The sequence below is a fragment of the Choloepus didactylus genome, chromosome 14 (assembly GCF_015220235.1).
Source record: "Choloepus didactylus isolate mChoDid1 chromosome 14, mChoDid1.pri, whole genome shotgun sequence".
Taxonomy (NCBI): domain Eukaryota; kingdom Metazoa; phylum Chordata; class Mammalia; order Pilosa; family Megalonychidae; genus Choloepus; species Choloepus didactylus.
The window spans coordinates 72,978,116-73,049,110 of record NC_051320.1 but is presented as its reverse complement, the minus strand read 5'-3'; the positions used below and the strand labels follow the sequence as shown (position 1 = coordinate 73,049,110).

Here is a 70,995-nt window from a genome sequence, read left to right as displayed (position 1 = left end):
TCCCTGGTTAAGTTTATTCCTAGGTAATTGATTTTTTTAGTTGCTATTGTGAATACAATCTTTTTTATTGAGTGTCTCTTCAGTTAGGTCATTTCTAGTGTATAGAACATTACTGATTTTTGTGCATTAATCTTGTATTCCTCCACTTTGCTGAATTTGTTTATTAGCTCAAGTAGCTGTGTTGTCAGTTTCTCAGGATTTTCCAAATATACAATCACATCATCTGCAAATAATGACAGTCTTACTTTTTCCTTTGCAATTTGGATGACTTTTATTTCTTTGTCTTGCCAAATTGCTCTGGCTAGAACTTCTAGCACAATGTTGAATAATAGTGGTGACAGTGGGCATCCTTGTCTCATTTCTGATCTTAGGGGGAAGGCTATCAGTCTCTGACCATGAGTACTATGCTGGCTGTGGGTTTTTTATATATGTCCTTTATCATATTGAGGTAGTTTCCTTCAATTCCTACCTTTTGAAGAGATTTTATCAAAAAAGGATGCTGAATTTTGTCAAATGCTTTTTCAGCATCTATTGAGATGATCATTTGATTTTTCCCCTTTGATTTGTTAATGTGTTGTATTACATTGATTGATTTTCTTATGTTGAATCACCGTTGTGTGCCTGGGATGAACCCCAATTGGTCGTGGTGTACAATTTTTCTAAATGTATATTTGGATTCAATTTGCAAGTGCTTTGTTGTCAATTTTTGTATCTATATTCATTAGGGAGATTGGCCTGTAGGTTTCCTTTCTTGTAGCATCTTTATCTGGTTTTGGTATTAGAGTGATGTTAGCTTCATAAAATGACTTAAGTGGTGTGCTGGTTTGAAGCTATTACGTCCCCCAAAAAAGCCATGTTCTTTATTGCAATCTTATGGGGGACAGATTTATTTGTCTTGATTAGAGTGAAACCTTTTGATTAGATTATTTCCATGGAGGTGTGGCCCCACTCATTCATGGTGGGTCTTAATTAGATTACTGGAGTCCTTTAAGAGACTCAGGAAAAGAAAGAGAAGTGGAGCCAGATCTGACAGGGATGCTTAGAGATGCTTGGAGATGCAGAGAGAAGAATGTTTGGAGATGCTAATCTAAGAGATGAAGCCCGGAGTTTGCCCTAGAGAAGGTAAGAGATTACCCCAGATGTTTATAGAGAAACATCCTGGGAGAGAGAAGCAAGGGTGCACAGGAGTTGAGAGAGAGGAGCTAAGAGAGACCCTGAGACTTTTTAGAGAATGCTGTTTTGAAATGCAACCTGGGAGCAAAGGACCAGCAGATGCCAGCAATGTGCCTTCCCAGCTGACAGAGGTGCTCCAGACACCATCAGCCATTCTTCAGTGAATCTGTCCTCTTGTTGATGCCTTAGTTTGGACACTTTTACGGCCTCCGAACTGTAAATTTATAACCTATTAAATCAACTTTGTAAAAAACCAATCCATTTCTGATATTTTGCATAATGGCAGGACTAGCAAACCAGAATGGGTTGTGTTCCATTTTCTTCAATTTTTTGAAAGAGTTTCAACAGGAATGATGTCAATTCTTTTCAGAAAGTTTGGTAAAATTCCCCTGTGAAGCCATCTGGCCCTGGGCTTTTATTTGTAGGAAGCTTTTTGATGACTGATTGGATCGCTTTACTTGTGATTGGTTTGTTGAGATCTTCTGTTTCTTCTTGGGTCAGTCTAGGCTGTTCATGTGTTCCCAGGAAATTATCCATTTCCTCTAAATTGTCTAGTTTGTTGGAGTACAGTTGTTCACAGCGTCCTCTTATGATTTTTTAAATTTCTTTGGGATCCACAGTGATGTCCGCCCTCTCATTTATGATTTTGTTTATTTGGGTCTTCTCTCTTTTTTACTTAGTCCAGCTGAGGGTTTGTCAATATTGTTGATCTCAAAGAACAATTTTTTGTTTTATTTATTCTTTCTATTGTTTCTTCATTCTCCATAACATTTATTTCTGCTTTAATCCTTGTTATTTCTTTTCTTCTACTTGCTTTAGGGTTAGTTTGCTGATCATTCTCTAGCTTCTTCAGTTGTTCTGTTAGTTCTTTGATTTTAGCTCTTTCTTCCTTTTTTAATGTATGCATTCAGAGCTATAAAATTCCGCCTCAGCACTGCTTTTGCTGCCTCCCATAGGTTTTGATTTGTTGTGTTCTCATTTTCATTCATCTCCTCATACTTGGCAATTTCTCTTGCAATTTCTTCTTTGACCCACTGATTATTTAGGAGTGTGTTGTTAACCTCTAAACTGTAATGGTTATTTGATGGTTATTGATTTCCAGTTGCATTCTATTGTGGTCAGAGAATATGCTTTGAATAATTTTAATCTTTTTTTAATTTATTGAGGCTTGGTTTTGTTGTTGTTGTTGTTGTTGTTTTGGTTTGTTTTGTTTTTGCCTCAGCAAATGATCTATCCTGGATAATGTTCCATGAGCACTAGAGAAGAATTTATATCCTGGCAATTTGGGATTTAATGCTCTACATATGTCTGTTAAGTCTAATTCATTTATCACATTGTTTAAGTTCTCAGTTTCCTTATTGGTCCTCTTTCTGGTTGTTGTATCTATAGAAGTGATTAGTGTATTGAAGTCTTCCACAGTTATTGTTGAAATGTGTATTGCTTCCTTCAGTTTTGCCAATGTTTGCCTCATGTACTTTGGAGCACGTTGATTGGGTGCATAAACATTTATGATTGTTATTTCATCTTGGTGAATTATCTCTTTCATTAGTATATAGAGTCCTTCTTTGACTCTTATGACATCTTTGCATTTAAAGTCTATTTTATCTGAAATTAATATTGCTACCTCTGCTTTCTTTTGGCTGTAGCTTGCATGGAATATTTTTTTTCCCATCCTCTCACTTTCAATCTCTTTGTGTTGCTGCATCTAAGATGAGGCTCTTGTAAACATCAGATTGATGGTTTATGCTTTTTAATCCATTCTGCCAATCTATATCTTTCAATTGGGGAGTTTAATCCATTCACATTCAATATTATGACTGTGAGACACATCTTGAATCAGCCATCTTATCCTTCAGTTTTTAGTTGTCAGATCTATTTTTTCCCTCTCTCTATTTCCTTTAAGTTACCCTTACTAATACTTTTCAGTTTTGTGCCCTTCTCCATGCCTCTCTCTCCTTTGTTTTTTCTTCAGCAGTAGCGCTCTCTTTAGTATTTCTTGAAGGGCAGGTATCTAGTTAACAAATGCTCTTAGCATTTTTTGTCTGTGAAAATTGTAAACTCTCCCACAATTCTGAAAGAGAGTTTTACTGGATAAAGAATTCTTGGCTGGCAATTTTTCTCTTTCAGCATTTTAAATACGTCATACCACTGCCTTCTTGCCTCCATGGTGCCCACTGAGGAGTCAGTACTTAGTCTTATGTTGTTTCCCTTGTATGTGGTGAATCACTTCTCTCTTGCTGCTTTCAGAACTTTCTCCTTCTCTTCAGAATTTGACAATCTGATCAGAATATGTCTCTGAGTGGGTTTATTTGGATTTATTCTAGTTGGAGTTCATTGGATATCTTTGATTTGCATATTTATGTCATTTAGAAGGATTAGGAAGTTTTCCCTAACAATGTCTTCGAATTTTTCCTAGCCCTTTACTCTTCTCTTCACCTTTTAGAACACCAATGATTCTTATATTGGTGTACTTTGTGTTGCTCATCATTTCCTTGAGATCTGTTTCAATTTTTTTTTATTTTTTTCACCACATGTTCCTTTGTGCTTTCGCACTCCATTACTCTATCCTCTAGTTTGCTAATTCTTTCCTCTGCCTCTTCAAATCTGCTGTTGTGTGTCTCAAGTATATTTTTTATTTGATCAACAGTATCTTTTGTTTCCATAAGATCTATTTTTAATTTACTCTTTCAAATTGTTCTTTATGCTCTTCTAGGGTCTTCTTGATGTTCTTTATATCCTTAGCCATCTCACTGAAGCTGTTTTGGAGATTTGTGTGTACTTCTTTAACTAATTGTTCCAAGTTCTGTATCTCCTCCGGCTTTTTCATGTGGTTGTTTCAGTTGTCCATATCTTCTGGTTTCTTCATAAGCTTTATGATTTTGTTGTTGTTAGCCTCATGGCATTTGCTTATCTTGAAAAGGTCATTTTACAATAAACAGGATTATTTGAACTTTTATCTATATTTTGGCAGAACTACAGCTTGTTGGGGTGCACTTCCCTGTCCTACCAGCAGATGGCACTCTTGAGCCACCTCGTACCCTCAAGCCAGCTCTTCTCCAACTTCATCTATGCACTGGGCAGGGTCCAAGCCAGGTGGAAATCCACTCAGCACACCATTTTTCCATTTACACTGGGGACTGCCAACCCTGTGGGAGGGGAGTGGGTACTATGCAGTGTGGCAGGGAGTCTGCTCCAGGGCACAGTGGTCCCAGCATTTTCCAGGGCTGCAAATGGACCAGTCTGTGACTGCAGAGCTATGCATCTCAGCTTCCAGCTCAAATGCATCACTGTCCCTGTCCACCGTGTGCCTGCAAATCCCTGGGATTGGGGAGGGACTCCTGGCACTTCCATGTGGCACCTTTACCTCTTGGCTGTGGACACCACAGGCTTCCATGGAGGAAGAGTGGTTGTAGTCCTAAGCCTGCCAAATCCCAACTTCCCTCACAGGAGCTCTCAGCTACAGAGCTGTGAAGGGTTATCTCCCAGCCAACAGCTGCTCTCTTCCATGCTTGTCAGCCAGCTCCGACTGCCCATCCCCAGAAGCATTCCGGGCCAAACACTCACTTCTCCTAAATGCAGTCTCTCTGCCTCTCCAGCTGTGTCCTCACTATGTAGTGTAGAAGTCCTGGCCTAGCCAGTTGCACCCTGGAACTGCTGTTCTGGAGCACTTTCTGTCCTCTCTCTAGTGTTTTTCATTGAGGAGAATTTTGCTCTTCCTCTCCTAATCCACCATCTTCCCATCCATACTATTTTAAATTCTGATACCTAATAATAATGGTAGACATCACTTATATGGCACAATGTGCCAGGTACTGTGCTAAATGCTTTTCAATACTTACAATTATTACCTGTGAGATAGTTACTCTTATTGTTGCCATTTTGCAGATGAGGAACTAAAGCATAGAGAAGTCAGAGAATTTGCTCCTGTTCAAAAACATTCTAGGGGGAGCTCAAATGTAAAGCCAAGCAGTCTGACTCTAGAACCTACATTTAAAATCACTAGTCTACCTCACTTAACAATCTTTTGTCAATGTCAAGGAGCTTCTAATAGCTTGAGATCAGAGGTACAAAGCAATAAGCTCTTCCAATCCACTACAAGGTCTCAGCCATTTTGAAAATTCCTGTAAGAGAGTCACTTGTGTTCAGTGGTAACAGTTCAAGTGGAGCCAGAAACCATGAGGGCACCAAGTGATCACATTTCCACCATAGCCATCTGTGCCAGTTTGAATGTATTATGTCCCCCCAAACACCATTATCTTTGATGCAATCTTGTGGGGCTGACATTTTAGTGCTGATTAGATTGGAATTCTTTGAGCGTTTCCATGGAGATGTGCCCCACCAACTGTAGGTGATAACTCTGATGAGATATTCCCATGGAGGCATGGCCCCACCCATTCAGGATGGGCCTTGATCAGTGGAGCTATATAAATGAGCTGACAGGCAGAGGGAACTCAGTGCAGCTGGGAGTGAACTTTTGAAGAGGAGCTACAGCCAAGAGGGACTCTTTGAAGAATGCACGGGAGCTGCAGATGAGAGACAGTTTGAGGACAGCCGTTGAAAGCAGACTTTTGCTCCAGCTAAGAGAGGAAAAACACTCCAAGAGCAACTAAGAGTGACATTTTTGAGGAACTGCAGCCTAGAGAAGAATGTCCTGGGAGAAAGCCATTTTGAAACCAGAACTTTGGAGCAGACGCCAGCCACGTGCCTTCCCAGCTAACAGAGGTTTTCCGGACACCATTGGCCATCCTCCAGTGAAGGTACCCAATTGCTGATGTGTTACCTTGGACACTTTATGGCCTTAAGACTGTAACTGTGTAACCAAATAAACCCCCTTTTATAAAAGCCAATCCATCTCTGGTGTTTTGCATTCTCGCAGCATTAGCAAACTAGAACACCATCTGTCAGCCAGGTTTCACATTTGGGTTCATTTACCTTCACCTGGTGTACTGGTTTGGTGCTGTTATGTACCCCAGGAAAGTTTGTGTTCTTTTAATCCATTCTTGTGGGTGCAGACCTATTGTAGGTGGGACATTTTGATTAAGTTGTTTCAATTAAGATGTGACCCAGCCCATTCAAGGTGGGTCTTAATCCTTTACTGGAGTCCTTTATGAGAGGATAAAAGGCACAGATGATTGGAGAGAGCTTAGAGAGAGAGCAGAGAGAGAAACACCCTGGAGATCCTAAGAGAGGACACACAGACTCCAAGAAAAAGCCAATGGAATCAGAAGCTGAAAGCAATGAAAACCAGGAGCAAAGAACCAGCAGATGCCAGCCATGTTCCTTGCTACCTGACAGAGGAATCCAGGAGTGAAGGACAAGCAGACACTGGCCATGTGCCTTTCTATCTGACAGAGGAACCCCGGATGCCAGCAGCCTTTTTTCATCTTGTTGATGCCTTAATTTTGACATTTTCATGACTTTAGAATTGTAATTTGTAACTTAATAAATCCCCATTCTTAAAAGCCAACCCATTTCTGATATACTACATTTTGGCAGCTTTAGCAAACCAAAACAATTGGATTGAACCCTTCTCCTTTACGTTTACCTGGATTAAATGCTTCTCCCTTATCTACCTGACAACTCACAATCCCTAATCTGATAGTTTGGATGTATTATGTCCCCCAAAACACCATGTTCTTTAATGCAATCTTGTGGGGCAGATGTATTAGTTTTGATTAGGTTGGAATCATTGGATTAGGTTGCTTCCATGGAGATGTGACCCATTCAGCTGTGGGTAATACCTTTGATTAGATTATTTCCATGGAGGTGTGGTCCCGCCCATTCAGCATGGGTCTTGATTTCATCATTGGAGTCCTATCTTAGAGCTCAGACAGAAGGAGCTTGCTGCTGCAGCTTAGAGAGACATTTTGGAGATGGCTGCTAAAAGCAAATTTTTGCTGAAACTTTGGAGATGCTAGCCCAGAGTTTGCTCTGGAGAAGCTAAGAGAGTACAAAACACAATGTGTGAGCAAGCAGACGCCAGCCACATGCCTTCCCAGCTAACAGAGGTTTTCCAGATGCCATTGGCCTTCCGTTGGTGAAGGTATGCTTGTGGATGCCTTAATTTGGACATTTTCATGGCCTTCAGACTGTAAATTCAGAAGCAAATAAACCCCTTTTATAAAAGCCAATCCATTTCTGATGTTTTGCATAACAGCAGCATTAGCAAACCAGAACACCTAGAGATTCAGTTTAAGAGAAGTCAATTGCCTATTTTACAAAGCCTTCTCTGATTTTCCCAGGAGACAGAATAAGTCGCTGTCCTCTCAGCCCCACAGCACCCCAAGAATTTTACTCATCTAGCACTCACTACATGTATTTTAGACAATATGTGAACTTGCCTATATACAAACTCCATAGGGACAAGAACTGCATTTTATTTTCTTGCTATCCCTAGTACTAGCACATCAATTTTGTACATTTTAAAAATGGTAGAAGGCACAGTGAATGTTGCAAAATCATAAAATCTTGTTCAATCTTATTCTGGCTGTTTGAATACCTTCTACAACTCTGCTATTCTTCCAGTATATTTATTGCTGGCTAAGTGAATGATGGCAGGGATTTGGAGATTATGTGAATATTTATCTCTCTGTGTGAGAAAACTCAGGAATCCAGAAGAATCTAAGCAAATTTTAGGTGTAATGTGTTTTTATAAAGTTTTATATAAAATTAATGCATACTGGTGGTAGAAAGTATAAAATTCATTAAAAAAACACCCTAACTCATCATATGAGGATGTTGATACATTTCCTACTAGTGCTTCTAATAGCTATTTTAAACCATGAAAAATAGGAAAAGGATGTAATAAAATCTCTTGAAAAAGTAAAATATTTTACTTCAAGTGACATATTAAAAACAAAGAGTGTAACTGAGAAATGATGTGGCATCAAATATACGCTCTGAAACAGTGTTAAGGAAGGCTCAGTTTAAATCAACACAAAAGTATAAAGACCACAATAATTTTTTAAGTATTGAATAGTTACTAAAGACAAGGCAAGTGTGATTATAATAATGGGACCACCACTGTGGCCTTGGAATCCTCAGTTTTTCAAATGGTTCAGTAGGTAAGCTGATCCAATCATTCATTCATTCATCAAAGGACTATCTATGATTCAGCATTTGCTATATTCTAAGGATTACATATTGGTTAAAAAACACAGATTACATTTTTCTCATTTATCCAATAGAGTCACCCAACAAAAAATTTTTGACTACTTTCTGAGCAAAGACAAATCGAGCACGATGCTTGCCTTCAGTGAATTTATACTGTAATCTCTTGCCAACCTCTGGGGTTTATACTCCTGAAAAGTCTTAATTTTTTCAAAGTCTAGGTTGGCAAATATAGAAGTCTCATATAAAGACAGGGAGTTAAAATTATTTAAGTGACATTAAATATATTTGGAAAAGAAAAATAAAAATTCCAGAAAAGATCTGCTTCTAAAACAAATCAGATCCAATGTATTAAAACTCAGTCTTACTACATAATGCTTCTCTCTAATTATCTTCTTCTATTGCTCAGGATAAAAATGAGGATACACTTTGCTAAAGCAAAATCAATTTCCCCATAATATTTATGTACTGCAGACTGTCTCAGGTTTTCATGCTTTTGAACTAACCTTTACTGGCTTGAAATTTAACACTGTAAACACTTTCATTCTTTCTTGTTTTGTTTCAACATGCTCTGCAACACCTGCCTTGTCATAAATGATTACAGTGCTTGAGAGCACAGTTTTCCTGATCCCGTGTCCATAGATTGAGAGGGTAAAGCACATGCACAAAAAATTCTTAATCTGTGTATTCCCATAAACACACCCTTGTGATCTCCAAGAGGGAGGAGATAATTTTTGGTTCAACAAGACTGAACCACATATTAAGAAGAAAAAAAAAAAAATTCAGGGCACTTTATAGATATTAGACCCCATTATTTCTGTAAAAGAAAAGTTACCCCAAACCTGGTGTGGGGCAGAACCCTATTTTGCAATATTATTCAAAACCTCCCTTTGGGAAGAAATTAGCCCTCCTTATAAAATACATAAGCAATTTTCTGATGAACTTTAATGGCTTTAAGAGTTGTTATAGGAAACCAGTTATTAACTTTCCAAGCTGACTGTCATTCAGTGACTAAGAAACTTTATTTTCTATATTTCAACAAAAATTAGCTAACCATTATTTTCCTATAAAATATTCTCACTAAGAGTAAAAATTTGAATTGACGCGCTAGAGGCTTTTTCCTTTGCGTCATGCTCATAATTAAATTCTATGAAAAAAGTTTTTTTATTACTTAAAAATTTCAGGTAACAGAGTCATGGTTTTCTAAAGATTCTTCTACTGAAAAACACAGCGAAGTAAATTAATAATTACAGGGGAGTGTGATAAATGCCACTTTATCGATGAGCCCTGTGTGCCGTGAGAGTGTAGGAAGAGTGTTGAAAGCAGACTGGGATCAGCTCAACATGAGGACCTGACAGTGGGAGAATTTTTGTGATTATTTTATGAACCACTTTTAATTCAACATTTTTGTTTGTTAGGCTTAATTATTAGTTTTGATACGGCTACATTTCCTATCTGTTTTTTTTTTTTTAAGTAAATTGTTTTATCCACATTATAGCTCAAATAAGTTTTTATGGCAGAGTCTGAGTATTTAACCACCTTATCAACATAACTTTTATGGGAAAATATGTTACAAATTCTAAACAAAAAATTGTAAGTGGACATTTGAAACACAATCACTTGGTAAATTATGACTTCCTGCCTGTCTGTATGGGAAAATACAAAAGGATAAAAATATTCCTTAAGTGAACTCAACTTAATTTTGCTCCACAGTGTCATTCTCAGCAAGCAACTTGCTGATTACTGAGTTGGAGTCCCAGCTATCTTTACAACAGGAAGGAGAATTCCAGCTGGTGGACATGATGATAACATTAGTCACAGCAGTTAAATCTTCCATTACAAATCAATCCATTGGCATGCTGGTGTACAAATTAGTCTTTTGTAACTTGGAAAAGTACACAATAATGGTATAGTTGAGCCCATATATTTACATATGGTAGCAGCATCAATCCAACTACACAAACTATATATTGACTCTGTCCTTGTTACTGTCCAGTTAATATTACTTATTTGTTATGTTAATGACTTGGATAAAGGTATGGTCAAAATATTTGCAGATGACACTGTTGACAAAATCAGAATTGTAAAAGGCCTACATGAACCAAGATGAACCAAAATCCACCAGTAAGAAACTTGCACAAACACAAAAAGATATGACTTAGCAGCACCAGTTATAATTTTTTTAAAAATCAGAGGGGTTTCACTTGACAGCTTAAAGTGGGTCAAAAATAGGAGATACAGCAGAAAAAAACTAATACAAAGTCAGCCTTCAAATGCAATTAACATTTAGTGAGTGCTTTTTTTGGTACTATATTCAGCTCTTTCATATCATTAAGAGTTTATATGAGAAAGGGGATCAATCAATTTTACTATGCTATGGTCAGACCCTAGCTAGAAAACATGTTCAGTTTAGAACAAAAGGGAACAGTTTCATGTGTTGGACTTGCATGTTTGGGCTTGCAAGTGTGTAGTGAAATAAATGCTTCACAAAAAATGTCTAACAAAGTATTTATTATAGAAAGTGTTTAATAGAGAACTTCATGTTTATCATTTGTTTTAAATTCTAAAAGGTAAAATTATTATTATAAATCTGGAATATTGTCCAGATTTTACCATCTGAAGAGTGCTGTTAAAAAGTATCTCATAATCTCAGGACACTTCAACCTAACAGTCAAATAACTGAATCAACAATCTCTGATATTAACTGATAATTAATTCTTGTCAGCATTTTATGTCTGTTTGAAAACATTTCACTGCATCCCACAGGGATATCTTCTTAAAGTAAAATAAAATGAGACTCTCTTAATTAAATCAATAAGCAAACTGCGATCTTTGTGAAAATCAGTCTCAGCACAGAAGCAAAGGTTTTTCCATCAGGGAAAAGGACTTTCTTTCTACCCTGAATTTAAAGCAAATTCTACAAAACTTAAGTTCCACTATTAATTTAACAGCTAAGAACTAACTCCCAGATGTTTCATGCTATTTAAAGTGAAAGATTCATTTGCCTCTGAGCTACATTCAGTAAACCTCAGACCAGTAAAAGGCTTCTCAACATAAATGAACTAAGAAAATTACTTAAAAGTCAATTTGCCTTCCTACATGGAAACTTTTGACTTCTGATATGATGGAAATTACTATAATTTTCTATAAATTTTTGGATTCAACTATATGAATAGAAATACTGAAAGTTATTGCTGGCAGTCTCTATCTCCACCTTAGAAAACCAAAAGGCTCCTGTTATCCTATATTTCATGAAGAAAACTATTTATTTTCTATGACCTGTAATTGAAGTAAGCCATCAGGCTAATAAAAACAAACTGGAATGAGATGTAAAAACACACTAGATGTGCAGGATCGCACGATTTAAAGGAGATGTTGATTTTTTTATCCCTTCTTTGGGCTTCAGGCAAAAGTTATTTTAATCTTAAGGGATCTTCCTAGTATTACCATAGATCTGCAGGATGCAGCAGAGACCACTGGCAAAACCAAATTTCCAAATGCCTGGTAGGGAGTTAGCTAACAGTGATTTATCAGTTGAGTCCATAGGTTATGGAGTCAGACAGACCCGAGTTCAAAGTTTAGGTCTGCCACTTACTTAAACTTCTCTCAGTCTCAGTTTCCCATCTGTGAAATGGGATAATAATAGTACCTATATCATGGAATTGATTGAAAAATAAATATTATATACGTATACATATTTTATTTATTTATAGAAATTAAACCGTGCCCGTCTCTAATATCATTACTACCTACCACAGTGTCTTTAATAATAAATGTCAACAAATAGAAGTGATTATCAGTATCATTTTTAATATATGGCAAGAATTACAAATACTATCCCAGTGATTAAAACCACAGGCTATGAAGCTAGAGTGCCAGGGTTTAAATACAAGCTCCACCATTTCCTAGTGATCTTAGATACATTACTAAACCCCACTGGTGTCAATTTCCTTGTCTGTAAAATGGGGATGATGATGGCACTTAACTCATAAGGTCTCCATAAAGATTGAATAAGGCAACAAACATAAAGTGCTTAGAACAGTGCCTGGCACATAGAAAGCACTATATAAATGCCAGATCTACTAGTAGTAGTAGAATTAAGTTAGAAAAACCAAAATAGACTTAAATATACTTTAATACGATCACATCAGCAATCTGCTTAAAATCCTTCAGTGGTCTCAGCAAGTGAACTCTCTGCCTTCCCCCCTGCATGGGACCTGACTCCCAGGGGTGTAAATCTCCATGGCAATGCAGGATATGACTCCTGGGGATGAATCTGGACCCAGCATGGTGGGATTGAGAACATCTTCTTGACCAAAAGGGGGTTGCGAAATGAAACAAAACAAAGCTTCAGTGGCTGAGAGATTTCAAATGGAGTCGAGAGGCCACTCTGGTGGACATTCTTACACACTATATAGATAACCCTTTTTAGGTTTTAATGTACCGGAATAGCCAGAAGTAAATACCTGAAACTATCAAACTCCAACCCAGTAGCCTTGACTCCTGAAGACAATTGTATAACAATGTAGCTTACAATGGGTGACAGCGTGATTGTGAAAACCTTGTAGATCCCACTCCCTTTATCCAGTGTATGGATGGATGAGTAGAAAAATGGGAACAAAAACTAAATGAAAAATAGGGTGGGATGGGAGGAGGGATAATTTGGGTGCTCTTTTTTACTTTTATTTTTTATTCCTATTCTTATTCTTTCTGGTGTAAGGAAAATGTTCAAAAATAGATTGGGGTGATGGATGCGTAACTGTATGATGGTACTGTGAACAGTTGATTGTACACCATGGATGATTGCATGGTATATGAGTATATCTCGATAAAACTGAATTTAATAAAAAAAAATCCTTCAGTGGTTTCTCTTTGCCTTTAAGATCAAGTCCAAAATTTCTGACATACCTTACAAGGCCCTCTGCATTTGAGTTGTGGGGAGGGGAGTCAAATGAATTCATGTTGGATAGATTCTACCACCATATACAGATGTGCAATCTTTTCTAACTACATTAACTTAATCAAATTATAAGTGAATTCAGAAATCAGAGAACCTGAGATATAGTAGAACCTTAATAAAATACAGCTACCAGTACATCTGTCATTATTGTTATTGTCATAATAAAAAAATATTAAAAGCATTCCTGATTTCTGCAAATGAAATGACTCTAGTTCCCATTATATGCTGCTGTGTGACAAACCACCCTAAAATATAGTGACATTTAAAACATCATTCTGTTATCCTCACAGTTCTTTGTGTGAGAAATTTAGTCAGGGAAAAGTGGGGATGATTCAACTCTGCTCCACAATATCTGGGACCTTGGCTGGGTGGCTCAAAAGACAGAAGACAACTACATGTCAGCGGCCTTGATTCTTCTCATGACATCTGCTGTGCTGGAATGTCCAAGATGACTTCTTCACTCACACATCCAGCGCCTTGGCTAGGATGACTGGAACAGCAATGAACGAGTCTGCATCACCCTCTGCAAAAGGCCTTACTGCATGATTAGCTTGGGTCCTCATATGGTGGCAGTTTCAGAGCAGCTGAACTTCTTAGAAGGTGGCTGGCTTTCCTCAGAATGTTCCAGGGGACCCAGGGATGCTGAAAGTTTCCTATGATCATCCCTAACAATCCCAGAATATCACTTCCCCACACTCTATTAGCTGGCCCAGATCCAAGGGAAAGAGGGGAACAGAACACCTCTCGATGGTGGAATGACCTGCATGTAAGGGGAAGGGAAGGAATTGATGGTGGCCATTCATAGAGACAAACTCGAACTACCACAGCTCCTCACTGCCTCTCTGGCCCTGACATTCTCTTTTCTCCTTACCTCTAGACATCATGTATTTATTATACAACCAGATTTCCAGGTGCTACACTTTTCAACCATGTTACCAAAGTATATTAATAATAACAGGTAATATAAACAGAGTAGCAACTACTATCTATTAGGCACTATCCTAAGCTCTTTACATGCATTAATTCATTTAATTCTCACAACAATTTTTTATGATGCTATTATTACAGACTCTTTGGAGAAGAAAAACCTGAAGTATACAAAAGTTAAAGAATCTTCTTCACACAGCTAGAGCCAGTGGTACAGTCAGAATTCAAACCCAGTCGCTGTTGCTTTGAAGCCAATTCTTTCAACTACTGCACTGCACAATAAAGTCAATGCCCTTTCTTCCATTCATTCTATATTTGCTGAGTGCCTGTAACTATTCTAGGCCCTGAGGATACAGCAGTAAACAAAGAAGAAAAAGGTTCCACCACCACAGAGATCATAGAGAGTGTATGGTGGGGAGAGGGGATCAGACAATAAACAAATAAAGATTAACATGTGGTGTGACAGATAAGTCTATTCTAATTTCCCTAAGCAAGGTAAAAAATAAATAAATAAATAAAAATAAAGGTGTGTCTCGGGAGAAGTGGCAATTAGTGATTTAAATAGAGTGGTCTGGAACAACCTCTCTGATAATGTGATATTTGAGCCAAGACCTGAAAAATGCGAGGTAGTGAGCCTTGGAGAAATCAAGAGTAAAAGCATCCCAAATAGATGCAACAGCAAGTGCAAAGACTAGGAGGGGTGTGTTCCAGGAGCTATAGAAGAGGAGTAAGGAGGCCAAGGTGACTTCATGAAACAAGTGAGAGAAGATACTTCTGTTCATTGTCATGCTGGACATGCTTAGAGAATTTCATGACTGACCCATGTTTGATTTCATTGTCCAATGAACATGTTAGTCTTGTCCTTACATACTTGCCCTTCCACAGCAATCCTTTTCCTTATTAATTTAAATGTCTTTCTGTAAAATCATTCAAAGTGTAAACCACCCAGGTTGTAGCCACAAATAGAAATAAAACTTACAGAGTAACTTAATCACACACACATACACACACCCATGATGTTTTGAAACAGATGAGAATTGAAAGGCTGAACTGAGCTCCACATTCTCTTGATGAAGACACTCAGGCCTCATGACTCCTTCTGATTTTATGGAGTAGGAGTGTTAGGTTTTTCAATCAAGAAGAGAAGAGATGAAAACTTGATCAAAAGGAGTTTTACTGTCCGGCCATGCACAGGCGGGCTGAAACCTAAGAAAATGGCAACAGCCCCGAGCCAAGGGAACAGTAGGCCTTATAAAGGGATGGTTGGCAGGAAGTTCTTTGTCCAGGGAAGGGAAGGCTGGCAGTTTTAGGTTTGCAGTCCTTAGTGGCTACCTTTGGGAAAGGGGCTAGTTGGCAAGTTTCCAATGGCTGGTTTGAAAGTAGGGGCTTGGAAGCAGGAAAGTTTAAAATTTTAATGTTCAGGATTCCTAAGGGTGGGGGTGATGGCTTATTGGGACCTGCGGGGTTCCTAGGGCAGGGAGGGGTGGTGGCTTATTGCAGATCTGCAGGGTTCCTAGAGCTGGGTGAGGGGTGGTGGTTCTATGGCAAAATTCCTAAGGGTGGGGGTGGGGTGAGGGCCCAGGACCCAAACCTAACAAGGAGGAGATACTAAAAATTATGCATCATTCCTTTCTAAAATCTGGTTAGACCTTGTACTTTCCTCTTCCTTCTTCACTTTACTGGTTCTCTTCCTTGTCCTTTGCTCTAACAGTTGGTGCCCTCCAAGTCTCTGGCCTCTGCAAGGAGTTCTTCTCTTGATTTACATACTTACTAGTCTCATCAACTACTTTGACAGGTGAGTTCCAAAGCTACATCTTTCCCATATCCTTTCACGGGAATTCTGGTCTCATGTTTCCTGGAAATCTCCTTTTGTTTGATTTGTTCCCAGACTCAGTATGTGGCTTTGAAGGCCAACATGTGGACTTTTTAGCTCTAAAATGCCCAAAGCAAACTCCCATTACAATAAAGCAAACTCCTATTGCCAATAAACCTTGACTACCCTTCCAACTAATATTCCATCAATGGAACCACCTCTCTTCTGGGATCTCAGGCAACATCTTGGATTCGTATTTTACTCATCCCTCCGCATTCTCATTTGAGTCATCAAATCCATTGAAATGATTCTTTTCTTGAAGAAACTTTCCGATTAACTCCACTTTCACTCCTATTATTACCAATATAGTTCATGCCCCGTATTGGTTTTTAAAAACAGTCTCCTAACTGGTCTCCTTACCTCTGATCTTATTGTCCATTGTTTTCATCTCGTCCCTCTCCACCCACAATAATCTTTCTAAACTACTTCCTTCTTCTTATCTTCCTCCTTCAGCCTAAGAATTCCCAATGATTTCCAACTACTGAATGCATCAAGACCAAACTTTGTTTGACTTTCAATAATATTGTTTCATCCTATACAGCTGTATTCACCATTAATCCCCAACATGAAGACTCTTCTATTGAGATTTGCATATTTCTTCACAGGCTGAGTCCTATAAATGAAATACGTACACTAAACTGTGTGACTGACACATATTAAGTGCTCAATCAATAAACAGTTGTTTGCCTTCAACATATTTTAATTCCCAACTCTATAGCTTTGCTTATGCTGTTTGCCATATCTGGAATCCCTGATTCTCTTTTCTTTCACCCATGGAAAACCTGTCCATCCATCAAGAGTCAGCTCAAGTCCCATTAGCTCCCTGGGAGTTTAGCTCATACTCTTTTCTTCTTTCTTTGAAGAAGGGCCCTTAGTACCATGGAGTTTAGAATTTAGTCTCTGTTTCATACTGATAGTTCTTTTCCGTGAAACTAGATAATTAATTACTGTAAGGAAGGAGGCAGGCCTAAATCCTCACTTTTATTTCCAAAGAGCATAACCCATTGCTAGACCTATAATAGCAATGCAATAAATAACCTACTGATTGATTAACTTCAGATTATGATCTGAATATATCAATGATAGAAACAGTCCCTCCCTTCATGTGACTTAAAACAGACATTAAACTAATTATTGTTACTAATAGCTATTTAACTAGAGTTGCAATTATTACTACAATTGTCTGTAAGATCCAGTTCTAAATTCTCTAAACCTATGCTCAATGAGGACTTCTGCTCCCACATATGTAGAAAGAGTCGTCTCTCCCAGATTTCAAGCGCAGATCAATTTTTAAATTGGTTTACTCTTCTGGCTCTAATAAGTGTTCACAACCTGGGACTTTTTGTTCCTAGGGGACGTGCCAATGTCTAGAGACATTTTTTATTGCACAAGTGGGAGAGAGACTGTCACTGGTATCCAGCAGGTAGAGGCCAGGGATGCTGCTAAACATCCTGCAATGCACAAGACAGCTCCCCACAGTAAAGAATTATTCAGCCCAAAATTATCCACTCAATAAAGCTGAGACTGAGAAATCCTGCCTAACACCTTCTCTCTCAGACATCTTTTGTGGAGTTTTCTCCTCGGCCCACCTGCATGTGTTCCTTTTGATCCCTGAACTAATATGTGATTATAATTACAAGGCAACGGTTTTTACAATAAGATCATTTTTTTCTCAAACAAAAGTTAGCATTCTAATAATATGTGTATCATTTGTGAGGGTGAGGTATTTTGTCAAAGGGAAAAAAATCTAAGTTGCTATCTTCTATAGAAAAGAGTTGATTTCTCAGGTTTATCTTTCCATAAAAAGACAGTGTGTCAAATCTAGACTCTTATTTTCTCCATGCTTAAGCCATGTTTCAGTGATGAATCTGACAACTTAGGACTCAGATCAGTTGGTAATAGCTGTACTATTATAAAGATGAAGTCTGTTGTAAGAGCCCTCCAAAGGGTAGCAATCATGTAACTCATTAATTATTCACACATACACAAAATGCTACATCAAAGACAGATATGCATTTTTTAATTTTTTATATTAAAGTTTTAAAACATGGATAATGACATTGTTAGGAATACAGAATATTATTTAAAAGCACAGTAGCTTAAATACATTGGTACTGGTAGATCTGTTCTTTCATTTCAAGGAACATATAGTAGTTTTATTAGTCTCTCATAATCCTTGGATATCCAGTTTAAAATATATATTCATTATCTATATTGCAAACTGGGCAACAAATTTCTTAAGAAATTTCAATGTTGGAGTAAGTTTGAATTTCTGAAAGAGGGCTCATCCCCTCCCTCACTCCACTCCAGCCATGCTGTTCTCCCTGCTTCTGGAATCTTCCACGGAAGCTCCTGTCTCAGAGGGAACACTCCTCCCCTACATATCCACATGGCTCATCCTCTCAACTCCTTCAGATCTTCACAGAAATATCACCTCCTCAGGAAGGCCTTCCCTGACCCCCAAATACTCTCAACTCCCATTCCTTGCCCTGTTTTCCTCCATTGCATATGTCACCTTCTAACATGCTACATGTGCTGGTTTGAATGTATTATGTCCCCCTAGAAAAAGCCATATTCTTTGATGCAATCTTGTGGGGCAGACATATTAGTGGGGATTAAGTTGGAAAGTTTGGATTAAGTTGTTTGCATGGAAATGTGTCCCACCCAACTATAGGTGATAACTCTGATGAGATAATTTCCATGGAGGCATGGCCCCACCCATTCAGGGTGGGCCTTGATCAGTGGAGCCATATAAATGAGCTGACAAACAGAAGGAACTCAGTACAGCTGTGAGTGACATTTTGAAGAGGAGCTACAGCCAAGAGGGACACTTTGAAGAAAGCACAGGAGCTGCAGGTGAGAGACATTTTGAAGACAGCCATTGAAAGCAGATTGTTGCTCCGGAGAGGCTAAGAGAGGACAAATACCCCAAGTCCAACTAAGAGTGACATTTTTGAGGAACTGCAGCCTAGAGAGGAATGTCCTGGGAGAAAGCCATTTTGAAACCAGAACTTTGGAGCAGACGCCAGCCACGTGCCTTCCCAGCTAACAGAGGTTTTCCGGACACCACTGGCCATCCTCCAGTGAAGGTACCCAATTGCTGATGTGTTACCTTGGACACTTTATGGTCTTAAAACAGCAACTGTGTAACCAAATAAACCCCCTTTTATAAAAGCCAATCCATCTCTGGTGTTTTGCATTCCGGCAGCATTAGCAAACTAAAACACTACATATAAAATATGTAGGTACTCAATAAATCCTTGTTGCATGGATTTGTAAATAAAAGGAAGCAGAGGTGGTGATGCTGGTGACATCTATTTTGCTGGCATAGATTTAACAGTCACGGTGTGACTGTGGAGCTAGAATGCTGGTGGCAGCTTCTTACTCCAGCCCATAGTGAAAGTGGTGATCCTGGAACCAGGTATTGGGACAGTGCCTTTCTGACTCCTTGGCTTCCTGAAGAAGTAGCCTTTTCTTTGGTGGGCTGGTTTTCAGTTAAAATACCAGGAGATGATCCCAGAGTTCTCTCATAGAGCCAGCGCTTCTCAATAATCAACATCCTTCTTCTTATATTGTCCAAATGTTTTATGTTGTCTACAACTGAGTTTTGATTAATACAGTATTATATCCCCATTTCACAAGAAAACTGAATATCAGGAACATTAAATGAAAGTCATGCCCAAGTTTATTGGTCCCACAAACAAAATGATGAACAATCCTAGGTTCCTCTGCCAAAAGCTCAGAATAGTCAAAACCTACTCAGTGCCAGTAAGTCCCCAACGCTCCTAATCACCCAGAGACATGGATTTCAAGAACTGATGAATAAATATGTTATTTCTAGCCCGGCCCTCTCCCTGGAATATTTTGCACCTGCTACCAATCCCCATTAAGACTTCTCTGAAAAAGCAAGAAAATCTTGAATCTCAATACTCAAGCCTTTTGCATAATGTATCCTCTATGATATTCTTATGGCATTTTTAAGATATGTTGTACTGAGAAATTCAAATTAAGTCACAAAAATCAGCTGTTAGGTTATAAAACATTCATTGTGGGTTTACAGTGCATATTATGAATTCAAATCTTCTTTCAACTAAAAATGGCTTGTTTTCCTTTTCTGATTACTCAGTTGATCACTTGTGTGATTTGGGACAATCAGTGGCTGAGAGTACGGCTCGTTTCCTGTCGTGCACACTGTGTTGAAGCAGATAAACTCTTTCCATGTCTAGTTAATTTCATATGTATTATGGGGCTTGATTTTGAAATGGAAAATATTTCTATGACAGAAAACCATCTCAGAAAAACATCATGGGGGAAATCCTCTCCATTATTTATGTAACATTATACAGACAAGCCAAGGACAGGCTCCTCCTCTGAAGAGCCAAACTTTCTAACAGGGAAGTCCATAAGATAGAAAGCAAATGGAAGTAGGAGGGATGAGAGGATAAATCTGGCCAACATTTTTTCAGGGATATTCAAAGGACACTAATACAAGGTTATCAAATAAGGTGTGAGTTAAATATATTTTTCTCTTTCTACACTGTGCTTTTTCTATTTATTTAAATACTTATTCAGAGAGACTTTAAAAATTGGTCCAGAAAAGTAAAGAAGGGGTGAATGGCCCCTCCAAAGTCCTAAGACAGATAATGAAAAATTGTCTAAAAGTTTTTAAAAGAGAGATTCTTTGCTTACAATCAAAGAATAATAAATTTCCTACACCCCACATTGAAATCAGATCCTAACAACAAAAGAGAATGCCTCTTAAAAATGGCAGTTTCACATTGTTCAACATAATAGTTTATTAGGTTTAAACAAGAGAAAGAGACAGCAAAAATTTTGCTATTATCAATAGCAATTATACTTCTTGTAACTATATAATTATAATTTTTATATATTAGAGTATTACGGCACAAAACACCATTACATAAAATGTTATTCTAAATACATTATACAGTAAGTAAAAACACATAGGAAGATTCCCAGAATGTACCAGGAAGACTCAGAGCAGAGGAATTTTGGTTGGTGTGTGTGGAGGAGAATGGGCTGTTCTGTGCAGAGCAAGGCTTGTGCAAGATGGAAAAGAAACCCCTGGGAAGAAGTCTCAAATTTGTATCTGTAGGATTTGCTAAACAGCCCAGAGTGTACATTCCCTGATTCATCATTAAACTCCACAGCCTGACACGTTACCACATGCATGATGTGTTCAATAAATTCATGTCAAATAGTTTGATGCCAATGATGTCTGCTGAATACAGATGTGCATGCAACTCCCTTTTTCCTTCTTCTTGTCTTAAATGGTGAAATGTGCCTAGAGCTATAGGCACCATGTTCCAACAATAAGGCAACAAGATAACGTTTCAAGATGGATGAAGCAGAAAGACACAAGAGACTTGAATCTTTGATGTTAACAAGTTGCCGCTACCTCCAAATGTTTTGTGATATGAGATAATTTAACTTTGTTCTTTATTTTTGAAAACTATTAGCCCTGTCATTTTTTTTCACTTGCAATAAAAAGTATTCCTAATTGATATAGCCCCAAAAAGCAAAAAATTCTGTTTTTTAAAGATCCTCATAAACAGGCCCAGTCTAATCTCAATGTTCCTTCACCACAGCCCCCAAGGCAAAACAAATAAAATCATCTGCTGGCTGATATCTGTGGTTCTTCATTTAACAGAACACTTCATCCAGAATGTGTGACATTGGCTGATAATTAATCGCATAGCACCTGCTTTTGGCATTGTCTTTGGGTCTGTTCCAAGTGAAAAGTTCCTGTTTGGGGGATTTTTTGACTCACAGATTCAGATAATCTTCAAAATATCTTTTTTTAGATTTCGTAACAGGTTTTCTGATTCAGCCATTACTAAGCTTTTTTCCAAACCCTGTACTGCATAGAGAGCTAACTTTGAAATTTTTCCTCATGAACTCTCTTTGTTCCCAGACTATTCCTTCAAATAGTTACAAATCACCATCTGTGCCAGCTCCATCTCTACCTTTCTTTGTCTTGCTTCGTGATACAGGAGCTGGACTATGTAAACATTACCCCTTTGTCCCCCAGTGTAATGTTAAAGGCTGTCAGTAGAGGGTGACAGAGGGACATCCAGGAGGACAGAGGGACATCCAGGAGGAAGGGGCTTCTCTTCCTGGTTCCCGGGAGCATTTTCTTTCTTGCTCCTGCAGCTCTTGACATCAAGCAGTGTGTGACACACCCATGATACAACATGGATAAACCTTGAAAATATTATGCTAAGTGAAAGAAAACAGTCAAAAACGACCAAATATTGCATGATTCCATTTATATAAAATTCCAGAATAGGAAAATCTATGGTGACAAAAAGTAGAGTGGTGGTTGCTTAGGGCTGGGGCAGGGAGCTTGGGGTTAGAAATGACAAGTGACTACTAATGGTTATGGGATTTCTTCTTGGGGTGATAAAAATGCTCTAAAATTGATTGTGGTGAAGGTTGCTCAATTCTGTAGGTATACTAAAAATCAGTGGATTGTACAGTTTGTATTAGTGAATTGTATGGTTTATGAATTACATCTCAATAAAGCTGTTTTTTAAAAAAATAAGGATGATCAATAGCAAGTAAATCACCCACAAACACTGGGGTAAAAAAAATTATGTTATTAAATATGTAAATCTGTATTAACTTTCTAGAGTCAATATTGGTGAGTTGTTTACTATGTTAATAGTAAAAAGGGTAAGTAGTTTCCAGATAAATATTATACCTCTATATATACCTTTTAAATCTCTCTTAATCTCTTTCTCAATGATCTCAAACATTTTCCCAATATCTGGCATTATTTTTTCCTTTTAGTAAAATTATTGAAGAACCACATTCTGGTCAAAAACTAGGCTTGACTAAAAGTGGGATGTTTCAAAACCCTAGCTGAGAAGGACTGGGAAGGAAGGAACTAACAGGGTTAACCATTCTTTGGGTGATTCCAGTTTTCCTTAAGCTAGATGCAACCAGATAAACAAAAGCTGAAGTAGTTCATTGCTTATAGATCTGCCCTACAAGAGTGCTAAGGGAGTTCCTTCAGGCTGAAATGAAAGGCTGTTAGAGAGTAACTCAAAGCCATATGAAGAAATAAAGACTACTAGTAAAGATAATTGCACAGGTAAATGTAAAATTCGATATTATTGAATTTTTGGTTTGTAACTTGTTTTGGTTCCCTAAAGCTGTTGGAATGCAAATTACCAGAAATGGGTTGGCTTTTACAATGTGGGATTTATTAGTTTACAAATTTACAGTTCTAAGGCCATGAAAATGTCCCAATTAAGTCATCAATAGGATAACACCTTCTCTGAAGAAAGGCGGCTGGCATCCAGGTTCCTGTGTCCTATGGGAAGGCGCATGGCCGGCATCTGCTGGTCCTTCACTCTTTCAGCTTCTATGGGTCCTGGCTCTTTTAGGTTCTGGCTCTTTCAGCTTCTATGGGTCCTTGCTTGCTTCTCCCGGGGCTTTTCTCTCTCAGCTCTCTCTGGGTGTTTCTCTCTCTACTCTCGCACTTTTTCTGTTTTTTATACTCATAAAGAACTCCAGTAAAGGATTAAAACCTTGAATTGGATGGGTCACATCTCAATTGAAACAACCTAATCAAAAGGTCCCACCCACAATAGGTCTGCACCCACAGGAATGTATTAAAAGAACATGGCCTTTTCTGGGGTACATAACAGCTTCAAACCAGCACATAACTCCTCTTTTTCATTTTTCTATATGGTTTAAAAGTCAAAGGCATAAAATAATAATTATAATTCTATGCTAATGGACAGAATGTATAAATATGTAACTTGTGACTATAACAACATAAAAGAGAAGGCACAGAACTGTATAGAAACAGAGATTTACATACCTTGGAGGCTAAGTTGGTATTGAACCAGGCTACAGTGTTACAAACTTAAGTGTTAATTGCAATCCCCAGGGTAATCACCAAGAATATAACCAAAAATTATAAAGAAAATGAAATGAGAAGGGAATCAAAATAGTATACTAGAAAAATGAATTAAACAAGGAAGAAGGCGGTAATGAAGGAATTAATGTGACATATAGAAAATAAACAGCAAAATGGCAGAAGTCCTTCCTTATTAGTAATTACATTAAATGCAAATTGTTAAACTCTTCAATTAAAAGGCAGAGATTGGCAGCATGGATTCTAAAAATCATGACCCAACTATATGCTATCTACAAAAGACTCACTTTAAATCCAAAAACACAAGTAGGTTGAAAGTCAAAGGATAGAAAAATCATCCATGTAAATAGTAATCAAAAGAGAGATGGGCTGCGTATACTGATATCAGGCAGAACAGACTACAAGATTAAAATTGTTACAAGAGACAAAGAAGAACATAATACATTGATAAAAGGATCAATCCATCAAGAAGATATAACAATTATAAACATATACGCACCAAGCCATAGACTCCTAAAACATATAAAACAAAATTTGACACAGAATTGAAGGGAGAAATATGGAGTTCTACAGTAATAGTTGGAAACTTCAATACTCTGTGCTCAATAATGGACAGAACCATGAGACAGGAGATCAATAAGGAAACAGAGGACTGAACAACATTATAAACCAACCAGACCAAACAGACATACATAAAACACTCAACCAACAACAGCAGAATACACATTCTTCTCTAATGCACACGGAACATTCTCCAGAGTAGATTATATGCTAGGCCACAAAATAATTCTTAACAAATTTTTTAAAATGAAATCATACAAATATCTTCTCTGCCTACAGGGGGATGGAACTAGAAATAAATAACATAAGGAAAACTCAAAAATCTACAAATATGTGGAAATTAAACGACACACTCTTAACCAATCAAGCAAAGAAGAAATCACAAAGGAAATTTGAAAATATTTTATTTTAAATGCATTAAAAAATGCATTAAAAACAAAAGCACAACATACAAAAAAGTTATGGGATGCAGCAAAAGCGGTGCTCAGAGGGAATTTTATAGCTGTAAATGTTTATATTAAAATATAAGAAATATCTTTCTCACAAACATTGAGGACTAACAATTTGGTAGGATGAGTCCTCAAACTTGGAGTGTGCTCTTGTAATCCTTGTTGCTGCAAAGGAGAGGCTAAGCTACTTATAATAGTGCCAAAAAGTCTCCCCAGAGAACCTCTTTATTGCTCAGATGTGCCCCCCCAAGCCCACAAGGCAGGTGAACTCTGCCCTCTCCACTATGTGGGATGAGTCCCAGGGGGTATAAATCTCCCTGGCAACATGGGACATGACTCCCAGAGGTAAGCCTAGATCCAGCATCATGGGATTGAGAAAATCTTCTCGACTGAAAGGGGGAAGTGAAATGTAACAAAATAAAGTTTCGGTGGCTGAGATATTTCAAATGGAGTTGAGGGGTCACTCTGGAGGGCATTCTTATGCACTATATAGATAACCCTTTTTAGTTTTTAGTGTGGTGGAATAGGTAGAAGGAAATGCCTGAAACTGTTGAACTGCAATCCAGTAACATAGATTCTTGAAGATGATTGCATAACTATGTAGCTTACATGTTGTGATTACGTGATTGTGAAAACCTCTTGGCTCACTCTCCCTTTGTCCAGTGTATGGATACATGAGTAGGAAAATGGGGACAAAAACTAAATGGAAAATAGGGTGGGATGGAGGGGATGGAATGTTCTGGGTGTTCCTTTTTACTTTTTTTTTTTTTAATCTTCATTTTATTGAGATATATTCACATACCACGCAGTCTTACAAAACAAATCGTACATTCAATTGTTCACAGTACCATTACACAGTTGTACATTCATCACCTAAATCAATCCCTGACACCTTCATTAGCACACACACAAAAATAATAAGAATAATAATTAAAATGAAAACAATTAAAGTAAAAAAGAACACTGGGTACCTTTGTCTGTTTGTTTCCTTCCCCTATTTTTCTACTCATCCATCCATAAACTAGACAAAGTGGAGTGTGGTCCTTGTGGCTTTCCCAATCCCATTGTCACCCCTCATAAGCTACATTTTTATACAATTGTCTTCGAGATTCATGGGTTCTGGGTTGTAGTTTGATAGTTTCAGGTATCCACCACCAGCTACCCCAATTCTTTAGAACCTAAAAAGGGTTGTCTAAAGTGTGCGTAAGAGTGCCCACCAGAGTGACCTCTTGGCTCCTTTTGGAATCTCTCTGTCACTCAAGCTTATTTCATTTCCTTTCACATCCCCTTTTGGTCAAGAAGATGTTCTCCGTCCCACGATGACAGGTCTACATTCCTCCCCGGGAGTCATGTTCCACGTTGCCAGGGAGATTCACTCCCCTGGGTGTCTGATCCCACGTCGGGGGGAGGGCAGTGATTTCACCTTTCAAGTTGGCTTAGCTAGAGAGAGAGGGTCACATCTGAGCAACAAAGAGGCATTCGGGAGGAGGCTCTTAGGCACAAATATAGGGAGGCCTAGCCTCTCCTTTACAGCAATCGTCTTCCCAAGGGTAAAACCTACGCTAGAGGGCTAAACCCATCAAACCACCAGTCCCCTATGTCTGTGGTCATGTTAGCAACCATCGAGGTGGGGTAGGCCAATATCCCTGCATTCTCCACAGGGTCCTCAAGGGGGCACTACATATTTCTTTTCCCTTTTTTTTTTTTTTAACTTTTTTTTCTTTTTTAAATCAACTGTATGAAAAAAAAAAAAATACAATAAAAGAACATTTCAAAGAGACCATAACAAGGGAGTAAGAAAAAGACAACTAACCTGAGATAACTGCTTTACTTCCAACCTATAACAACATTTCTGTGAACTTGTTCCTCCTATATCCATCAGAAATTAACAGACCATAGTCATTCCTGGGCATCCCCAGAACGTTAAATAGCTTATCTGTTCTTCTTGGATTATTGTTCCCCCTTCCTTAATTGCTCTCTATTGCTAGTTCCCCTACATTCTACATTATAAACCATTTGTTTTACATTTTCCAAAGTTCACATTAGTGGTAGCATATAATATTTCTCTTTTTGTGCCTGGCTTATTTCGCTCAGCATTATGTCTTCAAGGTTCATCCATGTTGTCATATGTTTCACGAGGTCGTTCCTTCTTACTGCCGTGTAGTATTCCATCGTGTGTATATATCACATTTTATTTATCCACTCATCTGTTGCAGGACATCTGGGTTGTTTCCATCTCTTGGCAATTGTGAATAATGCTGCTATGAACATTGGCGTGCAGATATCTGTTCGTGTCACTGCTTTCCGATCTTCCGGGTACATACTGAGAAGTGCAATCGCTGGATCGAATGGTAACTCTATATCTAGTTTTCTAAGGAACTGTCAGACTGACTTCCAGAGTGGCTGAACCATTATACAGTCCCACCAACAATGAATAAGAGTTCCAATTTCTCCACATCCTCTCCAGCATTTGTAGTTTCCTGTTTGTTTAATGGCAGCCACTCTAATCGGTGTTAGATGGTATCTCATTGTGGTCTTAATTTGCATCTCTCTAATAGCCAGTGAAGCTGAACATTTATTCATGTGTTTCTTGGCCATTTGTATTTCCTCTTCAGAGAACTGTCTTTTCATATCTTTTGCCCATTTTATAATTGGGCTGTCTGTACTATTGTCATTGAGTTGTAGGATTTCTTTATATATGCAAGATATCAGTCTTTTGTCAGATACATGGTTTCCAAAAATTTTTTCCCATTGAGTTGGCTGCCTCTTTACCTTTTTGAGAAATTCCTTTCAGGTGCAGAAACTTCTAAGCTTGAGGAGTTCCCATTTATCTATTTTCTCTTTTGTTGCTTGTGCTTTGGGTGTAAAGTCTAGGAAGTGGCCGCCTAATACAAGGTCTTGAAGATGTTTTCCTACATTATCTTCTAGGAGTTTTATGGTACTTCCTTTTTTATTGAGATCTTTCGTCCATTTTGAGTTAATTTTTGTGTAGGGTGTGAGGTAGCGGTCCTCTTCCATTCTTTTGGATATGGATAGCCAACTCTTCCAGCCCCATTTGTTGAAAAGACCATTATGACTCAGTTCAGTGACTTTGGGGGCCTTATCAAAGATCAGTCGGCCATAGATCTGAGGGTCTATCTCTGAATTCTCAATTCGATTCCATTGATCTATATGTCTATCTTTGTGCCAGTACCATGCTGTTTTGACAACTGTGGCTTTATAATAAGCTTCAAAGTCAGGGAGTGTAAGTCCTCCCACTTCATTTTTCTTTTTTAGAGTGTCTTTAGCAATTCGAGGCATCTTCTCTTTCCAAATAAATTTGATAACTAGCTTTTCCAAGTCTGCAAAGTAGGTTGTTGGAATTTTGATTGGAATTGCATTGAATCTGTAGATGAGTTTGGGTAGAATTGACATCTTAATGACATTTAGCCTTCCTGTTCATTAACATGGAATATTTTTCCATCTTTTAAGGTCCCCTTCTATTTCTTTTAGTAGAGTTATGTAGTTTTCTTTGTATAGGTCTTTTACATCTTTCGTTAAGTTTATTCCTAGGTACTTGATTTTTTTAGTTGCTATTGAAAATGGTATCTTTTTCTTGAGTATCTCTTCAGTTTGTTCATTTCTAGCATATAGAAACATTACTGACTTATGTGCATTAACCTTGTATCCTGCTACTTTGCTAAATTTGTTTATTAGCTCTAGTAACTGTATCGTCGATTTCTCAGGGTTTTCCAGATATAAGATCATATCATCTGCAAACAATGACAGTTTTACTTCTTCTTTTCCAATTTGGATGCCTTTTATTTCTTTGTCTTGCCGGATTGCCCTGGCTAGCACTTCCAGCACAATGTTGAATAACAGTGGTGACAGCGGGCATCCTTGTCTTGTTCCTGATCTTAGAGGGAAGGTTTTCAGTCTCTCACCATTGAGTACTATGCTGGCTGTGGGTTTTTCATATATGCTCTTTATCATGTTGAGGAAGTTTCCTTCAATTCCTACCTTTTGAAGTGTTTTTATCAAAAACTGATGTTGGATTTTGTCAAATGCTTTTTCAGCATCTATTGAGATGATCAATTGATTTTTCCCTTTCGAGTTTTTAATGTATTGTAATACATTGATTGATTTTCTTATGTTGAACCATCCTTGCATGCCTGGAACGAACCCCACTTGGTCATGGTGTATGATTTTCTTAATGTGTCTTTGGATTCGATTTGCAAGTATTTTGTTGAGGACTTTTGCATCTATATTCATTAGGGAGATTGGCCGGTAGTTTTCCTTTTTTGTAGCATCTTTGCCTGGTTTTGGTATTAGATTGATGTTAGCTTCATAAAATGAGTTAGGTAGTGTTCCATTTTCTTCAAAGTTTTGAAAGAGTTTGAGTAATACTGGTGTCAGTTCTTTCTGGAAAGTTTGGTAGAATTCCCCTGTGAAGCCATCTGGCTCTGGGCATTTATTTGTGGGAAGATTTTTGATGACTGATTGGATCTCTTTGCTTGTGATGGGTTGATTGAGGTCTTCTGTTTCTTCTCTGGTCAGTCTAGGTTGTTCATATGTTTCCAGGAAATTGTCCATTTCCTCTACATTATCCAGTTTGTTGCCATACAGTTGTTCATAATATCCTCTTATAATTTTTTTAATTTCTTCAGGATCCACAATTATGTCACCTTTTTCATTCATTATTTTGTTTATACGGGTCTTCTCTCTTTCTGGTTTTGTCAGTCTAGCTCGGGGCTTGTCAATCTTGTTGATCTTCTCAAAGAACCAACTTTTGGTGATATTTATCCTCTCTATTGTTTTTTTGTTCTCTATGTCATTTATTTCTGCTTTAATCCTTGTTATTTCTTTTCTTGTATTTGGTTTAGGATTGGTTTGCTGTTCATTTTCTAGCTTCTTCAGTTGATCCATTAGTTCTTTGATTTTGGCTCTTTCTTCCTTTTTAATATATGCGTTTAGTGCTATAAATTTCCCCCTCAGCACTGCTTTTGCTGCATCCCATAGGTTTTGGTATGTTGTGTTCTCATTTTCATTCGTCTCTATATATTTAGCAATTTCTCTTGCTATTTCTTCTTTAACCCACTGATTGTTTAGGAGTGTGCTGTTTAACCTCCAGGTATTTGTGAATTTTCTAAGTCTCTGATGGTTATTGATTTCTAATTTTATTCCACTGTGGTCAGAGAATGTGCTTTGAATAATTTCAATCTTTTTAAATTTATCGAGGCTTGCTTTATGTCCCAGCATATGATCTATTCTGGAGAAAGTTCCATGAGCACTAGAGAAGTATGTGTATCCTGGTGATTTGGGATGTAATGTTCTATATGTCTGTTAAATCTAATTCATTTATCAGATTGTTTAGGTTTTCAGTTTCCTTATTGGTCTTCTGTCTGGTTGATCTATCTATAGGAGAGAGTGATGTGTTGAAGTTTCCCACAATTATTGTGGAAACATCAATTGCTTCCTTTAGTTTTGCCGGTGTTTCTCTCATGTATTTTGTGGCACCTTGATTGGGTGCATAGACATTTATGATTGTTATTTCTTGTTGTTGAATTGCCCCTTTTATTAGTATGTAGTGGCCTTCTTTGTCTCTCAGAACATCCCTGCATTTAAAGTCTATTTTATCTGAGATTAATATTGCAACACCTGCTTTCTTTTGGCTGTAGCTTGCATGAAATATTTTCTTCCATCCTTTCACTTTCAATTTCTTTGTGTCCCTGTGTCTAAGATGAGTCTCTTGTATGCAACATATTGATGGTTCATTTTTTTTTGATCCATTCTGTGAATCTATATCTTTTAATTGGGGAGTTTAATCCATTTACATTAAACGTTATAACCGTGAAGGCATTTCTTGAATCAGCCATCTTATCCTTTGGTTTATGTTTGTCATATATATTTTTCCTCTGTCTCTATTAATATCCTTTATGGTACCCATACCGAATCTCTTTAGTACTGAACCTTTCCCCAAGTCTCTCTGTCCTTTCTTTGTTTCTCTGTCTGTAGGGCTCCCTTTAGTATCTCCAGTAGGGCAGGTCTCTTGTTAGCAAATTCTCTCAGCATTTGTTTGTCTGTGAAAAATTTAAGCTCTCCCTCAAATTTGAAGGAGAGCTTTGCTGGATAAAGAATTCTTGGTTGGAAATTTTTCTCTCTCAGAATTTTAAATATATCATGCCACTGCCTTCTCGCCTCCATGGTGGCTGCTGAGTACTCGCTACTTAGTCTTATGCTGTTTCCTTTGTATGTGGTGAATTGCTTTTCTCTTGCTGCTTTCAGAACTTGCTCCTTCTCTTCCGTGTTTGACAGTGTGATCAGAATATGTCTCGGAGTGGGTTTATTTGTATTTATTCTATTTGGAGTTCGCTGAGCATTTATGATTTGTGTATTTAAGTTGTTTAGAAGATTTGGGAAGTTTTCCCCAACAATTTCTTTGAATACTCTTCCTAGACCTTTACCCTTTTCTTTCCCTTCTGGAACACCAATGAGTCTTATAGTAGGACGTTTTATATTATCTATCATATCCCTGAGGTCCGTTTTGATTTTTTCAATTTTTTTCCCCATTCTTTCTTTTATGCTTCCATTTTCCATTCTGTCATCTTCCAGGTCACTGATTCGTTGTTCAACTTCCTCTAGTCTTGTACTATGAGTGTCCAGAATCTTTTTAATTTGGTCAACAGTTTCTTTAATTTCCATAAGATCATCTATTTTTTTATTTAGTCTTGCAATGTCTTCTTTATGCTCTTCTAGGGTCTTCTTGATATCCTTTGTATCCCGTACTATGGTCTCATTGTTCATCTTTAGTTCTTTGAGTAGCTGCTCTAGGTGCTGTGTCTCTTCTGATCTTTTGATTTGGGTGTTTGGGCTTGGGTTATCCATATCGTCTGGTTTTTTCATATGCTTTATAATTTTCTGTTGTTTTTGGCCTTGTGGCATTTGCTGAACTTGATAGGGTTCTTTTAGGATTTGTAGACCAATTGAAGTCCTTATCTCTAATTTATCAGATCTACAGCTTCGTGGAGTACGCTTTCTCTAACTAACCAGCAGGTGGCGTCCACGAGCCACCTGTTCTCCACAAGCCAGTTCTGCCCTGCTTTGCCTTTGTGGTGAGTGGGGGAGTGAGTCTTGTGGGGTCCAATTGCTGTACCAAGCTTCCGTGTGTAGTTGGTGTTGCCTGCCCTGTATATGGGGCGTGTTTCTGGGCAGTCAGGGAGGGGGGTGGCTCTAACAATCAAATCTCCCTGGTGATCCTGGAGTTTTAAAGCTGCTGCAATAGTCTAATCCGTCAGTTCAGTCCTGCCACAGTTTGTCTCTGCCACTGACCCACAAGTCCTTGGTATTGGAGTATGGCTCCTGAGACTTGCAAGTGGGTCCCTCTTCCAGGCCGTGCACCCCCTAGTCCTCTGTTGAGGGATGACTGTGCTATGTCACAGGTGAGTGCCGTCCCCCCAGGGCAGTTCTGGGCTGCTGGGCTGTGTAGGGAGGCTCCCAGTCTGCTCAAATGATGGCTGAATGGGGCTTTGTTAATTCACACTGCTCCCCCTTCCCAACTCTGGGACAATCAGCTGAGGTTGCAGGGAAGGCTAATGTCCATGCCCAGTTTTGTGGTGTGCGCCTATTATTTGAAGCACTTCCGTCACACTGGGTTGTCTGGGGCAGCTCTGGGCTATGGGGCTGGCGATGGGTAGGAGTGTTTCCTGTCCACCAGGATGATGGCTGTGAGTGGACACCCCCCTTTTCTTGGGAAGTTGTGGTGTTTAGTGAATTTTCTCAGCCACTGGATTATTGCCTTTTGTCTCAGAGCTCTCTTAGTTCTGCTCTTGTCTTGACCTGCCCAAATTGCAAGTCTTTGAAGCTTTCTGTATTGGGCTTCTTAGAGTAATTGTTTTAGAAAAAGTAAAAAGGATTAAAAAAAAAAAAAAAAGGGGGCCCTCCTCAGAGATCTAATGGGTTATTGAAATGCTAAGAGACAAAGCAATTAGGGCCATTAAGGAAAGGTCCATAGGGCAGAGAGATCAGCTTTTCTTCAAGATTTGCATATGAGCCTCAGGGCCTGAGCTCTGCCCTTCCCCTTTCTATGTTCACCAGAACTCCAAAAATCCTCCGCTTTCATTTTGGAGTTCCTCATGCCATTCTTCTTCCATGCCTGTCCCCTCTCCGCCGGGCCAGCTGCCCCCAGACTCCCCGGTGCCCAGTCCCAGTCTATCCATGGCTGGAGCCTGGATCAGCCGAACGAGCCTCCGACAAGAGCCGCCACTGCAGTTCTCCCCCCTCTCCCCCAGAGCTGACAGCCCCTCCTCCCACGGGACTGAGCCCGGCAGGGAGGGGTGCAGGTCCCCTGGCCACAAAAACTTACAGATTTCGCTGATCTCAGCAGTTCCACATTTTCATGAGTGTTGTATGAAGTATGCCCAAAGTCAGATTGCTCTGTGGTGTCCAGTCCATGCAGTTCCTGGCTTTCTACCTACTTTACTGGAGGAGTAACTAAAACATACAGCTCACCAGTCCGCCATCTTGCCCTGCCTCCTCCTTTTTACTTTTATTTTATTTTATTTTATTTTATTTTTATTTTTATTTTTTTTATTTTTCATTCATTTATTTATTTAGGAGCAAGGAAAATATTCAAAAGTTGATTCTGGTGATGAATGCACAACTATATGATGGTACTGTGAATAGTTGTTCACTGTGGATGATTATAGGGTATGCGAATATATCTCAATAAAACTGTATTTTAAAAAAGAGAGAGATGACGCCTAGAGTTTGCCCTGGAGAAGTGGACAGAGGACTAGCAGATGCTTAGAGAGAAATGCCCAGGAGAACCAAGCAGAGGGCTGAGAGAAGCTAAGAGAGACAGAAGCCCAGAGACATTTTGGAGAAAACAATTTTGAAACCAGAACCTGAGAGCAAAGGACCAGCAGATGCCAGCCATGTGTCTTCCCAGCTGAAAAAGGTATTCCGGACACCACTGGCCTTTCTTCAGTGAAGGTATCCTCTTGTTGATGCCTTATTTTGGACACTTCTATAGCCTTACAACTGTAAATCTGTGACCTGATAAATCCCCTTTATAAAAGCCAATCCAAAAAAAAAAAAAAGAAAAGAAAGAAGAAAGACCTTAAATCAATAACCTAACTTTGTATCTTAAGGAACTAGAGAAAAGAGCAAATTAACCCACCACTACCAGAAGGAAAAAAAATAATAAAGATTATAATAGATATAAATGAAATAGAAAATAGAAAAACAATAGAGAGAATCGATGAATATAAAAGTTGGTTCACTGAAAAGATCAATAAATTTAACAAAATTTTAGCTAGACTAAGAAAAAACGGAGAAGACTCAAATTACTAAAGTCAGAAATGAAAGTGAAGTCATTATTATCAATCTTACAGAAATAAAAAGGATTTTAAGAGAATACTATCAACACTTGTATACCAATAACTTACATAACCTAGACAGAATGAATGAATTCCTAAAATAGACAATCTACCAAAACTGATTCAAAAAGAAATAGAATATCTGGACTGACCTATAACAAGTAAAGAGATTAAATCAGTAATCAAAAATCTCCCAACAAAGAAAAGCCCAGGGCAGATGGCTTCACTGGTGAATTCTATCACAATTTAAAGAATTAATGTCAACTCTTCTCAAACTCTTCCAAAAAATAGAAGAGGAAGGAATGTTTCCCAACTCATTCTATGAGGCCAACATTACCCTTATAGCAAAGCCAAAGACATCACAAGATAAGAAAATATAAGTTCCTTTATGAATATAGATGTAAATATCTCCAACAAAACACTAGAAAATTAAATCCAACAGCATATTAAAAGGATTATACATTACAACTAAATGGGATGCCTGTGATGATGAAGCTCTGGGCTACCTAGAGAAGAGACAGAAACAGGATCCTTTGTTCACTTACAAAATGATAGTAGTTGATGATGGTGGTAGCAAGGACCAGACTTCAAAGGTAGCTTTTAAATATTGCCAGAAATATGGAAGTGACAAAGTACGAATAATAATGCCAGTGAAGAATCATGGAAAAGGCGAAGCTATTAGGATGGGCGTATTCAGTTCTTGAGGAGAAAAAGTTCTTGTGGAAGATGCTGATGGAGCCACAAAGTTTCCAGATATTGAGAAATTAGAAAAGGGACTGAACGATCTACAGCATCAGCCTGATCAAATGGCTATTGCATGCGGATCTCGAGCTCACTTGGAAAAAGAACCAATTGCTCAGCGTTCTTACTGCCGTACCCTCCTCATCCATGGGTTCCACTTTCTGGTGTGGTTCCTCTGTGTCAGAGGAATCAGAAACACACAGTGTGGGTTCAAATTACTAACACAAGAAGCTGCTTCATGGATGTTTTCATTGCTGCACACTGAACGATGAAAACCAATCGATGTAATACACCACATTAATGAAGGAAAAATCTACATAATCACCTCAACTGATACAGAAAAAGCATTTGACAAAATCCAAAACACTTGAATAATAAAATCTCAAAAACTAGGAATAAGATGGAACTTTCTCAACATAATAAGGGTAATATATGAAAAATCCACAGCTAACATCATACTCAGTGGTGAAAGACTGAAAATTTTCCACCAAAGATCAGAATAATCTAAAGATGCCTGCTTTTACCACTTGTGTTCAACCAATGTTGCCGTACCCTCCTCATCCATTCAACATTGTATTCAACATTATACTAGAAGTTCTAACCAGAGCAATTAAGCAAGAAAAAAAAATCGAAAGTATTCAACTTGGAAAGGAAGAAGAAAAAACTATCTTCATTCACAGATGACATGATGATGATCTTATATATATATAGAAAATCCTAAAGAATCCACACACCCACAAACTTAAAAGCTATTAGAGATAATAATTGAATTCAGAAAAGATGCAGGATACAAAATCAACCCCCAAAATTCAGTTGTGTTTCTACACACTAGCGACAATATGAAAAGGAAATTAAGAAAACAGTTCCATTTCCAAATAGCATTTATTCCAAATTCTTAGGAATAAGTTTAATCAAGGAGGTGCAAGGGTTGTACATGGAAAACTACAAAGCACTGCTGAAATTTTAAAAAGACCTAAATAAATGGAAAAATATCCTGTGTTAATGGATTGTAAGACTTAATATTGTTAAACTGAGAACACTCCTCAAACTGATCTACAGATTCAATGCAATCTCTATCAAAATCCCAAGGGCCTTTTTTGCAGAAACAGAAAACTGATCCTAAAATTGACATGGAATTTCAAGTGACCCCCCCCCAAATAGCCAAAACCAACTTGAAAAAAATAGCAAAGTTGAAAGACTCAAATTCCCCAATTTCAAAAGTTACTACAAAGCAACAGTTTGTTGCTGGTAGAAGCATACACATATAAATCAAAGGAATATAATTGAGAGCACAGAAATAAACCCATGCATCTATGGTCATCTGATTTTCCTGGAACAGTGGTGACAGATGCACAACATTATGAAAGTACTAAATGTCACTAAATTGTACACTTTAAAATGGTTAAAATAGTGAATGTTCTATTAGGTGCAATTTCCGACAATAAATAGAAAAGAGAGATGATGGAAGGTGAAGAATTAGAGACGGAAAACATGGATAATCCTTTCAATAAGTTTTGCTGTAAAGGAGAGCTGAGAAATTGTACAGTAGCTGGAAGGAGATGTGGGATTAAAGGGAAGTTTTAAAATATTGAAGGTAGTGGTTTCAAAATAATTATTAAATAGATGCTTGTTGAATAGATGAATAGATTTATGCATACCAGATGGATATAGAGTAGCAGAGTTCACCTCAGAATAAACAGATGAAGAATGCCATTAAACCTGTTAGATCCCTGATAGTAGATATCATTACTCACTTTTGCCACTGATACTTATAGCCTCACTGTGCTTTAAAAAAAAAACAACTGAGGGGAATAAGAAAGCAACATTAAATCTGAAAGTCCCATCAACATAGAGACTAATGGATGTATTACTTAAAATATCTATTAGATTTCAGCTCATTTAATCTTTGATTAGTGGATAAAACTCATTAATTTGTGCTAACAGCAAGATGTGTGAACAAGAAATTCTATTTCCAGTTGGTAAATTGTAGGCGAATGTAATATATAAATAACTCATTGAACTGAATGTTTGCATACAAATATACTTTAATAAATTCCAAATAATCTAATGCTGGTTGGAAAACAGTAGGTGAATCTTTGGAAATCTGATGACTAAAGTTAAAACTATTCTTCATAACTCAACCACATTTTATTTTTTAAGGGTTTTGATTATGGAGACTTTCCAACATATAAAAAGGTAGAGAGAAAATGAAAATGATCTCCCACATACACATCACCAAACTTCAACAATTATTAACTCATGGATAATCCTGTTTTATCTATACCCCTATCTGTTTCTTTTCCTTCTTCTTGGGGATTATTTTGAAGTAAATTTCAGGCATCACATCATTTTACCTTAAATATTTTAGTATGTCCCCCTAAATGATAAGAATATCTTTTAAAAACTTAAACACAATACCACTTTCATACTAAAATAATTAATAATAATGTCTTAATACCATCCTTTTGAACCTGACCTTCTATGAGCCAATGGAAACATTTATTCTGCAACTTAAAATCCAATCAGCTTATTTTAGTTTCCCAGCAGCTAAGACAAATATCACACAATGTATTTAATTTGCACAATAGAAATTTCTTGGCTCACAGTTTTGAGGCTAGGACATGTCAAAATCAAGGCATCACAGGGAGTGAATCTCCCTGACAACGTGGAATATGACTCCCAGGGAGGAATCTAGACCTGGCATCGTGGGATGGAGAACATCTCCTTGACCAAAAGGGGGATGTGAAAGGAAATGAAATAAGCTTCAGTGGCAGAGAGATTCCAAAAGGAGCCGAGAGGTCACTCTGGTGGGCACTCTTACGCACAATATAGACAACCCTTTTTATGTTCTAATGAATTGGAGTAGCTAGCAGTAAATACCTGAAACTATCAAACTACAACCCAGAACCCATGAATCTTGTAGACAATTGTATAAAAATGTACCTTATGAGGGGTGACAATGTGATTGGGAAAGCCATATGGACCACACTCCCCTTTGTCCAGTGTATGGATGGATGAGTAGAAAAATGGGGGCAAAAAAAAAAAAAGGGGGGCACCCAGTGTTCTTTTTTACTCTAATTGTTCTTTTTCACTTTAATTTTTATTCTTATTATTTGTGTGTGTGTGGTAATGAAAATGTTCAAAAATTAATTTTGGTGATGAATGCACAACTATATAATGGTACTATAAACAACTGAATGTACACTTTGTATGACTGCATGGTATGTGAATATATCTTAATAAAAGTAAATTAAAAAAAAATCAAGGCATCAGCAAGGCAATGCTCTCTCCCCAGACTGTGGTGTTCTGGTGCTGACCACCTGCCATTCTTGGATCCTTGGCTTTTCGGGCACTTGGTAATGCACATGGTTATGTCCTTTACTTTCTTTTCCAGATTCCATTGACTTCCAGCGTCTGGCTCCTTCCTGTGACTTTCTCTTACTATTACTGAATTTCTTCAGTTTATAAAGAACTTCAGTAATTGGATTAAGAACAAACCTCATTCAGTGGGCCCCACCTTAATTAAAAATAACATCTTCAAGAGATCCTATTTACAATTAGTTCACACCTGCAGGAATACAAATTAAGACCAAAAGCATGTCCAAATGTGGGGTACATAATTTGTTTTTTAAAGTGTGCCAGTTCAGAAGAATGAGCCTACAAAATTGAGTACAAATCTTAAAAGAACTCTTCTACTCTATGTTGGTCAACTATTCCAGTAAAAGTTTTTATCTCACACACTCAGTTGTGTATGTGTGTGTGTGTGTGTGTGTGTCAGTCATCATAACTAATAAGATATAGGAAGAACACAGCCGTTTTTAAACGTACTTAAGACAGGTGGTGATATCCAGTCTCTCAGATGGTGACAGTCACAACCATACAAGTTATCAACTGAGTAGTCAGAAAAGGAAAGCAGACCATTTTCAAATAAAGGAAGATTAAATCTGTAATTTAAATCTGTCCTTCCATGTTGTTAGTCAAACAAAATCACAAGCACTAAACTTGAAAATACACATTCATCAAATAATTATTACCAGGTAAGGGAGATATTGTTATCAGGCAAACTGAGATGGTTTGCCAGACAGTCAACTACTGTTGAATGGCAGAGCTAAGAGTCTGATTTTAAATGGCATTTTCTATACATTAAAGAGCAGCTAATTTGTGCAACAAGAAAAGTTAACTTGACATTTTAGTATAAAGAGATGGATGAATGGGTATGTTGATAGGATAGGACTCTGAGCTGCAACAGAACATATACACTTTGTTCAAAAGAATCAGTTCTAACAGGTTTAGGGGATTAGGGCGGTCCGAAGAAACTACATGAAAATTCATGAATGAGAAGGTGGACTCAGAGTGAAGAGCTATTCGATAAGAATAAATGGGGCATTTAGAATATGTAGGTATTTGCTGATGTTCTTAAAAGTTGAAAATCTGATAAATATTTGCTAGACCTTGCTTGCTATTTCATTACTTAGAATGTAGAAGGAGCTAGAGTAATATCTACCATTGATTAACTTAGTTCCAAGCACTATGCCAAGCACTTTGATGATCTCATTTAATTCTTACAACAATCTTAAAAAGTAGGTATTATCCCCCATTTTATAAATAAAGAAGTTGAAGTCCAGAGAAGTTAAATAATTGCACATGGTAAGACAGCTGGAAAGGAGACTAGAATTTGAACCCAACACTCATGTTAATAACAATCTTCCAAGCACAGAGAATTTAAAATCTCAGAGAAAAATATGTCTGTTGATTTAAATTTTATAATCATACTTCTCAACAGAAATTAGGGAACAAAACTGTTTTTATTCACATGCAGAGGAGACTAATAAAAACTCTATAAGCTAATGTAACATAAAAGAGACATGAAATGTAAGGCATATTCATCTGGCCATAGTTTTAAACTGAGAGAAATTCAAATCGAAATTCAAATTAACAATGAAGAAGGATTCACCATGCGATGTGGTCTTATCCATGGGCTACTTGCCCTGACTGGAGACTCTCTGCAGATGACTAATTTTAGGAGATCATTTAGCAGCTGGTACCCTTGAACAAACTGTTTTTTTTTTCCTGCAGGTTTTTTGGGATACAATAAACGTACCATATATTCCATCCAAAGTATGCAATCAATGTCTCACCGTATCATCACTTAGTTGTGCAGTCATCACACTCAATTTTAGACAATTTTCTCTGCTCCAAAGAGAAATTAATAACAGACACAAAAAAAGGAAAACCCAAAACATCCCATATCCCTTATTCTCCTTATTATTAACCCCTAGTATTGGTGTGGTACACCTGTTTAAACATTTTTGAAGTGACAAATTTAATCATTCACTGGTAGAAACTGAATTTTCTATTGTGAAGAGTTTAACTGTTAATGAAAGTGTTTCTTTTACGGCGATGCAGCAACTTGCAGAGTTGAATTTGTTTCAATGCACAATAGTATAAAGAAGTAGATGTTTTGTGAGCATTTAGTCTTTATTGGTCAAAAGAAATCACATTGAAAATAGTAAAATGCTTGCATCCCTCCACTCCCCAGCTTAGGATTTCTACAACTATGTTTAATGCTAACTCCTTAAATTCCCTGTTAAAAAAAACAAAGAAATGAACAAATAAAAAAGTTGACCAACTAAAAGAGGACATTAATTTGGACAAGGCTTTGCATTCCGGCCACCATAGTCACTTGGCTAATGAACTCTACTCAGTGAGACAAATCCTACCCCAAGCCAAAAACAGGTCATCTAGAACAGTGGGTCACCTGCTTACCCACCTGCTGCAGCAACACTGTGTGTTGTTAAAACCTGGAAGGCTTCAGGACTTAAGGGTGGTGGCTGCTGACAAATGATGAGTGTATGTGCTTAAATGTGGGGTTTTCCTGCATTTCTTTACTTCAAAATGCATCCAACAGAAAATGACACGTAGGTAAATATTCCTCCATTCTTTAGGAAATTCCAAAACAGGCTTCTAAAAACTAATATGCTATTGGGTTGGATTAGAAGTACTAGGTATCCACATCAAAAGGTGATAATCTCACTGTGGTCTACTTTGCCTAAAGAACATTTTGTCCAGTTCTGGATGTCACTCATTAAAAAAGATTTTGACAGAGGAAGATAATAGTGATAATGACAATGTAAATGGTAATAAAAATAGCTTACATTGCTTGCATTGTGCCACACAGTTCCAAATACTTCCATGTGTATTAACTCATGAATTTTCCAACAACCTTCAGATGAGAAACCTAAAGCACAGAGAGGTTAAGTTACTTAATCAAGGTCCTAAAGGCAATAACTAGCAGAGTCATTGTATAAAGCACTGAAATTTGGGGAGGGGTGTTCTTTTTTACAGTAGTAGTACTACCCTAAATAATACAAGGGTTCAGGAAACTCTCCTGAGGCAGTGACTTTTGAGCTAAGATGTTGAAGATAAGTTAATTAGACAAACGGAGAGGGGATGAACCTGTTTTAGGCACAGGGAACAGTGAGTGCAAAAATCTTGTGACAGAAAGGCACATGGTACCTTTGAGGATTGAAAGGGCAGGGTTATCTGAGCATGGGGAGTGAGGAAATAGAAAAGAGAGGAACCCTGAGTTGGAGACAGAAGCCAGATCAATGTATCATCTTAGCATTTTGGGTTTTATCCTAAGAACCATACAAACGCTTTAAAAAGGAGAGTGTGATCAGATAGGTTTTGCAAAACTTCTTTTGGCTGCATTGTAAGAACCGGTTGATTTCAGAGGAAAAGAGTTATAGTTAAAGAAGCCAATGAGAGTGAAATGAAACGACGCTGAGATGGATGACAAACCCCCTCCCCCCAAAAAAGGCAAAAAAAAATAATAACAAAAACAAACTGAAAACTTCATGACTCTCATCCATCTGCCCTTTCTCAGTGGATGGAACCACAGTCCAGTCCATCCAACTGTGTAAGCCCAAAACCTAAGAATCATCCTTACCTCTCTCTCCCATACTCTCATAATGAATCAGTCACCAATTCCTATCGGTTTAATTTCCTAAAATACTGAACAACAATTGCATAGGCACATCTACTGTGGTTCTGGCCAATATTCCAGGGTAAGTCCTTCCAAAATGCAGAAGCCTACTTCTGTGCCCAGTCACGCGGGCTTGCTTGCTTTTCCTGTATCGCCATCTTGCTTTCTCCCCCTGGAAGTCTTCAACATTGGTCTAGCTCCTTGACACGTCAACACTTTAACCTCCACTTCCCAACTCCATATCAGATCCTCAGGCAAGTCTTACCTGAACTTCTCCCCCCCCCCCCCATACACATACACTTCCTTACTATCAGGTCTCCCTCTATACCTGGCTCGTTTTCAGGGCATTAACAATTTTTTCCAAAAATTTTAACATACCTCTCCAGCTATACTGCAAGTGTCATGAGGCAGATACTATTTCTGTTGCATTCATCATTGCATCCTAGGGCCTAGCTAGCACATTGTGTGGCATCCAGAAGACCTCTATACACAGAGATTGAATGAACCCCTACCTTTACGAAGCTAGTTTAAGGTTTTTATGTTAGTTTGGTCTCTACAGAACCATTAAAATGTTTTCTGTCAGGTGTACACAAAACTGCACAACAGTTCTCTTCTTTAAAGCAGGGACAAGAATAAAACTAAACCAAATATAACTACATTAGCAAGAACTGCCGGTGCGCTATTTGCCGGCGCCACAACGCTCCAAGACCCTCTGGCAATGGAATCACCTTTGCGCTTGCTCAGTTCTGAGCCCCGCAAGCCAAAGGGTGGGCGGGGGGCGTTCCAAAGACGAGGAAATGAGCACCGCGCCTGCGCCGCGCCTTCTAGGCCTTATGCTGGCTGCGCAGGCGCACAGGTATCATTTTGACCGTAAACATCCTGCCGATTTGAACCGAGGGTTTGGGCGGCAGGAAGAGCCGCGACGTAACGGCAGCCATCTTGTTTGTTTGAGTGAATCGGAAAGGAGGCGGTGGCTGTGGCGGCGGCGGGAGCTGCTCCGAAACTACACCGCACAAGGGCTCCCCCCTTTCCCCGCCCCCTCCCCCGACCCTTTTCCCCTCCCCGGGCCACCCAGCCCGGCCCTACTCCCGAAGGAGATTAAGGTAAGAAACTCAGCCGACCTCTTCTTTTCCCTCCGGCTCCCTCCCCCCACCTCTTGCCCTCCGTGCTGCTGTCTCCGGGAGTCGGGAGGGCGAGAAAGAAGGCAGCACCGCCGCACCCCCGGGGCAGGGACGGTGTCGCCACCTTCTGAACCCCTGAAAGGCGGCGGTGCCAGCCCAGGCCCCTTCGCCTCCGGCCCGCTCTTTGCCGGGACCCGCGCAGGCCCTGCCCGCATCATCGCCTGTTGGGTGACAAATGGTTCTGATCCATTCCAAAAGCAAGAAAAGCCGTTACTCTACGGGTCACTCGGGGAGTCTGCGCCCCGGATCTCATCGGGAAGGCAGAGAAAGCCGTGGACCGGGGAGGGCGAGGGAGAGGTTTGAACGAGCTCGCTCTGGGCGCCGGGCCGCCTACTCTTCGAGTAAAAATGGCTGTCTGGGAAGACGCGGGATTCCGGGCGGGAGGAGGCGGTGTCGAGCCCGGCCGCCGGGATACCAGCTCGGAGGATGGCAGCCGTCCGCTGAGCGCCGTGCGGGGATCGGGGAAATGCGGGCTCTGCGATTGCAAGTCCCTCGGCAGGGACTGCTGCTGCCTTCTCCCCCACCCCCCCCCAAAAGAAAATTTTTATATTGCGATTATTGAATATTGGACAAACCAGTAGAAAGTGCGACGAACGGAGCTTGCCTCTAATTCGTAGGGAATTAACATGAATAGGTTTTCCTCAGAACTTCTCTGATTTCTTTTTTTAGTGGTTAAGGATATTGGGTGTTGTGCAGACGCTTTGGGGAGGTATGTGTGTCTGTAAAATGCTTGGTGTCTTTACTCACTTGAGAAAGATTTTACTAATATCTCTGTGATAGTGTGCGGTAGCTCGGTCGAGTTAGGCTGCTTAGCGGCTTTCTTCAAATTTGAAAGAAGTAAACCCTGGAGAACTTGTTTGCTCACCGCATGACTTTTTAGGCTTTCGGCGTTCAAAAAATGGGCTTGTGTTTTTAAGGTATTTTGGAAAGGGCTTGTGTTTATAGGTTTCTCTTTGCAACTGACAGTGAATACTTGTTCTCATACACTTTAGAATAATAGTCGATTGGGGTAGAGGCGTGTAATCATATTTTCTTAAAATGAGTGTAAATGCCAGTGAGCTGTGTGAGTTTGCATAATTTTGGGTGCAGACTGAAGAGGTTTTCCATAAGTTGTAGTCATTCAGTATCTTTTGTTTAATGTTGGGAGGCAACTAATAATTTTTTTAAAAGACGTTGATGAGGACACAAGCCATATCCAATGATTAAATTACCTAACGTTTCGTAGTTGAGGTGACAGCAGTACATAACTAATGGACATAGGTGCTTTTTATACAGAAGTAAATTACATTGGTACAACATAACCTTTACGTTTTTGTGTTTAGAAAGACAACACATAGTTCAGTGTAGAATTAAACTTTCCACTTAGGTGTGTGTTTAACATATTTTTAAAGTTATTTTTTTTCTTTTCTGATGAATTCCTGTTTAGTAGAACATTAAAATTCTAAGAAAGTTAATCTGTTATAACTTGGTACAGAAGAGAAATTTTCTGATTCTTGAGAAATAAAGATTGCATATTTGCATAGCCACAGTGTGCCTAGCCCTGTGTTAGGTGTGCTGTTCTGTTTAGTTCTTATAAACTTCTTTGGACTATTATCCCCATTTTATGGATGAGAAAGCTGAGTCTTAGGTGTTAACCTTTTAACCATCACAAAACAACTAAGTAAGAGGAGCTGGATTTCAACCAAGGGCTGTCTGATTGTAAAATCCTTGGTCAGAGGAAGTTAGAACGCAAAGGGAGAAAAGCTCTAGCATGCAGGGTTGGAATTACTTTCTTTTCCTGAGTCCTCCTGTCTCTACCCACCCCACCCCACCCCCCAAAAGAGATAGCCCCGTCTTTATCCGAATTAAGTGTTAGTGTTTTCCAGGATTTCGAAATCAACAAATTTCAGCTTTCCACATTTATAGTTAAAGAAACTGAACTGCACAGAGGGTTAAGCAGCTTAACTTGCTAGTTAATGGTAAATAGATTTGTGTCTTAACTACCTATGTAGTAGTTTTTACTTTGAATAAGTAATATATTCTCTGAGTTAAAAATAAATATATATGTACACACACAAATAGTAAAAAGGGCTTTCCATGCACACCCACTTTCCAGAGGTCACCATTGTCACCAGTTTTGTGTGTACTCCACAGATATTTTATACTTACATAGTGCATGTAAATACATAGAGAGGGAGCCCCCTTTAAAAAAAAAATCCTTAGCTCAAAGATTTTTCCTTATTAGTACAAACTTTGTATCATGGTCCATAGGCTTTTATATGGATGTACTAATTTTTTGAAATCAATGACCAGGTTGGTTGTGTCTAATTTTTTGGTATTAAAAGCCATGGTGGAAAGACAACCTAGAATTGTAGAATTGTAGAATTGTAGGGCTCTGAAATTCAAGTTCCACTTCTGTTAAATACTAGTGACCTTTGACAGGTTACTTATGCTCTTCTTTCCTGTTCATCCTCATCTGTAAAATAGAACAGTATGTACCTTACAGGACTGTTGTGAAGAGGATTAACAAACAACAGTAAAGTATTTTTTTTTTTGTCATTAATGTTATATATCTCCAAATATATCTTTAGCATTAATTACTGGCAGTGCTGTTTCTGATTGGAGAACATGAGTGTTTGAGATTTTCATAAGATGTTGCCAAATTGCCCTTCAGAGAAGTCAAACCAATTGATAAAACCCACTAACCTGCCATGCTTTTTTACAGATGAGTAAAATGAGCGACTTCATTGTAGAAACATGAGCTTTAATTTCATTTTTGTACTTTGGGATGATAGTAAAGAAATTGCCATTTTTGGCATTCCCGAATCTGTTCTAAAACATCCATCTTTTTGCCATTTCACAGCAGACTGAAATTATGTTTTTAGGATCAACTGAATAAAAAGGGGGGGGGGTTGTTTGCTGTTGTAGAAGAATTGATTCTGAAACAAGGAAATTAAGCTGTGTTCTGTTACCAAGTGCAGGCTTTCTTACTAAGATCTTTGGTAAAGGATCAGTAGAATTTAAGGATTACAAAACCTAGAGATTAATCAGTCTTTCTTTGCTTTTTTTTTTTTTTAAGATTGAGTAAAGTTTGGTATTCCTAAGAAAAAAATGGTTTGAAAGGCAACAATGATTGTACTTTCTGTTTCTCTAGATATAAGCCAATCCATCACTACTCCTCTGGCTTCCTCTAGTTATTAGGTAGATTTCCTCTTGCTAATTGTTTCCTAGATTAATTTTAGCACTATTCTGCCTTTCTTATTCCCCATCCCCATGCCAAGAAGGTATCTATTTAGGAATCTGTGTTGCCTCTGCATAGCTGGGATGTTTTAGGCATGGTGCTCTGACCAGCAGCTGAAGTGCTGGCCATGAGCTACTGACACCTGTTGAAAAGTGCCAGTAGTTTTAATTTCTAGAATCTCCAAAATTTTTTACATATGCCAAGTATATCTCCCATTTACTCAGTCATTGAGCACATATTTAGTAATTGTCATGCAGCAAGCAATATTCTAGGAGCTAAATAATGAGTTTGTTTATTTGGAACACAACTGTCTGCTTCCATACTGGAAAGTTGGGACTTGTTGTGTATAGCAATGTCTATATTTCTAAGAACACGCTGCCATGTCAGATTTCTATAAAATCCTGTAGGTTTTATTTATAACACTGTAGGGGCAACTTAAAAACTTTTTAAAGACTTGGAAGTAGAAGCACTGATTTGCAACATAGGAGGCTCTCTGATTGCGGAAATCGTAGTTTGATCTATGAAACTCTGCTAAGTGGCATATAAGGAGCCCTTGGGTGATGTTATTTAATACTTCTACATCAGAGTGCTCAATCTGAAGTCTTCCTAGTTCAGTATTCTTTAGTTCTTAACTCCAGATTTGGGAGAAAGTTCACATTTGGCAATTACTTAGGTCTGGGTTTTTGTTTTTTGGGTTTTTTTCTTTTGAGAAAATTGTCCTAGTGTGAATTAATGATCCTTTGGTAACTGTCTGTTCAGAGAATGAGAATTGAAGGACCCTTTGTCTTCAGTGATAGAAAATGGAGATGAGGCATATCTGACTGCATTATTCATGCTCCTACCCTACTCCAAACATTTTTGACAGGCATGAAGTCTTTTGCCTGTGATATATTTAACTATTATATATTTTCTGTACGCTACTGAAAAGAATGTGTAGTTCTTAGTTGAAAGCATAGGTAAAGCTCTTGGGTTTTTGTTGTTGTTGTTTTTAATAATTAGTCTCATTAGAGTAATTTTACCCTGGATTTTTTTTAAGCTAATTCAAAAGAAATTGTACATTTCCACCAGCAGCATTTGAGAGATCCAGCTGCTGCTTTCATCAATATTATTTGCTGTTGCCACTAATTGTTTTATTTTGGGTATGTGTTGCTAGCTCCTTGTAGTCCTAATTTGCATATCCCTAGTAGCTTTTCTGAACATCTTTTCATGTTCTTATTTGCCGTTTGTATATATTCTCTTCTGTGAAATTTCTCTTCATGTCTTTGCCCATTTCCTAATTGGCTGTATTGTGCTCTTGAGTCCTGAGGGTTCTTTGTACATTCTAGATCCAAGTACTTATCAGATATGTGGTTTGGAAATATTCTTTCCCAGTCTGTATCTTGTCTTTTCCTCCTGAACAGGATCTTTTGCAAAGCTAAAGTTTTAAATTCGAATGGAGACCAATATGTCAGGTTTTTCCCTTTATGGATCCTGCTTTTTGTATCGTGTCTGAGAATTCTTAATCAAGCTTTAGACCTTGAAGATTTTCTCCTGTTCTTTTTCCTAAAAGTTTTATAATTTTGTGATCTGTTTTGAGTTAATTTTTGTATGAGATTAGAGGTTTTAGATCAAGGTTCATTTTTTGCTTGTGAATATCCAATTGCTCCAGCACCCTTTGTTGAAAAGACTCCCCTTCCTCCTTTGAATTGCTTTTGCACCTATGTCAAAAATAAGTTGGACATGTTTGTGTGGTTCTATTTCTGGGTTCTCTGTTCCATTCCATTGATCTGTGGTCTCCTGCCAATACCGCATACATAGTCTGATTACCATAGCTGTATGATAGGTTTAAAATCAGGTAAACTAATTCCTCCTACTTCATTCTTCTTTTTCAAAATAGTTTTAGTCATCTAGTTCCTTTGCCTTTCAATATAAATTTTAAAAATGTTCTTGTCTATATTTTAAACACCTCACACTAGGGTTTTGATAGGATTTACTTTAAAGTTTCTTTAAAAACTAAACGTACACTTAATCATACTACCCAGCAATCACACTTGTGGGCAGTTTCCCCAAAGAAATGAAAACTTATGTCCATCAAAAGTCTATAAGTGAATATTCATAACAGCTTTATTTGCAATATCCAAAAACTGTAAACAACCAGATGTCCTTCTGTGGGTAAGTGGCTAAACAAATTGTGATGGATGTCTGAGGCATTGTGTTGAGTGCAAAAAAAAGTCACATACTGTCTTGTTCCATTTATGTAACATCCTCGAAATGACAAAAGTAGAGGCTAAGAATGAATGGCTTGGTGATTGCCAGGACTTAGGGATGGTAGAGAACAGAGAATGGAGTGACTGTAGAAGGGCAGGGAGAAGATGTTTGTGATGATGGAATAGTACATCTTCATTGCCATAGTGGTTGCACGAATCTACTTGTGATAAAATGGCATAGAACTATATATACACAATGTTGTACCAATGTCAATTTCCTGGTTTTGATATTATACTATAGTTATGTTAGATGTCACCATTGGGGGAAACTGAAAGATAAACAAGACATTTCTATTCTTTTAGCAACTTACTTTCAGTCTAATTATTTCAAAATTAAAAGTTCAAAAAATATTTCAGTACTTGTCATGTGTTATGGGTGTATTTGAGTGTGTTTCTGTAAAAGCATAACTTAGATATTTTAATCATGACAATTTTAGGAAAAAACAAGTAGAAATTCAGTTGGCAAAATAGATTTTTTTTTTACTCTTCTAAGAAAGAGGGAAATTAAATAATGTTAAGGCAAATATCAGTTTCCACAGTTAATGTACTTTCTCCAAACTGGATTTTTCAGGCTTCCTTTTTTATATATAAATACATTAGCTTGTAAAAGAGAAGCAGTAAAGTGCTTATATTTCTGCTAAGGTTATTTCAGTCATAAGATACGTTTATAATGTATTATTGTCCTGAGTTAACTATTTAAACTATAAGTAGACAGAGACTTTTCAGGATCTTAAGTTGAGGATACTATGTTTATATAAATAATACTTTATCTTTTTGTGCCTCAACTTTCTTGAACCCATCTATAAAATGGCGTTTGATTGAATATTAAATGCTTAGTATAGTGCTTGTCATGTAGTAGTAATTGTACAAAAATTTAGCTGTGCCTTTCGGTTTTTAATGGGGTTCTAAAAATGGACAGTTCCTTGTTGATTAATATCTGTGCCTGAGTTTTTCCTTCTTAGGCAACTCCTTTTCTTGCCTTGAAGGATATATTCTCTAGTTTTGGCCAATAAGCCAACTATTTCCACGGGCATTAATCAGGATAGGAATGGAATTGAACACTTGATAGAACTTCAAGAAGAGTAAGGATTTCTGATGACAAGTTTTTAGTTTTTAAAATAGTGGTTTTATTTTTATTAAAATGGCGAGGCATGAATTGATCTGACTCGTGTCCTTTTCCCTTTAGTTCTTAATATTCTGGGGTCTTTTTCTTGCCCTCTCAAAATTTACCATAGATTGCTTTTTAAAATTCATACTATGTTTTTACACATGCTTTTCATAGTTATCATGTTAAAAAGAATAAGAAACTCTATGTTTTGTTTTCAGAATTCTTATGCGTGAATAAATATATCAATTCTCATATGGTACTTACATTAATTTTCCCCCCTCAGGTTTCCTCCTATTTCATAGTCAACCAGAACAATGTTCTACGCACATTTTGTCCTCAGTAAAAGAGGGCCTCTGGCCAAAATTTGGCTAGCGGCCCATTGGGATAAGAAGCTAACCAAAGCCCATGTATTTGAATGTAATTTAGAGAGCAGTGTGGAGAGTATCATCTCACCCAAGGTATGTTTGATGTTGATAATTGTATTCACTTTGCTGACTGTTTATTGATTTGTGAAATAGAATGCTATAAAATGATCATTTAGGTGGTCACCTGTGCATATTGCAGCAAGGAAAATTCAGAGCTTTGCTTATTTTTTATTTTTTCTAGATATGATTTGATACTACGGTTATCAAATTACAGATTAAAGGGAAGAGATCTCTTCCTTTTAAGAATTCTGAAACTGCAAAGATATTTTCATTTGCCTAATTTAATGAAGTAGTAATCAAATATTTTATATTTGGCTTTATGGATGTTTTTATGCCTAAGTTTGTGTATGGGTATTCCTGACTTAATTTACAAAATATTCAAAAGGACCCATTAATTATAAGATAATGCAGAGACCAGATCTGACTATCTAATCCACCTGGCAGATACTATATGCTACTTGCTCCACTTCAGCTTTATAGGCCTACTCAAGTGTCATGAAGATTCCAAACATTTTCCCCATCTCAGAACTTTCGCACTTGCTGTACACTTTTTTCCAAGAATACTCTTCCCCTAGATCTTTACTTCCTTACTTAATTACCTCCTGTGGAAGCCCCCTGAATATTCTTGCCTTTTCTACTTTGTTTATTGTTCTTTTCCCAGAAGAGGTTTTATCAGCATCCTCTGAAATTATTGTGAAACAGTGGCTTTCAGACTTGAATTTCAGAAATAGTGTAACTTAAAGTAATATGGTGTTTTTTGTTTTGCCAAGAAAAGACCTTTAAAACACACAGATAAAATTACCAGCTAATATCATCATGAACCATTCATTGAAGAAAAACATATTTTTAACTTCCAAAAAGTATGAAGCACTAAATGGAAAAATCCTTCAATACAATACATCTGTGTTTTGAAGGTCCTTTCTTAGACCTTGATTATATATGTATATCTATATATTCACATACACACATATATCACATATGTGCACAAATTGTCCTATTGTGAAAATGTTCCAGATCACAACTGTGTAGACTGTGGACCAGCATTGGGAATGAGTCTTCTAAGAATTGCCAGTTTGGGGAATGCTGGCGTAATGTGCTGAAAAATATATAGGTAGTTCTTCATTGCTGAAAGGGTGAGGGAATCTCAGAGTAGCAAAGCTGGGGATATAGCAGAGACTGTTCAGAAAAGTTATGTGGAGAAGTTATTTGAGGTGGAGGGAAATGAAAGTTTATTTGTAGAATTAATATTTCAGTATGACTTTGTAAACTTACATGTTGCATATGTTATACACATAATTTTTCTTTTTTGTCTTGTACACAGAATTGTATACTGCTTTTTAGAAATACTTCATTCAGGGAAAGATCTGCTCATATCTGTCCCATCATTATCATAGAATTCAAATACAGAAAACTGAAACAGACTTATTTTTCTTTATTAAAAATAACCATATAGTAAACATTTCTTTCTAAATCTTTGTTCACATCCGTAAGTCTTTCCTTAAGATTGATACTGAGGAATATAATTGTTGAGCCAAATGATAGGCCTATTTTTAAGATTTCTGATACACATTAGAAATTTATTCTCTCAAAAAGTTTGTACCAGTTTGCACTGCTGGTCTTTACTGTATGAGAACAAGGTGTTTTCTGCTTTTATAGGTATGCTTATAGAAGTAAGTGAATGGAAAAGGAAAAAATTGAACTCTTGAAGTTGATATGTGTAGCTAATTTCTAACATCCATAAGCAAGTATGGAGGGTGTTTTGACTCAAAAGGATAATAGATTTTTATTTAGTATGTGCCAGAGTACTTTGTACTCTGTTAGAAACATTACAAAACAGGATGAGACAACCTGATCTTAAAAGACGTATGCTTCAGGATGTATGAAGGTATACACCAACAGCTGCAAAGTAAGGCATGTGGCTCAGGACTATTGTAAAAGGCTTGAGTGTTTGTGTGTATGTTAGTGTAAGAATTACTTAAATTTTTTAAAACCATTCCAGACTGGGATTTTGGTTTTTTGTTTGTTTTACTATGATAGAATGTAAAGATATTTCTACGGAGTGAATTTCTACTGTTTGCTCATGGTGTGCAGTTCTTTTGGGGAAATGTTAGTTTAGTTGTTTAGAGCAAGTGCCAGATATTTGGCTTAGTTGCAACTGTGTATACACTCTTTTGACAGCCAGTGGCATCCTTTGCAGAGATTTCCCTGAATAAAAAGCCATCATGCTACACTCTTAACATGAGTTAGAGCAACAAAAATTCTATACCTCATTTTATCTACTCCCATCCTAAACTCTAAACTAAACTAATCCAGAAAGAAGGGCTTTGCCCAAACGCTGCTTATTGAAAGTTCCTAATTCCTAAAAAGTTCGTGGTGAACAGAGATTTTTTTCTCCTTTCTTAATTGAAGGTAAAGTCAATATTAATTTAAAATTTCTTTCCTAAGACCACATCACTAAAAGTAGGTCTTTTCTTTCATGGGAGCCATGTTTTAATTGGGAATTACTTTTTGTATCAGGGATTTATCATCAGATAAGTCCTAGATTTGATAACAAATTTGTTACAATTTCAGATATCTAAGAACTTATAACAGTAAACATCATAATTTGTGCTTTCCATCACATTACATGGCCATAAATGTAGAGCCAGCTAGACATTAATAAATTGGGTCCTAGAGTGCTATAGAATATACATATAACTTAAAAATACATCATATTTCTAGTTTATAAGTAACAATGAATTAATCATATTTTCAACTTAAAGCAAATGTTTAATTTTCTTTGCTACCCTAGAATTGGATATGTGTTATGATATGATTTGGAAAACTAGGGAAATTTTGAATTTGCTGTCACCTTGTTCTCTCAATAAATTTTCCTATTAGAGCAGAGGAATTTGGAATCATTCGATCACTTCCCAAACAAAATCAGAGTGCAGTTAGCCAGCAAGGACGAGGTAATGGCTTCTGGGTAGTAAACCAGAAGTTCCACATACCCCATTACTGTGCTAATGACACAATCCACAGAACCATCTAGTACCTACTTCATAGTAACCTTCACATCTCTGTTAATTCATAGATTACTGCCAGTTTATATTTTGGAGATACTCAGGGAATTTACAGGTAAAGGCAGTAAGAAATAAAATGTAGATGATTTATGAGGCAACGTCAAAATAAATTATAAAGAAATAAAGGGAAAACTGCCTATAAATGGCACAAAAGGTAAGCTTTGAACTATGATTACTTCTAAAACTATAAAGCTAACTTTATAAATTAGATTAATATTAGCATTTTATTTATAGGTGAAGATGGCACTTCGAACATCAGGACATCTCTTACTGGGAGTAGTTCGAATCTATCACAGGAAAGCCAAATATCTTCTTGCAGACTGTAATGAGGCATTCATTAAGATAAAGATGGCTTTTCGGCCAGGTATTGCTGTTTTTTAACTTTGGAATTTCTCATGTTTGGTGAGGGAAACTGCTAAACATATATTCTTGAAAATCATGTTTTGTTGTGTGTTTTGTTTTCACTGAAACACAAGAAACCCTGCAAAGATAAAGAAAGACTTGGAGAGGCAATGGTTCAAAGAAAGAAACACTCTTCTTTCATCTGTTTTAAATATGGAGTTATGGAAATCATCCTTTTTTTCTTCCTTTGGAGCTGCTTTTTCTTTAACCCTTTTTTCAGCAACTTAAATAAAAGTGTCAGTGGAGGTTGAAATGTTGGAAACTAATTGTTATATGATTATTTTTAATGTCTCAGAAAAGAAAATCTTGGTTTTTTTCCTGAGTAATTTTAGTGTAATCGTCAAGTCTAATTCATTTAAGGTTTTGAGACTTTTCATTAAATGTTCTCTGTAGTTTTTTATTGTTTTGTTTTATGTAATGATTGATTCTGAAACTGGAATCTAACAGCCAAAATTCCATCTGAGTAGATAATTGCAAGGATATTTACTTAAATTCACATATCATTCTTTAATTTTTTTAAAGTGTCAGTGAAATTTTATCTAATTAAAATAATCTGAATGTACAGGAGAGATGTTCTGTATGATAATTTCTAACATATTCTAGTTACTTCAGTTTAGTTTAATATGTGTATAGTAAAATTTTAATTTCTTAAGATTTTATTTAGAAGTAAACTTTTTTGACAAAGACCGGTTAAGTTTGGGTACTTGAGTGATTTCTGACATATATGGCTATATGGCTGGTAAGTGCATTATGTTTAAATAACTTAGGCCTTTTTGTTTGTTTTTACCTTTCTTTTAAAGCAGTGTATATTGATTGTGAGCAGTTTGAAAAATATAGGAAATAATATATAGAGAAAATTAAAGTCACATAATCCCAATCTCTCAAAAAATAAGCAACTCTGTAATGTTTTGGGTACTCCTTTGCAATCATTTTTTTCTCCCCTCATAAATTTCATACTTAACTTAGAAAACTGTTATTTGTATTTATTTGTTAGCATGTCCTTTTAAAAATGTATCAGCGTAATGCATAATTGGTGCTTTGACTTTTTTTTGGTAAAGCAAGTAGAACAGTTTATCATCATCAAAACATAAACATACTCGTGCTTCAAGCTATTCTTCATGTATTATCCATCCTTCTAGAATATAACCTTAGGAAATTATACTGACATTGCCTCCTTTTGATGCCTAGATAATCTATGTATAGCTAGATCCTCAAACTTACATTTCTTCTTCAGGTGTTGTTGACCTGCCTGAAGAAAATCGGGAAGCAGCTTATAATGCCATTACCTTACCTGAAGAATTTCATGACTTTGATCAACCACTTCCTGACTTAGAGTATGTCTCTCTTTTTTTTAATTGTTGGTTTGGTCTAAAGAAAACATTATTGTCTTCCAGATGTATAGTTTCCCTTGGAATGTTTTGATATTGAGTCAACATATAGCTAAAATGCATGTGCTTTAATTTAGGATGATGCATAAATATGAAATATATAACTTGTAAAGTGTTTCTACTATAAGAAAACCTTGTAGAAGATGTCAACTTCAACTATTGCTTCATAGATTGATTGATTGATTGATTGATTGTCCAGGGGTATAAAAGACAACTACTGGTTATCTTCTTGGCCAATTTTTGTTCTTTTTTGCTTTTCAAATAAACATGAGATAACTTTCTATAATGCACAAGAAAGGGTTATTTTCACAACATATTTAAGAGGAGCAAGTTGTACAGAGATGGTCATTATAGCAGAGTTCTGTGGTATGTTGTTTACCTCATCTCAAATCCTTAGAACCCAACTATCATACCGTGACAAGGAATGTGACCATAGCTTTCCAAGTAGCACAGCTGACAACCAAGAAACCCTCTATACTAGGCTGTTTAACTCTTTCACTCTAAGCCCTATTTATTTCATGACAAATTTCTCTGCATCTTGAAATGATCTTTGGCCCCTGATCAGAGTAAATGTATGGTGTATTTTGATTTTGTATGTTAAATAGTACTTGACATGATCTAGCAGCTTTTCTTGTCTTTTCTCTCCTTATACTTGTATTTTTATTTTATTTTTAAGAAATTTTATCATGGAAATTTTTTAACACACCCAAGTGAACTCCATGTACCCACCATCCAGTTTCTTCAATTATTAATATATGGATAATTTTATTTTATCTATATTTCCTCAGGTTATCCCCACCGCACCACACTGAATTATTTTAAAGCAAATAATATATATTATTTCATCTGTAAAATACTTCAGTTTGTGACTCTGTAGAGATGAGGAATTTTTAAAACATATCCATAACAACATCACACCTTTTTAAAAAATTACCAGGAACTCCTCTATATTATATCCACTAAACATTCAGAAGTCCCCAGTTGATGCATTTTGTCTTTTTTTTTTTTTTTTTTTTTTTTTTTTTGTTTGAATCCTTACCTACAGAAAGTCTACTGACTGCATTTGGTTGATAATATCTGTTGGTTTTTTTTTAAGAATCTATAACTTGCTTCCCCCTTATGTACTTTTCCTAACCATGTATTTGCTAAACAAACCGGGTTATTTGTTTTGAAGTATTTATATTCTGCAATTGACCAGGATGGTATTCTAAATTAAACAATATGGGAGGTTTTCTTATTTGTTAGAGCAAGAGTCTCGGGAAAGCTAGGTAACTTTTCAGAGTTTACACAGCCTGTAAATCACAGGGCCCTGATAATAACCCATGCCCATCTAGCCCATGCATTTCTAAGTTTTTTCCTCTATCATATTGCCTTAGGTGGTGATTTCAGCGTATTATATTTTGCTCTGGTCATTGATGGTTTTAAAATTTAAATACAAATTAAATTAACTTCCAAATCATTATTCAGTCTTTAGTATGAAACATTAATGCTTCTAAGCTTTGGTGGGTTGTATGTATATTGTTTTTCTTACAAATATATTACAGTGAGACTTGAGACTTAATTTAAAATGTATTTGAACTTCTTTTAAAGTGACATCGATGTGGCCCAGCAATTCAGCCTAAACCAGAGTAGAGTGGAAGAGATAACCATGCGAGAAGAAGTTGGGAACATCAGTATCCTACAGGAAAATGATTTCGGTAATAGAGAAACAAATTGCTAGCCATTAGCTATAATGTTGTAATTATCAAGTGGCACTGCTAGCAAATTGAACAAGAAAACCAGATACATGTTACATTCATGTTGACAGAAAGATTTAAAATTTCATCTGCATTTTTATCAAGAAAAGAATTTGCCTTGCTGCCAGTGTATTAATCATCAGTTTTCCATTTATGCTCCTAACTTAATAGTTCGTCCTTTGCCTACTCTTGCTTCCCATATTCACTGATAGAACCTATATATTGATGTTAAAAGTCCCAATGTTGAAATGTAATGCTCACTTGAGCCATTTTGGAATGATTGCATTGCAAATATATATTATTTGAAAAACCTAAGTATTCAAAAATGGTAGCAAGCCAAATTCTTTTCTTACTAACATATTACAACAAGAAAGTTTGCCTGTGAATGTTAATTCAACCTAACATACATACATACATATTTAGATTTACTTAACGTATTTAGGGGTAACCTAAATTTGAGTCTGATTGAATTTGCTCTTCATAATAAGCTATGCATAATTAAGAATCAGTTTGTGAAATTCAGATGCTAAAGATTTAAAGTTTAAACTAGATGTTTTAACATTCAAAAAACTCTTCAGTAAATAAATGTGACATCATAATTGTAATGAATTACTGACTGTTTTCTTTTGTGACCATGATTTTTCTAACCTTTTCAACTAATAATAAAAATTTTTCAGGAGACTTTGGAATGGATGATCGTGAGATAATGAGAGAAGGCAGTGCTTTTGAGGATGATGACATGTTAGTAAGCACTAGTGCTTCTAACCTCTTACTTGAGCCTGAGCAGAGCACCAGCAATCTGAATGAGAAAATTAACCATTTAGAATATGAAGACCAATATAAGGATGACAATTTTGGAGAAGGAAATGATGGTGGTATATTAGGTAGGTTACAACATGGCGGACATTCTCACAATTTCTTTATTTACTTGTGATGTTTTGGAGCACTTGCTAATTCTGGGTCTTGAGCATATTATCTGGATACATATATGTGGATTGTGACTAATTGGTTTAATCAAAAGTTTTGTGTAAAACTGTAGCCTAAAAATGTTATGGCAGTAGTTGATTTTGCTTATGATGTTAATCTCAGAGTTTTAAATTTTACTAGCTCTATTTGTGTGTAATATCTATGTTAAGTAAATATGAAGTAGAAAATATAAATGAGAAATTATTTCCATTTACTAGGTGTTTTATATACTTCTAAACTACCTTAAAGAGAAACAAATACAAATTGAGTACAGGTTTAAATTTAATCCATTTTAGCATAATTTAAATTGTATTTTTCCAGTGGTTGGCTGTTGTTCCTTAAGCATTTCTGTACAAATTATAATGAAATTACTTTCCCTATTTTAGATGACAAACTTATTAGTAATAATGACGGTGGTATCTTTGACGATCCCCCTGCTCTCTCTGAGGCAGGGGTGATGTTGCCAGAGCAGCCTGCACATGATGATATGGATGAGGATGACAACGTGTCAAGTAAGCATTTCATGTTCAGTGTTTCTTGGGATTTGTGTATGTCATCCAAAAAGATATATAACATAGAAGAGGAGAAACTAAAAAGTCTAGCTTTTATGAACCATATCTTTAAAAACAGTGCTTATGATTGATAACTGGTTCTTATTCTCTTACATGTTTGGTCCCATGTCCCTCCCCATTTTTTTGGTCAGTTGGTTTCAACTCTGAAGGGGCTTCCTCATAACCAGAAGAGTTCTTTCTTGGTTACCAGCAGGGTTTCTTTTGATTTCACAGAGAGTTATTTTCCCAGTTGTAGGATGTAAAATATCCAAGCTTTTTGTGACTATGTTTCTGTTTTCATAGTGGGTGGGCCTGATAGTCCTGATTCCGTGGATCCTGTTGAACCAATGCCAACTATGACTGATCAGACAACACTTGTTCCAAATGAGGAAGAAGCATTTGCTTTGGAACCTATTGATATCACTGGTGAGCAAACAGATATTTTTATTTATAAAACTTAGAGTGTAAAGTCCTGGTTTTTGCTTAACTACTAATCTACTGCTGTCGTTTTCAATAACTAAGCTGCTTTCTGCTTTGTCACAGTCACCTGTCATGAATATTTATTCTACTCAATTATAGTTTGAGTCTCTTACGGAATATCTGTACAAGTTTCTATGAAATATAAAAAAGTATAGAGCAGGTGTTCTGCTAGTGTGTATTTTAGTCTTTTGGGGTTACTAAGATGATAGATCACATGTCTAACAGGAAACATTTCAGATTGCAGGGCTCTTTCCAGTAAAGTATAAAATTGACTGATAATCATCTTCTAGAGTTCTAGAGTGTATATTTGGGAAAACCTAAAAACTAAAAATAGCAAATGTTTGATATCATATATCAAAGATTCTGAAATCAGTATTCTGTTTTCTTTAGTGTTTGTTAAGACATAGTGCCAAACATTATTTAAGTGGGTGGCTGCTTCAGAGTAAAGGAGGAAATTTGTAATGGGTAATTTGGATGTGAAAATTTTAAATTTCTTGATGATTACAGGGAACAGTGGAGTGGAATATTTGGAATAAATCACAGTATAATTCAAGACATAGTTATGACTTTTAAGTAGAACAGGGTTCACTTTTCAGGTTTCCTATTGAGACTGATCACTAAAAATTCTAACTTGGGCTTCTGGTAATCTCTGTTCTCATGGAACTTAAATACTATTTAGAGGAACATGGATAATACAGTAAATATGTGAAATATGTTCTATATTATTGTGTATTAGTGACAAATAATACAGAGAACTATAAATGAGGTAAGGATGATAAAGAGGACTGTGGTATTTAAAATAGCATAGATAGACCTTGTCAGCCATTGTAAGAACTAGAACTTTTGCTTTCAGAGAATGGATGACTGGGGTTGGAGAAAAGCTGTCATTGTAACATCTTTTTGTATCTTTCAAATTTTGAATGCATGCATGTTTTATGTAAAAAACCTGTAGGGTATAACATGTCTGGCAGAATGAAATCCTGAGGGATTTATTTAATTCCATAAGCTTTTCTTCACCCTAAAATTTGAGATAATGCTACTTGCTGTGCAAGGTTGTAGTAAGGATTGGAAATGAATGTACAAAAAGAGTTTAGGATGGGCCCCCATGTCCATCTAAGTGCTTGTACAATTGCACATGTGAATTGTAACTTACCCAATAAAAATAATAGTGATTGCACCATTTACAAAAGGACTTAATCTATGCCAGACACCAGCTAAGTGTTTTGCAGCTCCTGTCAGTGACCGTCTCTGTTTCAAATAAGAAAACAGAGGCATAAGGTGAATTTAGTGTTTCTTTGTGGTCACACAGCTAATAAATGGCAGAACCCGGAATTGTTTACAGTTCGTTGCTTACAGTATAAAACTACATGGTTAAAAATGTACTGGCTCTTGCATTTAGTTTATTCATTTTGTACTTCTGTTCATTTATTGAGCATCTACTGTGTGCCAGCCTCTATTGTAGGTGCTTGGGAAACATCCGTTAATAAATCCCTACCTTCTATGCTTGACATGCAATAAACTGCACGTATTTAAAGTGCAAAAATTAATATACTTTGGCATAAGTATATACCTATGAAGCTGTCACCACAATCAATATACATATCCAACACTCAAAAGATTCCTCATGCCCCTTTATAATCCCTTCCTCCCGGTCTTTTCACACCTTCGTCACACTTCACAAGCAAATCATTGATTTGCTTTATCTCAACATACATTTTTCTAGAATTTTATATAAATGGAATCATACAGCATGTATTCTTTGGGGGGGGGGTTCTGAGTTCACTAAGCATAAATATTTTGAGATTAATCCATATTATTGCATGCATCAGTAATTTGCTCCTTTTTATTGCTATGTAGTATTCCATTGTATGGATCTGTCACAGCTTTTTAAAATCTTACTCAGCTGTTAATGGTCATTTGGGTTGTTTTGAATTTTTGCTATTTCAAATAAAGCTGCTGTGAAGATTTGTGCACACACACACACACAAAATTCCTACCCTCATGAAATTTATCTTTTCTGCTAGAGTCTGTGTGTAGAAAAGCAGGGGATATAATGAGAACCAGATGCAGTAGCTGTATATTTTATACTGCTCTCTCAAGAAAATGACCTTGTTTTTTTTTTTTTCATTCCAGTCAAAGAAACAAAAGCCAAGAGGAAGAGGAAGCTAATAGTTGACAGTGTCAAGGAGTTGGATAGCAAGACCATTAGAGCCCAGCTTAGTGATTATTCTGATATTGTTACTACTTTGGATCTGGCACCACCCACCAAGAAATTGATGATGTGGAAAGAGACAGGAGGAGTGGAAAAACTTTTCTCTTTACCTGCTCAGCCTTTGTGGAATAATAGACTACTGAAGGTAATATAGTTTGCAGAATTTTTAACATCTCATATACATTTTGATCTTTTCTAAAAAAATAAAATTCTGAAACCTTTGTTTGAATCATTTTGAGTCCAGTATCTTTTGCTTGGCAACTTTTTTTCTCCCTTCAGTCTCTGTATACTGAGCATAACCTGAACTTTTGATAGCTGTATTCTTGTCAATCCATTGCCACATTGTATTGAAATGCAAGGATAAATGACAGCCACATTTGTAAGAGATAGAGAATGAATTTTCTCTATATTAAAAAGACTCTTAAGTTTTTAATAATAGTTTTTCTCTTCAGCCTCTTAAAATAAACTATTAATTCTCTTGCCTTAGTTTGTACTGTGCTTCAAATTTGCAGTATTTACACATTTTCCAAGGAAAACTTTTCCCACAGTAAAGAATATTGACTCTCAATTTTTCAATTTTCTGTTCTCTTTGGTTTCCAGACTATTAAAAAACAAAGTTCAGAGTCTGTTGAATGAAACAGTGCTGTTAGATGTTAACCTGTATAAAGTTGAAATATGCCTAGAACAAATTGATACTACTATATGTTTCACTGTATTCTAAATCAAATGTATTCCAAAGCAGCAAGGTTATGATGAAAACTGTTCTTTATTGGAAGCAGTGTGTCAAATAATCATTTGGGAAATAGTCCTTAAAATGTTTATATTTGCTGACTCAGTAGTCTCATTGTTAGGAATTTTTCCTAAGGAAGAAATTCAAAATATGGAGAAAACCACTGAGTTAGTAAGATTGCTGTGTAATAAATATGAAAAAACATATGATGTAAAGCTATTTGGTATTATTCCAATTGGGTTGCTCTAAGTGCATGAGTATGAAAATAAACTACAAACAAAAAAATTTAAAAATCTTAGTGTTATCTCTGGAAGCAGTAAAATAAAGCAAAATTTTCATTTCTTTATCTTCAGCTTTTCTAAAATTGCTGCGGGTGTTTAACAGTCTATATTTAAAATCATTTTAAAGTGGAATAAAATGTGAACATGATATAGTACTAAGCAAAACATGCTAAATCATAGGTGCACTGATTACAAGTATATAAAAACATGCTTAGAGAAAGTAGAAATGTCAGTGGTGGGTTTTCAGTTAGTGTGATTTTTTTTTTTTTTAATAATTAAATTTTTTCTTAATTTATTTTCCCTGTAGCTCTTTACACGCTGTCTTACACCGCTTGTACCAGAAGACCTCAGAAAAAGGAGGAAAGGAGGAGAAGCTGATAATTTGGATGAGTTCCTTAAAGAATTTGAAAATCCAGAGGTTCCCAGAGATGACCAGCAACAGCAACATCAGCAACGTGATGTTATTGGTCCGTTCGATTCAGATAGTTCCCTGATAAAGTTTAAATGAGTATTTGATCTAAAATTTACCTTATATATTGCCAAAGTAAAAGAGATCAGGAATGAAGGGGTGTACTCAAATATTTGGACAGGGAAATGCATTGAATCAATTGCCTTGTTAGAGATGAAGCCTTCTGTTTTCCAAAAAAAAAAAAAAGCTTGACAGCTTCAAGGCTGGCTAGATATAGTCTGCTAAAGGGTTGTCCTGCATTAGACTGGAGGTGGGACTTGTGCTTTTAAGACCCCTTCTTATCTTTAAGTATATAAGGTATTTGAGTAATCCCTGTGGAGTTATAAATTGAGTAATCTCTGCGGAGGTAAAATTTTATCTAGCCTTCATTAGAGTAAAGTACCTATGTCTAAGTGTACATAAAGTAAGTGGTCCTACAGTGTTGTTTAAATTGTATGATTTAAATCACCTCTTCTTATGACTACTGCAGATGAACCCATTTTGGAAGAGCCAAGCCGCCTCCAGGAGTCTGTGATGGAAACCAGCAGAACAAACGTGGATGAGTCAACCATGCCCCCACCACCCCCTCAGGGAGTTAAGCGAAAGGCCGGACAAGTTGACCCAGAGCCTGTGATGCCTGTAAGTAAGCAAATGTATCCAACAAGACATTTAGAGACTATTCAGGTAATGGTTTTAGATTCCTAGTAGTAGCAAGTGATGCTGAGGAAACCCTTTGGGAGTTCCTTGGTCTTAGGCAGAATATGGCAAGGAATGAATCCAGAGAAGAATGGCAGTTGAGGATATCAACACAATTTCTTAAGTTGGAAAAGATGTTACGTGAGACCTCTAAGTTTTTCTGACTCAATATTGAAGAGTCCTGCTTCACAGTGGCCCAAAGTGAGCATTCTTGGTTAATATGGAATTCTAGATTCTGAACTTTTTTCTAGTTTATTCTTCAGCAAACATTCCTGAGTGTCTCCAGTACTAGGCAGTTTTAGACTCTTATTAAATGATCAGAATATACTTCTCAAACAGCTGAAAAAAGTTAAAGCAACATCTGGCTGCTTTCATTCAGTCTTTGGCTACCATTAAATTCACCTGGAATAGGATACTTAAGTATAAAGGAAGATTTGTTTTAGGACTTCCCAACTTTAAGTTTATAGAATAAATTGAGCTAGGGGAGGTTTTTTGATAACCTCAGGCTCCTAGTTCAGCCTTTCTCGAGAGGTATTGGCTAAAAAGTGCTCTTTGCCAATTTTAAGGACTAGTTCTCTGCCTTCTGGTGGGTAAGGGGTTGTCAGAGCTTTTTTCTAGTAAGAGCTCAGGAATAGGAATGGGGACAGATTGTGGGTCATGTGACTCTAGCATCTCTCTCCTTCTGGTGATTGTTCCCGTGTCATTCTTCTGGTTTGTTAAATGTTTTGTTTTTAATATTCTCAACTGTTTATATTAAGCCTGAGGAAGAAAATATAAGAGATGGATATAAAAAACTATCTCATTCCTTTATTTACTACCGTAAGTGCTCTCTTACTGAGAGTTCAAGCTTGTGATTTTGAATCATACTATAGTCACCATAGGCAATTTTAGGCAGCAATAATTGATATTGCTGGGCAAATTGATGTTAGACCTTTGGTATTGCTGTGAACTCTGGTTTTTGGTTTCTTCTACAATGCTACTGCAGAAAGTTACTTTCTTTTTTTGTTTGTTTTTTAACCATTTATAGTATTGTTATTTGCTGATTTTTCACGTTTTAAATATGACTCTCAAAAAGTAAGTGTAAAAATAAAACACTTGTTATAAGATAATAGCATGATGGATAATCTGTTGTAAGCTGCCTTAATGTTTTATTGCTTTACAATATAAAGGAAAAAGAACAAGATACATACTGTAATCAAAGTTTGATTTTGAGGAAAGTATGGAAATAGGACCCCAGTATTTCTTTCCATCCTGACAGCTTCAGTGGCTATTTGCATATTTAAAAGAAGCCACCCTTAAAGCTTACATCTTAAATTGCCTTATTTTTGCTCCTTTAAGCCTCAGCAGGTTGAGCAGATGGAAATACCCCCTGTCGAGCTCCCTCCAGAAGAGCCTCCAAATATCTGTCAGCTAATACCAGAGCTAGAACTTCTACCAGAAAAGGAGAAGGAAAAAGAGAAGGACAAAGAGGAGGAGGAAGAGGAGGAGGTAGGGAAACTTAATAAAAGAAATAGTTGGTGAATAAATTCCCATTCCAGATGTGGCAGAACTCTGCAACCAGCTCTCCTTTACTTTTTCATATTGAAACTAAATTAATTGATGTTAAGCAAAGAAAAATGAAAAATGTTTGAATGTTGTTAATTTAACCAAATTCTTAATGGTATAAATAGTTCATCATTAGAAACATCAAATTTTACGCATGCTCGTTGGTCCCCTTGTGGGCTTCTGAAGGACAAGGGACTGCCCTTGCCCTGCTATTTTACTTGACTTTAAATTCCTTATAGCTACTTTTTATTATCTTGTTGTCACCAGTAATTCTCAATGCTATTAGCGTCTAACTCTAGTATAACCTCTTCTCTGTCTGTGGCCTGGAAATCTGATAAGCAAACATTTTTCATTTGTGTGGGTTTTGTTTTTGTTTTAGACTGTGATGGGATGTGACTTGGCTAAAACAGACTGAGTGAAGGCTTGAATGACTTATTTTTTGTAAAATGGAGGTACTTTAGAAATGGATTTCTTCTTCCTGGGAATATTACTGTTAGAGTTACTCTTTTTTTTTTTTTTTTCTTTTTTTTTCTTTTTTCTTTTCTTCTTTTTTCTTGATTTGAATCATTGAGGTTTTTGTATTTAAGATTTAGAATTTGCTGTTCTTATACTTGGTTCTCTATCAAATATTTTATTTAAGCCTTAAAATTTGACGTAAAGTGTCTTCCAGATAGCATCGAAGCTTTTTAGATTTCTTCCAAAACTTAAATGCTAAGGATTTAGATGTATTTCAGATAATCACTAGGCTAGCCATAGTGCCATAACCACTTGGTTCTTATCTTTGGTATGAATACTACATTGCTTTAAAGGCAAAATTTAGCTCCAGAGTTACTGCATCTTGTGTACTAGAGGGGGTAGCATTACCTCAGACTTAGTTTTCAATCAGTATTAGAAATTGGTATGCCTCCTGCTGTGTGCGAGGCTGCTAAATCCTAGCTCTTTGCAATGTGTTATATAGTCCCAGCACACCCTGGGAGCATTCTTCTCTGCTGCCCACACCAGCTTCAGATTCAGGAAGTTAGTTAGGAAGCAAGCCTGAAGGGCAGGGGCTTAGGAGCTGGATGCCTCAAATAAAATCTACATAGTTGATTCTGGTTATAGGTGGTAGATGTTTTATAAAGTCACCACAAACACTGAATTAGCAAATACTGAACTGTTGTTCCTAGGGGAAATAAATACAAAGTTAGTTCCTATGAGCCTCTCTCTGGTCATAAAATTTTGACAGCCATTCAATATGCAACTTAGTCTTATGTGTGTTATATTTAAAAGATGCCTTATTTAATATATACTTGATTCATTAGCATTAAACTCACCACCAACAGCACTGTAATTCATGCCTGTAGGAAGCTTATCTAAGACACGTATGCTTTCCACAAGGCATGTTACAGCCTACTTGTGCTTTAGGAACACTAGAGAGTGCTTCATCACTAGGTTTGGGGGCCATTTTAAACAGTGAAATCACCAACAAAAATGGAAAAAAAAAAGTGACACTAAATATATTGTGAAAAGGACATTTGTTTACAGTATGAGAGCTGAAACGAGAAGGCAGTTACCTTGTTTGACCTCATCTGGGAACACGTGTGTCAAAATTTTCGCTGCTCTGGATGTATCTGCTGCCAGAAATATTGATTTGGGGGTTATAAATAAATTTTAGCAAACAGGTAAATTTGCAAATACAGAATTCCACAAATAACAGGAATCGACTGTTTTATGTATTGTGGCCCATTTTTTTCAAAAAAAAAAACAGAGCCGTTCCACTTAACAGTTACTTAACAGTGTACTTGGTCTGCTTGCTCTTTCGTTTATTGCTGGTCCACAGTGGGTTTAGGAGCTTCTGCCAGAAAAATAAATCATCTGGAAATTCATGCTGCCAAAAAGTAAAAGTCAGTTGAAATGAACAGTATTCTTAGTGTCATAGTTGATTTCCTGACACAAGGAATGGTATATTCTGCGGTGTGTTTGCTTGGAAGTACAGTAAACTCATTTCTTTCGTAGTTTTTGAAAGACAAAGTTCATAAGTGATTTTTTAGCAGCATCAGAGACAAATCATTTAAATTAATTTGGAGCTTTCAAGAAATATAGAAAAAAAAATTGTCATTTTCATTCAGGATGAAGATGCTTCAGGGGGTGATCAGGATCAAGAAGAAAGAAGATGGAACAAAAGAACTCAGCAGATGCTTCATGGTCTTCAGGTATGCCAGTGTAGTCTTAGAGAATAATAGTTATCAAAGACTTTGGCTTTGCTCCAAAAAAAAAAAGCTACATACTATAGCCAGAAAGTATACCTTTGTGAAACAGATACTTTTTCAGAACTACATCATTTAAAATTTTTTATAAAATACATAAATTGTTAGGCTAAGCCTGGAAAGCATCCAGGTAAATATTGCCCCATGGTTATCCTGAAAATTAGAACTGTGGTGATGTTTTGTGGAAAACTTTTGTTTGTCTGCATCTTATTTTTGGTTGAGCAAATTTAATGTGTTGTATCATTAAATTTGTGGAATTGTTGTGTAGCCTCAGATGTCCCTTATCCTTGGACCTTAGTATAATCAAATAGAGACATAGTATCTTGAATGTCTATGAAATGCCAGAAAGATGTTCGTTTTGCCAAAATGGATTCAAAGAACAGGTGCATTTTTAAAATACGTTGAAATTTTAAGAACTGTAAGTACTAGATTTTACTATTGTATCACATTACAGTACACGAATTTTGTAAACAGTATATCTGTAAGATTAATAACTTGTTAGATTTATGGTTAATATAATTCCTAAATGATTAAATGATTCTATGAAAATATAAAATGCAGTGTATTTTTCCATTTTACGAATGTTATTTATGGCTACCTATTTATTCTAATATGCCTATCCAAGAACTGATTTGAAAGAACCTTCCTGGTTGAAATTAGGATGGTTATTTTTAAAACTTCAATCCCAGCCCCTTACAGAACATACAGTGCACATTTTCTGATAAACAGTATTGTCAGCCCTTTTAAATTACTTTTTCATTGTGCAGGTTACTTCCTTTTAATTCTTTTGTTGTTTTATTTCAGCGAGCACTTGCTAAAACTGGAGCTGAATCTATCAGTTTGCTTGAATTATGTCGAAACACAAACAGAAAACAAGCTGCAGCAAAGTTCTACAGTTTCTTGGTTCTTAAAAAGCAGCAAGCTATTGAGCTGACACAGGAAGAACCATACAGCGACATCATCGCAACACCTGGACCAAGATTCCATATTATTTGAGCAGCTAGACGCATTATAGCTAGTGTTAATTTCACTAGTGTGTACAAATTGCCCCCATGTGCAGGGCACACAAAACCCCTCCAGAAAATTTAGATTTTTGTCTGTACAAAGTGTCTGCTTTTTTATTTCATTTTTCTCCAGTATTTTAAATTTATCCATTTCGTCTTTAAGGAAACTGCTTATATGGATTGTGTTTGTGTTCTGATGGAGGAAACAAGCACCCAAGGACCCAGAAGATTATTTTAACAGTTCAGAACAGATGTGTGCAATAATGGTGCATGAAATAATGTTGAGTAGCAGTTGAAAGTCATGATTTTTATCTTAATTCTCCATTACTTCTTTGAAAAGGTAAACCTGTCTCGGAAAATGTCTGATAATTTCATTAAAAAATATAGTGTGAATCTTTGACAGAACGAAATTTTCTTTTTGTATCAGTAACTCAGTCAATCTTCATGTTAATCACTGTGCTTAGGGTGGTACCTGAAACAACAGTTTGTTCATCCTTTTGAGATATATTTTAAACTTTAATTCCATAATAAGCGACGGTATATATGAAACTGTGCTGTAACTGATTCCTTTCAGCTCCAAAAAGATAGGACTTACTTGATTTAAAGTGTTCTATTTTACAGATCATTCCATTTGAGCCCTCATGATGAACCTGCTATCCTGAAATCTGTTGTTACAGTGAGGCTCCAAAATGAGCAGTAGTAGACTTTTTTAAAGAGTAGAATGACTATAAAAGAGTTTATAACTTTCCAGAAGCTATAAATCAAAGTTTTGAAAAGATGTTAGGATAAATTTGTTTGAATATTCAGATCATGAAAATAGAAATTATCATGCCTATTAAAAGGACAGACTTGATGGGAAATTATGCACCTGGTTGACTTAATCTTTAAGCAGACAATGCTGTAAAAATTAATGGCTTCCCTGATATTTATTACAAGTTTTAGTACTGGTCTCTTCCAGTGCCGCACACTCCTGTGTTTGGAACTTTATTTTAATAGCTTTGCAACAGAAATCCTCTCCAGTTTCCTATAATTTAAGTGAAGAAACACACATCCAAATAAAGGCTTTAATATTAACAGACCAGATAGCACAGAAATTATGTGACTGTTATGATTATCAAAACATGTCTTAACTTTTTAGGGCAAAATTACTCACACTGAAAGTCCTAGCTTAAGTGTTGGCACTTTTGTGGGGAAAAAAAAATCACTTTTGAAACTCAGACTTCAGTGTATACCCAATAATTTTAAAATTATGTGAAATATTTTAAATTTGTGAACTCGTAATTACTGTTTTAATGATTCAGTTTCTTGAGAATGGAAATGTATAAAATTGCTATTACAGCTTTATTTTCAATATAATGTGCCTGTAAACCATGGATTTTTCCCCCTTTGTAAAAAGACATTGTAGATAATTGAATGTTTGATTATAGAAAGGTCATTAGTTTCTTGTTACACATTTTGTTAGTCTGGTTTTTGTTGCTTATCGGGTTTAATATTGTTCTTGGAAATAGTTGATGCCATGTTATGTATAACTTTTCTAATAAAAGTTGTGTTATAAGCTGTAAATTTTGGACCGTTGGTTATTCTTGGTGGCGATGTTCCTCGGGAAAAGGTTGATCGAAGATGTTAATAACCCTCACCTTTTGCTTGCCTTATCTAGAATAATTACCTGTATAAATAAGTGAATTCTTCAAAAAAGGTCTTTCACTTAAAAAAAATGGAAGACAATAATAGTTTGTTTCCAGACATTTTCTTTAACAGAGCGCATGTCATCTGAAACTTTCATAGGCATATAATCTTTACATGTGTTAGAATCTATTAAGATTAAAATGAAACTAACAAATGACTGATGCTGGGGAAGCTTTGGGGCATAGATAAATCCCTGAACTGCTAAGTGTGTACAAACTGTACTTGCCTGTGGGCATATGTCCTTAGGGCACTAAACAAAGTAGGTGATTGAGCAGGTGCAGGAGAATTCCCAGGTCTGTGTGATAAGCCTACTGAAAACCAGGGCATTGGGCAGTTTGGAGTGTACCTGCCTTTGCATTCAAGCCTCTGACAAGTCTTTTGCCAGCAGTGGGCTATGATTTTACTGTTTAACTGCCCTGTCATTTCTTAGACATAGTTTGATGCTTTTTGTTGTAGGAAAACCAATGTTTATTAAGTGCCAATTATCCTCAAACCCAAAGACTATTTAATTTCAGGCTGAACACCTGGGAAAGACAGACTAGTAAAGAATTAAAATCTAATACGAAAGTGAAATGGGAGCTTAGAATACAGCATGCCAGAATCCAGAAAGGATTCTCTGAGGAAAAAAGCTTTTGCTGAGATTTGAAGGATGGCTCAGCATTGATAAGTGGTTCTGTTTTAGGGGTAGCAGAACCATGAGTGGGTAACTTGAGACCCAAAGCCTAGGTGGAGAGTGCTAATAGAATCCGTTCTTGTCATTGCCTTTAGAAGGGCAATGATGCAGTGGGAAACAATGAGCCAGGGATCTGGAAAACCACAATTCTAAATTTCATTATGGAGCTTAAAACTCAAGAATCTGCTTCCCTCTATCTGGGCCTACTTTTAAAATAAAATGAAATAAGTCCCAGCTGGTTCCAGGAAATGTGAAAATCCTGAGTTAATTAAAAGCACTTGGAAAAACAAATAACCTTTGTGTGATGGGGTAACATTGGCTTTGAGTCAGGCCACTTAAGTGCATGTGCTTGGGCAAGGTTCTTACCCTTTCTGATCTTAGGGTTCCTCATGTTAGATGGTCATCACCACTTGGAGGGACTGTATGCGGCTTAATTTAATCCACCTGAAACAACTAGCATTTCCCTCGGGCCTTCCTGATGAAGTAAGGTCAGAGAGGTACAGAGGGCAGATTTGTACAGCAAGGGGTTCTCAAAAGTACCAATGGAAAGGCTAACTCTACTGAACACCCTTCTCTGAGGGATTGCCCACTGAGCACCAGTAACTGAATGGGTGCAAGGATGAAAGAAATATATAAAAATAATGGATCTCCCACCACAACCTTCA

General features: G+C 36.9%; 1 protein-coding gene and 1 pseudogene across 2 annotated transcripts; both read left to right on the top strand.

The window, feature by feature from the left end:
• Positions 1 to 33,089: 33,089 nt before the first annotated feature.
• Positions 33,090 to 35,331, top strand: LOC119508876 (annotated as a pseudogene).
• Positions 35,332 to 42,993: 7,662 nt separating this feature from the next.
• RAD21 (RAD21 cohesin complex component) lies at positions 42,994 to 69,534 on the top strand. Of its 2 annotated transcripts, XM_037802995.1 has the most exons (14): positions 42,994 to 43,147; positions 50,083 to 50,257; positions 53,521 to 53,650; positions 54,923 to 55,022; positions 56,667 to 56,773; positions 57,490 to 57,696; positions 58,165 to 58,290; positions 58,633 to 58,755; positions 60,943 to 61,166; positions 62,340 to 62,499; positions 62,971 to 63,119; positions 64,515 to 64,664; positions 66,830 to 66,913; positions 67,772 to 67,963. In XM_037802995.1, exons 2-14 carry the CDS (start codon positions 50,114 to 50,116, stop codon positions 67,961 to 67,963), a joined length of 1,896 nt encoding a protein of 631 aa, XP_037658923.1. In that variant the 5' UTR covers positions 42,994 to 43,147; positions 50,083 to 50,113. The 2 variants fall into 2 exon arrangements, with proteins under 2 accessions (XP_037658923.1, XP_037658924.1); XM_037802996.1 differs by lacking the exon at positions 42,994 to 43,147 and having other exon boundaries at positions 50,114 to 50,257; positions 67,772 to 69,534.
• Positions 69,535 to 70,995: the final 1,461 nt, after the last annotated feature.

Excerpts from the sequence above, each read along its gene's own strand:
- RAD21 (XM_037802996.1), top strand. The coding sequence starts at position 50,114 with ATGTTCTACGCACATTTTGTCCTCAGTAAAAGAGGGCCTCTGGCCAAA. Across the intron at positions 50,258-53,520 it reads AGAGTATCATCTCACCCAAG|GTGAAGATGGCACTTCGAAC; the intron begins GTATGTTTGATG and ends TTTTATTTATAG. Across the intron at positions 58,291-58,632 it reads TGAGGATGACAACGTGTCAA|TGGGTGGGCCTGATAGTCCT; the intron begins GTAAGCATTTCA and ends CTGTTTTCATAG.